The 68,644-nt window shown below is 44.4% G+C and overlaps 8 protein-coding genes across 10 annotated transcripts in view; 3 read left to right on the top strand and 5 right to left on the bottom strand.

Annotated features, from left to right (window-relative positions):
- KCNN4 (potassium calcium-activated channel subfamily N member 4) overlaps nucleotides 1–4,242 on the top strand; it is a 56,748-nt gene extending 52,506 nt beyond the window's left edge. The window contains exons 7-9 of the mRNA XM_032227083.1: nucleotides 543–612; nucleotides 1,729–1,907; nucleotides 3,560–4,242. Coding sequence (XP_032082974.1) covers nucleotides 543–612; nucleotides 1,729–1,890 — 232 coding nt within the window. The 3' untranslated portion in view covers nucleotides 1,891–1,907; nucleotides 3,560–4,242. The remainder of the gene's footprint in view (nucleotides 1–542; nucleotides 613–1,728; nucleotides 1,908–3,559) is intronic.
- A 4,165-nt stretch (nucleotides 4,243–8,407) lies between these two features.
- Nucleotides 8,408–14,353, bottom strand: LOC116515694 (zinc finger protein 853-like). 2 transcript variants are annotated; one of them, XM_032227863.1, is made up of 3 exons: nucleotides 14,161–14,353; nucleotides 11,423–11,512; nucleotides 8,408–10,716 (listed from the first exon to the last, which is right to left on the bottom strand). In XM_032227863.1, the coding sequence occupies exons 1-3, from the start codon at nucleotides 14,332–14,334 to the stop codon at nucleotides 8,581–8,583; spliced, it is 2,400 nt and encodes a 799-aa protein (XP_032083754.1). In that variant the 5' UTR covers nucleotides 14,335–14,353; the 3' UTR covers nucleotides 8,408–8,580. The 2 variants fall into 2 exon arrangements, with proteins under 2 accessions (XP_032083754.1, XP_032083755.1); XM_032227864.1 differs by lacking the exon at nucleotides 14,161–14,353 and adding an exon at nucleotides 12,716–12,897.
- On the top strand, nucleotides 13,877–27,376 carry SMG9 (SMG9 nonsense mediated mRNA decay factor). Its single transcript, XM_032227865.1, has 14 exons — nucleotides 13,877–14,196; nucleotides 15,888–16,056; nucleotides 16,133–16,207; nucleotides 17,251–17,494; nucleotides 17,758–17,855; nucleotides 19,036–19,148; nucleotides 19,916–20,027; nucleotides 20,338–20,433; nucleotides 21,277–21,362; nucleotides 21,927–22,033; nucleotides 23,078–23,185; nucleotides 24,773–24,898; nucleotides 24,981–25,125; nucleotides 26,009–27,376. Exons 2-14 carry the CDS (start codon nucleotides 15,901–15,903, stop codon nucleotides 26,085–26,087), a joined length of 1,545 nt encoding a protein of 514 aa, XP_032083756.1. The 5' UTR covers nucleotides 13,877–14,196; nucleotides 15,888–15,900; the 3' UTR covers nucleotides 26,088–27,376.
- Nucleotides 27,377–28,851: 1,475 nt separating this feature from the next.
- LOC116515851 (interferon-inducible GTPase 5-like) lies at nucleotides 28,852–33,294 on the bottom strand. Its single transcript, XM_032228128.1, has 2 exons — nucleotides 33,036–33,294; nucleotides 28,852–31,116 (listed from the first exon to the last, which is right to left on the bottom strand). The coding sequence occupies exon 2, from the start codon at nucleotides 31,106–31,108 to the stop codon at nucleotides 29,873–29,875; it is 1,236 nt and encodes a 411-aa protein (XP_032084019.1). The 5' UTR covers nucleotides 31,109–31,116; nucleotides 33,036–33,294; the 3' UTR covers nucleotides 28,852–29,872.
- A 4,188-nt stretch (nucleotides 33,295–37,482) lies between these two features.
- On the bottom strand, nucleotides 37,483–41,165 carry LOC116516052 (interferon-inducible GTPase 5-like). The gene is made up of 2 exons (XM_032228417.1): nucleotides 40,576–41,165; nucleotides 37,483–38,831 (listed from the first exon to the last, which is right to left on the bottom strand). Exons 1-2 carry the CDS (start codon nucleotides 40,614–40,616, stop codon nucleotides 37,670–37,672), a joined length of 1,203 nt encoding a protein of 400 aa, XP_032084308.1. The 5' UTR covers nucleotides 40,617–41,165; the 3' UTR covers nucleotides 37,483–37,669.
- Nucleotides 41,166–45,425: 4,260 nt separating this feature from the next.
- Nucleotides 45,426–56,895, top strand: LOC116516048 (interferon-inducible GTPase 5-like). Of its 2 annotated transcripts, none has more exons than XM_032228409.1 (2): nucleotides 45,426–45,646; nucleotides 55,004–56,895. In XM_032228409.1, the coding sequence occupies exon 2, from the start codon at nucleotides 55,031–55,033 to the stop codon at nucleotides 56,258–56,260; it is 1,230 nt and encodes a 409-aa protein (XP_032084300.1). In that variant the 5' UTR covers nucleotides 45,426–45,646; nucleotides 55,004–55,030; the 3' UTR covers nucleotides 56,261–56,895. The 2 variants fall into 2 exon arrangements, with proteins under 2 accessions (XP_032084300.1, XP_032084301.1); XM_032228410.1 differs by lacking the exon at nucleotides 55,004–56,895 and adding an exon at nucleotides 48,091–49,578 and having other exon boundaries at nucleotides 45,436–45,646.
- Nucleotides 56,896–62,831: 5,936 nt separating this feature from the next.
- The window catches only part of LOC116515712 (interferon-inducible GTPase 5-like), a 10,062-nt gene continuing 4,249 nt past the window's right edge, over nucleotides 62,832–68,644 (bottom strand). The window contains exon 2 of the mRNA XM_032227894.1: nucleotides 62,832–64,377. Within this exon, the coding sequence (XP_032083785.1) occupies nucleotides 63,182–64,351 (1,170 nt within the window). The 5' untranslated portion in view covers nucleotides 64,352–64,377 and the 3' untranslated portion in view covers nucleotides 62,832–63,181. The remainder of the gene's footprint in view (nucleotides 64,378–68,644) is intronic.
- LOC116515711 (interferon-inducible GTPase 5-like) overlaps nucleotides 67,087–68,644 on the bottom strand; it is a 5,813-nt gene continuing 4,255 nt past the window's right edge. Inside the window, exon 2 of the mRNA XM_032227893.1 lies at nucleotides 67,087–68,644. This exon is cut by the window's right edge and continues 179 nt beyond it. Coding sequence (XP_032083784.1) covers nucleotides 67,561–68,644 — 1,084 coding nt within the window. The 3' untranslated portion in view covers nucleotides 67,087–67,560.

Below are 68,644 nucleotides of genomic sequence, written 5' to 3'. Positions count from 1 at the left end.
CACTACTATCAGGTCACCCCTAGTCCTTCTATTCATTAAACTAGACCGGGTGTCAGCAATCTGTGGTTCCAGAGCTCTTTACTCCCCCCCCCCCTGCTGTGGCTCCGTTGGCTGAACCCACCACTGGCTGGCCCTGCCCTTTCCCCCCCTTCTAGTCACGCCTTGCTTGGCCTGAAATGAGAGAGAGGGGGGAGAGGGAGGGAGGGAGAGACAGAGACGTTTCCCACAGAAAACACCAGGAGTCACAAAACCTGGGTAGGAGTTGCTGGGGGGATCATGGGACTGGGTAGGAGTGAGTGATGTCAAGTTGGCCACACCCACCCAGGTTTTTGTGGCTCCCGGTGTTTTCTTTTCTGTGGGAAACGGGTCCAAATGGCTCTTTTGAGTATTTAAGTTCGCAGACCCCTGAACTTAATTAAACTTAATTTAATTTAATAAATAAACTAGACCTACCCAATCCCTGCAACCTTTCTTCACATGGTTTAGCCTCCAGCCTCCTAATCATCCTTGATGCCCAGGAGTAAGCTCTTTCCTTGTTGCAGATTTCGCCATGTGAGGACGAAACACCGCAAGATCCGAGATCAGGTCAATACCATGGTGGATACTTCCAAGGTGAGTTTTCTAGCCAGCCCAAGAGACGAAGCCCTCGCCCTGGTTTAAAAAAAGACCACCCACCTACGCATGGGTGCCTGAACTATGATTTCCAGCAACCCAACCAGGGCAATCAAGGGGGCAGGGTCCTGGGAATCAACCACATCTGGAAAAGTATTGTTTCTCCATCACTGTCTTCAGTGGAGGTGGAATAGTTTCTTCTGCTGTAGGTTGTATTTGCTGGCTGGCCTTGTTTGGGGTAAGAAGTTAGGCAGGATGGGGACCGCCACACTCTAGGTCAGGGGTGTCAAACTCGATTTCATTGAGGGCTGCATCAGGGTTGTGTTTGACCTCAGAGGGCCAGGATGGGCATGGCCAGCTCGACATAACTCATGTTAGGGGCGCCTGTGGAAGCCCGAGTGCTCTGCCAGTGAAAACGGGCTCCCAAGCTCCATTTTTGGCTGCAATGCCCTCCTGCAACCCACTGCCAGTGAAGACGGCACTCAGGAGGGCAACAGGCGGTCCTCGTGAACTCAGTTTTCAGCTGTGATGGCCTCCTGCAAACCAGTGAAAATGGGCTCCCAAGCGCCATTGGGACCCTCTGCCAGAGAAAACGGTGCTCGGGAGGGCCACATGTAATCCTCGCGAGCTCCGTTTTGGGCTGTGATGGCCTCCTGCAACCCTCTGCCATAGAAAGCAGGCTCTCAAGGTCCATTGGGACCCTCTTCCAGTGAAAACGGAGTTCGGGAGGGCTGCACGCGGTCCTCGCGAGCTCTGGTTTTGGTTGTGATGGCCTCCTGCAACCCTCTTCCAGTGAAAACAGGCTCCCAAGTCTTCCAGTGAAAACAGAGCTCGGAGGGCTGCATGCAGCCTTCCCAAGCCAGTTTTGCTGGCAGAGGCACTGTGGATTGATCCTTTGCTGTTTCCAGAGTGGCCCTGTGGGCCAGAACCAAGCATTGAGTTTGACACCCCTGCTCTAGGTTACATGGGAAGCTAAAGGACCCTCCCAAAAAGAGAGTTTGGATGGATGTTGTCCATGAAGTCACCGGGAGTTTGACTTTTAAGGAAACTTGTACTTCTGACTCCTGCCTTCAAGGAGACACGCCCACCCGCATGACTACTGTCTTCTCCTTCCAGATGCAAATGATCATGTACGACCTCCGATCCAGCCTTAATAGCTCTCACCAGGAGCTGGAGAAACAGATCGAGTCCCTTGACAGGAAACTGGATGAGATGACCAGACTGCTTTCTGCCCTGGTGCAACAGTCCAAGCAACAGGAGGGACAACAGGTGCATTGATGGTCAAGAACTGCCAGGTAGGGTTGGGCCTCTGTGAACCAGAACTGACGGTCCGTTTTTTGGGGGGAACGACCTTCTCTGTTGAATGCCCAGGGATGAAAAGCAGGGCAGGTTAAGGAATGTAGGTTGAAGGAAAGGCCAAAGCCAAGTGAAATCTTTCACCGAGTGTAATGTGGGAATGACCCTGAGAGAGAGGAAAGGGAGGGAAGAGATGCTGCCTAGGGAACGATCAGATAAGAGGAGTCTTGGCCCAGAGTTACATAACTGGCAGAGAAAGTAAATTAAAAATAACCGGGCAGTTAAAAAGAGATTGTGGGAGATTCTGTTAATGTAGCTTTACAATAAAAGAACAGGATTAGATCCTCTGGCCAGCCAGACTTCCCTCTCTGGATCACCTGAGAGGTCTGGCGCTAGGCTGTATTTTAGAAGGGATGGCAGTTCGAATTTAGCCAGAGTAGCCTGCTCTCTTGCTTCTGCCCTCAGAAACCCACAATGGAGGTGGATGGTTCAGGTTATTTGCTTTAAATGCCAAATCCCTGCATCTAAAATGTACAATGTATTTTTTTTAAATAATACCTGCTGTATCCCACTCTCCCAATGCTGATATTTGGTCTAGTGGTTAAGGCACCAGGCTAGAAACCAGGAGACTGTGAGTTCTAGTTCCCACCTTAGGCATGAAATCCCTCTGGGTAACTTTGGGCCAATCGCCAGGAGACTGTGAGTTCTAGTTCCCACCTTAGGCATGAAATCCCTCTGGGTAACTTTGGGCCAATCGCCAGGAGGCTGAGAGTTCTAGTCCTGCCTTAGGCATGAAAGCCCACTGGGTAACTTTGGGCCAATCGCCAGGAGACTGTGAGTTCTAGTTCCCACCTTAGGCATGAAATCCCTCTGGGTAACTTTGGGCCAATCGCCAGGAGGCTGTGAGTTATAGTTTCCACCTTAGGCATGAAATCCCTCTGGGTAACTTTGGGCCAATCGCCAGGAGGCTGAGAGTTCTAGTCCTGCCTTAGGCATGAAAGCCCACTGGGTAACTTTGGGCCAATCGCCAGGAGACTGTGAGTTCTAGTTCCCACCTTAGGCATGAAATCCCTTTGGGTAACTTTGGGCCAATCGCCAGGAGACTGTGAGTTCTAGTCCCACCTTAGGCATGAAATCCCTCTGGATATCTTTGGGCCAATTGCCAGGAGACTGTGAGTTCTAGTTCCCACCTTAGGCATGAAAGCCCACTGGGTAACTTTGGGCCAATCGCCAGGAGACTGTGAGTTCTAGTCCCACTTTAGGCATGAAATCCCTCTGGGTAACTTTGGGCCAATCGCCAGGAGACTGTGAGTTCTAGTTCCCACCTTAGGCATGAAAACTGGCTGGCCGGACTTTGAGCCAGTCACTTTCTCCCAGCCCAACAAACCTCACAAGATTGCTGTGGCGGAGAAATAGGAAGGAGGACTATTAGGAATGTTCACCAGCTTGGGTTATTTATAAAAAATAATAAAACTGGGATATAAAGAAACAAAGAAAAACCACAAGGATTTGATTTTTTTTTTAAAAAAAACAACAGCCGGGTTCAGTCTGGTGCAAGTAGATAAAATGGCTATTTAGGCTGACATTTATTGGAGCTGCCTAAGCGCAGAATTAACCTGCCGTCCCTCTTTTCACTTTTCCCCTCTCTCAGGTGGCCATCGAGAGGATTTCGATCTCTCCTTTTCCCACTCCTGGCTCAAGATAAGGACTTTGAGAGAACACCGACTGCCTTTTTTTTATGGATTCCGTAAGACAGAGCAGTCCATAAGAGAAGAAAATAACTGTCACTACAGCGCCATCTCGTGGTACCTTCAAGTCACGACGAGCCTTATTAAACTTTCTTTAGCATCCACTAAACAAGCTGCAGTTTGCAGCTGAGGACACAATAATGCCGTTGAATGTATCTGCAAAGACATATATGCCTTGGCGGGGTGTGTGTATGTGTATGTTTTCTGGATGGAAACCACATCCTGGTATCCTCTTTAAAAAAAAAATGGAACCATGGGAGGAAGGGGATGGAAATCACTTACGAGATAGGAAAACGTCCAGAAACGTACTTGAAACGGAAGAAGAAAAAAAACTCACCGCTGCGGAATGCAAAAATTCTGCCTTGCGGTCTTGGGCAGAAACCTTTCCAGACGTGGCAGGAATCAAATCTGCAGGAAGCAGTTGGTAACCTGTTGCCCAGGAACTTCTCAAGGACGGAAGACGCCGTTCCGTCTTAACTTTTGACAGCTTGCCGCCCGATTTGGAGACTCGAGCTCGAGTGACAAGCCGCTTACGGGCCGGGACGTTTGCAATGTCGCAGGGAGAGGGGGTGGGTGGGTTAATTTGTATTTTTTTTTTTTTGTATATCTGTGAGAAATTCTCAACGCTACAGAATCATACGACTTGATCGGAGAGTTTTTGACGTTTCCAATCGTGCCTTTGGTGCAAGAATCTAAATTAAAGCATCTCCAACAGGAAGATGGGATTCGGCCTCAGTTTGAACGGCAAAACTTGGGTCAGGGGTTCCCACGGTCAGCCATTGAGTTAGTAACACAATCACAGGCGAGCTACCCAGAGAAGTTTGTCCTCGGCAGTGGCGTTTGGGTTGTTTTACGAGTAGTCCTCAATTTATGACCATAATGCAGACTTGAATTTCTGAATTTTAAGTCACAAACCAAGAAACCCACACGACCAATCCAACTTTATGCCTTTTTTGTGGTACTTGTTTAGCAAATGCCATAGTCATTAAGCAAGTCAATGCATTCCTATGGGCATTAGCAATAGCAGTTAGACTTATATACCGCTTCATAGGGCTTTCAGCCCTAAGCGGTTTACAGAGTCAGCACGTTGCCCCCACAGTCTGGGTCCTCATTTCACCCACCTCGGAGGCATTGTTTGCTGGAAAATTGCTGAATAAGTCAGTTCGCCTACATGACCCACCCAATTTTACCAACATCTTTTTTGTGATGGTTATTAAGCAAACCCCTAGTCATTAAGCAAGTCAACGCATTCTTGGCCATTGATTCTTTGCTGGAGACCTGCTGAAGACCGGATTCCAGCAAAAACTGATGTAGAGAGCCAGGGTGCCACAGTGGTTAGAGTGCAGTTATTGCAGGCTAATTCTGCTGACTGCCAGCAGTTCGATTCTCATGAGGCTCAAGGTTGGATTCAGCCTTCCATCATTCTGGTCGGTAAAAATGAGGACCCAGATTTTTGGAAGCGGTATGCTGACTCAAGGTATTTTGTCCACACCTGTGTTGTGACTGTGCCCACAACTTAAGAGCCGCAGTGGCGCAGTGGTTAGAATGCAGAATTGCAAGCTAACTCTACTCGCTGCCAGCAGTTCAATCCTGACTGGCTCAAGGCTGGATTTAGCCTTCCATTCCTCCGAGGTCAATAAAATGAGCCAGATTGTTGGGGGCAATATGCTGACTTTGTAAACAGCTTATAGAGGTCTGTAAAGCACTACAAAGTGGTGTATAAGTCTAAGTGCTATAGAATGTCACCTGACCACAGAATGCTACAACTTCATGTAAAGGTGAGGCAGCTGCCAAGAGACCGAAATGCACCTGTGTGACCACTAGGGTGTGTGTGTGTACCACTCTTGGAACTCTGGAACTGGGTCTTAAGTAGCTTTTGGGGGAAGGGAGTCCATTGTAACTTCGAATACTTATGAAAGCAACTGGTTACTACTACCTATAGTGTATATTAAACATCCACACAGAGAAGGCACATCCAGTAATGACCCAAACCAAGCCAAGAACTATATTCAGTGAAATGTTTGGATAACCATTTGCCTGAAGGGGTGTAGGGTTTCCTGCCTAAGCAGGGGGGAGGGTTGGACTAGAAGACCTCCAAGGTCCCTTCCAACTCTGTTATTCTAATGTTAGGGCAGACGCTTTGCAAGCAAAACAGTTCCTTGTGTTTCCATGCTGAACTCCACTTAGAACCCCCGACTGAAAATAAGAAACCTCATTTATAGGGATACACAAGTACATTTCTGCAACACACAAAACTTGATTTAGTTTTCACCTTGGATGGCTCTTCCGCGAATTACAACAGCGTGTTGCAAACTTAGCCTGTTTGATTAGCTCATCATTCAAGGTAATTTTGTCCGAAACGCCTGTCGTGACTGTGCCCACAACTTAAGAACTGTAGTGGCGCAGTGGTTAGAACACACGGTATTGCAAGCTAACTCTGCTCGCTGCCAGTTCGATCCTAACTGCATTCTCAATGCATTCTTATGGCCATTGATTCTTTGCTGGAGACCCGCTGGAGACCGGATTCCAGCAAAAACTGATGTAGAGAGCCAGGGTGACACAGTGGTTAGAGTGCAGTTATTGCAGGCTAATTCTGCTGACTGCCAGCAGTTCGATTCTCATGAGGCTCAAGGTTGACTCAGCCTTCCGTCCTTCCAAGGTGGGTAAAAACAAGGACCCAGATTGTTGGGGGGCCAATATGACGGCTCTGTAAACCGCTTAGAGAGGGCTGTAAAGCAGTACGGAACAGTATGTAAGTCTAAATCAATGTTTCTCAACCTTGGCAACTTGATGATGTCCGGACTTCAACTCACAGAATTCCCCAGCCAGAAGTCCGGACATCTTCAAGTTGCCAAGGTTGAGAAACACTGGTCTAAATGCTTTTGCTACTATGAGATATTAACGAGAACAGCTCGGCATCCAAAGTCCTGCACTTGATTAGAGAAGCAGGAGAAAAGACCCCGAAATTACCTGCTATCTCCCATATACAGTTCCCAAGATGTGCCAAGTCGAATATTGCAGCTGGGATTTACAGCCTGCACCTATCTAGAGATCAGTGAATCAGGTGAAGCTTCTGTGAATCCATCCGGATGTCGACTCTGAAGATGGAGTACTCACAACCCAAAAAGACAGTGCTTGTTTGTAGGCGTGAGCCGACAAATGCGCGGCCGACAAATGTGTGCCGACAAAACGGCGAAGTCGAAAGCGCGCCCAACTAAAGCGCGCCGACAAAACCGCGCCCACAAAAGCGTGATTAGGGGTTTTAGGTTAGAATTAGGGTTGTTAACGTTGTTTTCAATGGCGCGCTTTTGTCGGCGCGCTTTAGTTGGGCGCACTTTCAATTTCACCGTTTTGTCGCGGCGGTTTTGTTGGGTGCGCATTTGTCGGTGAACTGTTTGTAGGAATGGATGTTTGTGTGTGTGTGTGTGATACAGGCCATTTTGTAAACTGCTCTCTTTTAATTAGTGTGGGTGACCTGTGGCCCTTGGCCTAATTTCATTTAGGGAGGGAAGTCTGGGAGGAAAGAGATAGAAGAGAAACATTAAGAAGAAAAGGGGGAATGTGGAAGATATTAGCTTGGCTGTTGGGGGAAGGGAGGGAGGGAAGAAGGGAAGGTTGCAAGCTATGCAGATCAGACCTTCCGTCTTCTCTCTGGTCTACGACCGGCTGCATGAAGGATGTCAGGGACCAAACGGCTGTTGAAGTGTAGTCAAAAAAGGAAGCCAAGTTTTCTTATCACAAGAAAAGTGTCTTCTCCGAAGAAATGTGTAATTGTCCGACTTTATAAACACTTGTGTAAAAAAACCAACAACACACAGGCAATCCTCGCTTAAAGACCACCCTGCTTAGCAACCAAAATCACATGGCTGAAAAACCGCACAACTGGTCCTCGGGCTTACGACTGAGGCAGTGCCCCACAGTCACATGTTCGCCCATCTCCCCAGCCAGCTTGAACAGACGACGGCAGTAAAATTGCAAGCCGGAGTCGGGGGACGTCTTGCTGGCTGACCGCAGGCGATTCGCTTAATGACCACGACAGAACCGAGATCATAAAAGCTGTGTTGCGGTTACGTGAGGTCGGCGTTAGCAGCAGGGTTGCCGGTTCCAAATTGTGGGCGTTGAAGTGAGAACGCCCAGGACACAAATATTGTTGATCAATTTGGGTCTGGTACTGTTGTTTCCCCAAAAATAAGACCTCCCCGGATAATAAGCCCAATTGGGCTTTTGAGCGCAGGTGCTAAAATAAGCCCCCCCCCGAAAATATTTAAATGCATGCGCAGCTGGTCCCCACCATTTCCGGGGGGGGAAGATGCCCCCCCCATATGCACCTGCCATCCACGCGGAACGGCCTCACGGAGGCTGCTCCCGCAAATCTTAGCTTCCACACCCCTTCTCTTAGTGGCGGCCGCAAAAACAGCGGCAGACCCAGCGACATTAAGGCTGGCCAGAGTGTGCCAGAAACAGAGACAGAACTTCCAGCTCTCTCTGGGTCAGCTGATCCGCGGGCCGAGGTTAAGGCCCCCCTGCACCTCAAGAATAATAAGACCTCCCCAAAAATAAGGCCGAGCGCTTATTTCAGGGGTTACAAGAAAACGAGACCGTGTCTTTGTTTCGGGGAAACACGGTACATATTGTACATCCCCCCCCCGATGAATGCCATCACCTCCAACCAATGCAATTCACTTTCTGCTAAATGGTTGGAAGGTCCCTCCCTCCCAATGCCCCCCCTTCTTCCCCCTTCTTCCCAGGTAAGCAACACATTAGGGGCTCAGGATCTCAGCTCTTTAATTACCATCTTTATATTAATTACATTAACTAAACAAATATCAGACAGCAACCATCAGTGAACGGGCCCGACGGATCTCCTCTGAACGCTCCCCCTCAACCCTGCCCTTCAGCCGGCCCCACCACCAGCCCACCCGGCTCAGGTGGAGGAGAGGAAGCCGACGAGGGTGTACACTCGCAAGCCGGGCCTCTGGCTCCTGACGTGATGCCAGAGGTAACGGGACAAACGCCGGAAGTTGACGCCGCAAGGGCAGCTGAAGCGAGCCAGGCCCGGTTGGCAGGAGTCGTGCCGTTGCAAACCGGCGTGTCCTCGGAGCGACTTCCCGCAGGTCGAGCAAATGAAGAGGGCTTCCTCCAGGTGCCGGAGCTGGTGGCGCAGCAGGTGGAGCAGGCCGCGGAAGGGAGAGCCGCATTCGCACAGGAAGCTCCTCCCCCGGCGTTTCCGCCCCTTCTGGTGCGAGCGCAGCTGGGAGTGCTGGCTGTAGCAGACCCCGCAGTCGGGGCACTTAAAGCGCCAGATGCTGCCGTTGCGAAGGGGCTGCTTCCTGGCTCGCCGAAAGGTCCGTTTCTGGGGCCGGTCGAGGTGCTCGCCCACTGCCAAGCCTTGCTGGTCTGACTCGCTCTGCATCTCCACCACAACGAAGCCATCTTCGGCCGCCTGGGTGGGGCTGGGGGCCTCTTGCCCGGTATGCATGTTAACGTCCCATGGCTCCGAGGCCACTGGAATGCCACCCCCGGTGTCGTACTCCAGGTCCAAGACCTCGGGATGCTCCCCTGTAGGGCAAGGCAGCAGCCGCATCACCACTGGACTTCTGGGACTGGTGGTCACGGCGGGAAGGGGCTGCTGCTGCTTGCTTGCCTGGTACAAATTGGGCAAGCAGAAGCTGGCCTCCTGCGACTCCCAGGCCTTTTCTCCTTCCTCCGTAGCCTCGCTGTGGTCCAGAGGCAAGGAGTTCCCGTAAGGGAAGGTGACGTATTGAGGCTCGGGGACCAAATGGTAGGCGCCTGGATCCAGCGAAGACATCTGAGGGTCCAGGTAGAGTGTGGGGGAGACCTCCGAGGTCTTGATGATCACTTGCTGGAAAGGACCGGGCTCCGTTTGGCCATCCACCACGGCCGCCTGATCATCTGCTTGCAGAAGCACCGTCTGGTAAACAGTGCAAGGGTTCTGGCCGACCCACTCGGGGCCGACGGCCGCCTGGTCCTTCTCTCCGCCGGCCTGCAGGGGATGGGTGCTCACGGAAGGATCCAGGAGGGCCGCCTGCTCCTCGGTTCTGAGGAACACTGGCTGCACAGTATTGCTGGTCCCCTGACCGTCAAATATGGTGGCCTGCAGCTCGGCGTAATGCTGCTCAGCGGCGACAGGCACAGCCTCTGCCTCGTCGCCATCCAGAATGATGATCTGGTTTTCAGCACTCATGACCGCCGGTTGGAAGAGACCGCCGGCCACCTGGCCTTCCAGGACCCCTTCCTGCTTCTGCCAAGGCTGCAGGAGGTTGATCCCGGTGGCCCCATCCAGGACAGCCATGGAGTTCCCGGCTTGGGTGGCGTTGAGCAGCTCCTGAGGCTCCCACGTCTCAGCGCTCCTCCTCTTCTGGTGCTTGGCGGCTTTCTGTTTGCCCGTCCTTTGAGGCTTGGGGACCTGCAGGCTGGCTGGCTGGCTGAGGATCTCCTGCACGACCGGGAGGTCAGAAACACCTTTGCCTTCCAGGGGGTTCCTGGTGCCACCAAGAGGCTTGTAAACATACGAGCCTTGGGAGGAGCGCCGACTTACCTTCCGGTGATGGATTTTGATGCCCAGTCGCACCAGCTTCAAGTGCCACTTGGTGTGCCGCGCAAATTGCTCCGGGCGCAGGAACCGCTTGCCACACTCCAAGCAGCGGAGCTTGCGGGGTGGGGACGGGGGACGGGCGGGGTTCTGGGCTGCGTGCTGCTGGGCCAGCTCCTCCTCCTCCTGAGCGTGGTCCTGGAGGTGCTGGGTGTAGTGCCATTCCTCCATGAAGACCTGCAGGCACTTCTGGCACTGGTAGGCACCGAAGGCTGGTATTCCAGGAGGGGGAGGACCTCCGGTGCGCAAAGAGCAAGAGAACAAGGGAGGGACCCATTTCTCAGAAGCGGACAGTTTCGCCGCGGCGGCGGGGCGGTAGATCGAACGGCACTGGGCGGGGCGCGGAGGCCGTCTGACGGGCAAGAAGAAGGTCAGATGGGATTCCCCATCGTCATCGCTGCTGGAGATGTCCACAGATTCCAAGCAGAGGCAATTCTGGACGTTTTCCTGGCGGTGGAAAGAATCACAGGATGTATCAGCTAAAAAGGAACCTGACAGGTCATCTAGTCCAGCCTCCTATATCGACCCAGCTTAAGAAGTAAGTTTCTAAAATGCCGATTTTTAGGACTTGCAGCACAGCCTTTTTTTTTGTCCTGTTCAGATGGCAGAAAATGGCGCCTTCAGTTTTCATCGAGTGCGGTAGTTACTGAGGGCTCCAAAGACGGCCAAAATTAGGGGGCGCAGGTGGTCCACCCAGCCCCAGAGACAGGCAGAAGATGTTACACCTGTTACACTCAAGGTCAAGGTAATTACCTTCCCTAGTCCAGATGCAAGCATTAAACCCCTCTTCAGAAGTCTGGATTATAATGGTATTATATTATGTTGTGTCCAGACCACAAACCTCGCTGACGAGGGACACCAAACAATGGCGCTTCTGGCCAAATTCACCGCTAAAGGGTTGAGGAGTTTTAAGGGGAGAAATTAGCACCAACAATCCAAAAACAAGGAACCAAACTAGGAAAGGTTTTCCGGAGACTGCAAAAGGGATATTAAGGTAACTGCACATTTCCCCCTTCCCACAAATTCTGATGCCAGAGTAATTGCCTGCATGGCACTCCCTCTGAACCACTTGGTCAGGGAGCTTCTAAAAAGAACCCTTCGAGTATTCCCGGACTCCAAACCGAAAAGGGGACGAACGGTGCCAGCTGCCTACCAAATGCAGAGGCAATTCATCCAGGTCTCCATCTTCCGTCACTTCGATTTCAGCGCCAACGTCCATCCCCGTCACCAAATCCATGGTGTCCTGGAAAAAAAAAAAAGAGAAGGAAACCACCGGTGTGATATTTTTCCTTGGCAACTGAGGCTCCAGGAGTCCATGTTATCAGTCCATGATGGCAAACCTATAGCACGCGTTCCAGACATGGCACACAGAGCCCTTTCTGTGGGCACGCGCGCTGTTTGCTAGCTGGGCTTCTGGTTTCTGGCACACACATGCGCGCTGGCCAGCTGGTCTTCGCAGGTGCTGGAGTGCTGAAAAACACCCAAAATGCGGGTTGTTTTCCAGGCTGTTTTGGGGCCAGAAAAATAGCCGCAAAACGGCAAAGAAATAGTCATGTGCCTCCCGGCCAGCTGGTCTTCGGATTTCCAGTGTTCCAGCATGTGGACATACATACATGTGCATGCACGGACATACATATGCACGCACATGCGTTCCAGTTTGGGCACTTGGTGCCAAAAAGGTTTGCCATCACTGTTGTAGGCAGTCCCCGCTTAATGACGGGTTGCTTCAGGGATGGTTCAAAGTTGCGATGGCTCCGCCACTCCCCCCAAAATTACTTAGAATGCAGTTCTGCAAGGAACTGGACTTTCTTTGACTCTGCAAGCCTCCTCCCTCTGTGTCTGTCTGTCTCTCCCTCTCTGTGTGTGTAGGGGGAAATCACACCCACAAAAAGGGACCTGCTTGCAACAGGTACTTCTTACTCCTGCAGTCCTTTCTTAGCCACACTCAACAGGCCTGATAAGACAACCACAACCGCAACCACCTCCTAACACTAATCCGTAGCCGCCCCCCTTTCCGATTTCCCTTCCCCAACCAGGCGCCCTTCCAGGTGCACAATCCCCAGGACTGCCTCCATTGCAACCCTAATACGATATCACGCATTATAATCCTAATATAATAATAATAGGGGCGTGCATAAGAGCACCGTCCCTCTCCTACTGTCCCCATTTCCTGTGTTCTCATGCATTGCTTGTTCTTCTTCCTGCTGTCTTGTGCATGAGTGACAAACTAAATAAAATAAAATAAAGTCCCCAGGGAGTGGGTGGGGTGGTGGTGAAGGCAGAACTGGGATGCTCCAGAGGCCCCCCCCCACAATTCCCTTTGCAGAATGAGGCCTCCTCCTCCTCTCCCCCCTCCAGCCCAGCCTGCCCCCATCTAGGAAGGGGGGGGTGTCCCTTCCTTCTGCAAGGGGAAACCCGCGCGCGCCTCGGCGGGCTGCAAACTTGCCTCCTACTTGGATCCGGCAGGCCGAACTGCAGCAGCAGCAACTCGCGGCCGACCCCGCGGTCCCTGCCGCATGATGCTCGGCGGGGACAGACCGGGAGGACCCCCTCCGCCCCCCCGCCCCGCACAAGGCGCCCAGACGACCCAGCGCCGGCCTTTCCCCTCCCACCCCCTGCGCGCGCCCGGCGACCACCTCCCCTCCCCGAAGCGCAATGGCAGCAGCGACAGTGGCGGCGCTTCCAGCCCTGAGTGGAGCGGACTGCGCATGCGGAGAGGAGCAAAGGCTGCCGGAAGTTGTAGTCAAAGCCTTCCTGATTCATTCTTTCCTTCCTTCCTTCGCTGCTGCTGCTGCTGCAATTTTACAGAATAAGCCAAGCTCGGATGGAGGGAGGGATGGCTGGATCACAAGTCCCTGCAGGGTTTTATTTTATTTTATTTTGCAAGATTTCCCATTGCTTGCTTCCTAGGGTGGAGAGAAAGGAGCTGGCTCAAGGTCACCCAGCTGGGTTTTTTGTGCCTGGAACTGGTTGCTGCCCTTTCCAAACAAGGCAGAGGTCCTTGGCTGAAGGGCATTGTTCTTGGAGATAGCTCAGAGCTGAGCCATGCAGGTTCTTCTTCCCACGGAGATTAAACTACCTGAGACTTCTCAGGGAACAACAACTGAATGAAAAACTGCCGGTGACCTTCTACCGCTGCACCCTAGAGAGTATTTGTGCAGCCCAGATCTGAGAGTCTAGATTGGAGGTCTTCAAACTTGGCAATTTTAAGACTTGTGGACTTCAACTCCCAGAATTGCATAGCTGGGAGTTCAACTCCAATTCTGGGAGTTGAAGTCCACAAGTCTTAAAAGTTGCCAAAATCTCTGGTCTAGACAATATTCTTTGACTACAAAACTTCGCTTCATGGCTTTTAGTAACTCATAACCATGAAGTCCTCTATGGCGTGCAACAGCCAGAAAAACTGATGCCTTCTTTGTTGCACTACAAATACCATCGTCCCCAGCCCCAAACCAATGGAGATGGTAAAGATTAACATTAATTCCCCACCTCCACCACTAGATGGGGCTATGACTGTAGCAACAAGGGCTGTCTTCAACCCAACCAATAGATTCCGGTTTCAAGACACGCCTCTCCCGCTCTAAGCCGCTCTAGGCTCATACTTTGTAGGCTTTGGCGCATGTGTACGCGCAAAACTGCCGCGACGAACTAAACGCTGACGGCCACCCAACCAACATGCACAGGTTTGACGTGGAGAGGGAGCATGCGCCAAGTCAAAGCTAACGGTGCTCTCCCTCGGGGGACGAAGGATGACCTCCTGCGCTTGCGCGTTAACTCAAACAACGGTGGCCGACGAGGCTCTTTCCCCGCTAACTCTTCCGTGACCGCACATCGCTAATTCCATCTACCTCGTAACGAGCTTTCCCCCCCATTGACGCTACCTTCTTTTACCTGACGCCGGGCCGGAGTGCTTCTTCCATAAGCGAGGTTGGTATCGGCTTTCGGGACTCCGCTGCTCAGGTATTGCTTTGCGGGACTGAGAATAGGTAATTCCTTGTTCAGTGCGCCAATATTCTTCCGCGAACGTTGAGAACAGCCAGCGTTATCCTTCCGCGAGAGGTACATAGTTCCGGCGCTGCTTTCTTTCTCTCGTATCCCTGCGCGGGCGGTTGCTTAGCAACCACATCTGAGCCGCGGCACGTGTATCTCTCCGCCATTTATTATAGGCCCATCATTAATATGTGTATATATTAATCCCAAACTTTGGATGCTCCGTGATGGTTCATCAGAACTGTAGCACTTTGCACATGCTCAGTAGTATTAGTTGCTTGCATTCTACTTCCCCAGTACGTTCTGTCTTATTTAGGTCACTTATATTTGTTTGCTTTAAGTTATTGAATTTATGTAGCTCTCCATCTCATATATGTAACATTGGGAAGCATACACAATTAAAACACAAAGCTAAACAACAATAAAACAGCAAAAACAGTTAAAAAAACAAGCTATAATAACAAAAATGTAGGGGAGACTGCATGTTATCCCTCTCTGCTGCATATTATTTTATTTCAGAATTATAAACGGGGTTAAAGATGGTACTTCTTCCTCCATCCCTTGTGGGTCAAACGTACAATATAATAGGAAGAATAAGAGATCAAAAATTTAAAAAATCTAGAACTCCCAGCTAAGCTCACCCAGTTTCCCCCAGTCTGGTTTACATTTTTGCAGGACACAAGTCTTAAGGAAAAGTCTGACCTCCACAAATATTATATATATATATATATATATATATATATATATATATATATATATATATATATATATATATATATATATGAAAGGCATGTAAAAAGTATCCCTGATTTAGTGGCTTAATTGGGAGTGAAAACTTGGTTATTAAGCAGTCACTGAGTGAAACTGTGACCGCTTCCAACTTTGTTTTTCTTTGCTTTCGTAAATATGAATATTGGCCACAAAGTTGCTTTTTTATCACAGTCATAACTGTAATTGGTTGCTAAACAAGGCAGTTCCTAATAAGAACTACCCCTGTTGCTCTTTGAGGAATCGAGCAATTCCTCCTCTAGGGAATAATGGCAGAGCTGTGGGTCTTTAACCTACATCCCCAATCCTATACGCACAGTAATTCCAAGGTTAAACTTTTTCTTTGGTCCTCCTATTCAAAGCCTCCTGTTACTTTCAGGTGATTACTCCATTAAAAGGTAAAGGTAAAGGTTCCCCTTGCACATATATGCTAGTCGTTCCCGACTCTAGGGGGCAGTGCTCCTCTCCATTTCAAAGCTGAAGAGCCAGCGCTGTCCAAAGATGTCTCCGTGGTCATGTGGCCGGCATGACTAAATGACAAAGGCGCATGGAACACTGTTACCTTCCCACCAAAGGTGGTCCCTATTTTTCTACTTGCATTTTTACATGCTTTCGAACGGCTAGATTGGCAGAAGCTGGGACAGGTAACGGGAGCTCCCTCCATTATGCGGCGCTAGGGATTCGAACTGCCGACCTTTCTTATTTGACAAGCTCAGCGTCCTAGCCACTGAGCTACCACTCCATTACTCCATCCTAAATGTCATGCCTTTTCCTTCTAAGGCCTTCTGAGGTCAGATAATATGTTTCTTCACTCTTGGGATTGTTGAGAACCCAGATGGGCTCCCTTGTTCTCTTCCCAGATCCCATTGCCACATGTCGGAGTCAGGGCACAGTCAACCTGGATTGTATGAACGACGCCGTCGCTGGAACCGGGAGAAGGAACTGGGTCACCAAAGCCTGTCTGGGCCGGGGCGAGAGCGTGACTATGTCCCCTGGGACCGGGATCGAGACCGAGATCGAGACCGGCGGGTAAAAGTCTACCCTTGGGCTGGGAGGGCCATGAGGGCAGGGATCCACCTTGAGTCTGAGCTTGATTTCATTGTAGGAACCTATGGATGAACCAGTGGGGACAATGATGCAGAAGACACCCATCATTCTGGCCAAACCTCCAGCAGAGAGGGTAGGTGGGAGAACATGATCCACCACTTTTAGGTTTTATAAGTCATTTGGGGCCCAGAATTCACCACTGGAGGCTTCTTCATTCAAGGATAACCATGCAGCCCTATTTATCTGCTAAGTCTTCTCCCAGCCATGGGGGCCAAGTAGATTTAACTTCTACACCTCAGTAACAATTTGGGTTCTTGACCACCTATTAATTTTTCTTGTTTACCTGTACTTTTTTTCCAATCAAATTTCAGTTGTAAGTTGTGACGTTGGTTGGATAACCAGGTGATCACATTTGATTTTACCACCTTTTGTGTGGCAGTTATTAGCGAATATTGTGGTTGTTAAGTGAACCCATTGTTTGCTGTAGGGCATATTTTCCCCCTGGAAACTGAAAGTAAACACCAGTTTCTGACAAAAAAAAAAGAGTAAATTGTGGTCATGTTACTGCAGAGGGAGGCTGGCTGTTGGAATTTCAAATATGGGTTGTACATAGCTTTTTCAGAGTCTGTCATAGCTTCAAATGATTGCTAAGCAACTGGACGTAAGCTGAAGACTACCTGAAGTTGCTAGATTGGTTGATTTCTAATGCCCAAAGTCACAATTGTTTAAATTGGGCAGCTATATTGGTTTCTTAGAAATATATTCTCTCGCCACTTTAATGTTTGAAAGAGACCAATTGAGAAGGGTATTCTGTTTTCTTCCTACATATCCCTATCTTTCTTTAATTTCGTATTATTAATGGGATATTTTCCCTCCAGAGGGAATGAGGGAACACAGAATCGGAAACATACCTACAATGGGAATGGCCTCTCGCCTGATACAATATTTTTAGGCATCCTATAGGGAAGGAGCTGTTGAAAGTAGGGAAAAAGTAGAAATAACTTTATTACGGAAAGCTGCAAAAAAAAAAAGTTAAAAGGAAAAAGCAAATTCAAAGCCATCTGATAAATAGATGGCTTCCCTCCCGAGGAAGGTAGTGGGGCATAGGAGCTCTCAGGAAAGGGAGCTCTATACAGCTGAGCGGGATTTGGGATCTTGGCTTTTTTGCCTTCACAGTCCAAGGTGGCTCCAGCCACTGCCCCTGCCCCAGCTGCTGCTGCTGCTCCTGCCATGGAAAAGCCCATCGTGCTGATGAAGTCCCGAGAGGAAGGCAAAGGCTCTGCTGGAACCACAGAGGTGTCTGCTCAGCCCCCTGCAGCCGTGACCAAGGTGGAGAAGGAAGGCCAGCGTCCCACCCAGCCTGTCTATCAGATCCAGAATCGGGGCATGGGCTCGGCTGCATCCAGCGGCATTATGGACCGTAAGTCTGGACCAAAAGGGCAACCTCTTTGGATGAAAGCATTGTATCTTCGGCACCTGATAAAGGAGCATCTCTCCCGGCAGTTCAGGGAGTTCAGGCACGGTCTGTCTTTTTGCATGGTTTAGACCTGCCTCTCGAACTGCTGTTGGCCCTTGATCTGGATTTAAATCATCAACAGGGGAGGGAAGGGGTGATGTAATATTACTATATATTGCTGTTATGGGGAGCTTGTGGGTTAAGTTGTCGCCTGCTGATTTTTCTAGCTGTGGTTGGCCAGGCAAAGTTGTTAGCCCCGGAGAAGATGAAGCATAGCATCAAGCTGGTGGATGATCAGATGAACTGGTGTGACAGTGCTATTGAGGTATCTGGATTATCTTAGTAGTTTTCCCCGCTGGCTTGTTCTTTTTGTATTCTGTATCTCCCATTCTTGCAAATCTCTTGGAAACCCTGCGTAGATCTGTCTTGTTTTTCTTGAACCCGTTGCTTTCCAAAGCTGTTCAATGTCTTTTTCATTGGCTTTTTTTAAAAAAAGATTTTTATTAACAAACATGTAAAATACACACACACAAAAATTAGACGTATACCACATTTATACAATACAATACAAACAGGAACTTCCTGTTCTTTCTAATAGCAATCATCAATCGATACCGCTCACCTTATATTATTTCCCTTTCTATTGTATTTCCTTTGGATTTTACCATTCTTAACCCTCTTATTTTACTCAAAACTATTATTTTTTTGAGTTTTGTTATATTCCTTCATTGATTTTTGTTTCTTTCCTCCATCCACCTATACCATTTATCCCATATCTAGTAGAATTCTGATTCTTCTTTTCCCTGGATTTCTTTAGTTAGTTTGTCCATTTCGGCACAGTCCATAACCTTTCTTATTATTTCATCTTCACTTGGAATTAATTTGTTTTTCCATTTCTGGGCAAAGGCAATCCTTGCCGCCATAATTATATGTAGTATTAAATACTGGATTTCTTTTTTGTATTTCGCAGACATAGTTCCTAATAAAAAAAACTTCAGGTTTCCATTCTTTTTTAGCCCCTGTTATTGTCTCCAGCCAATTTTGGATCCTTTTCCAAAAAAAATTAGCCTCCTCACAGGTCCACAATAAATGGTAATATGTTCTGTGTATTGATTGCTTTGTTTTAATCCATTTTTATAGCTTTCAAATAACCATTTCCCCCTGACTTTCTGTTGAGCTACGTGGGGAGGTTTTTGGTTTTTATTAACTTTGTATTCCATCCCAAGCTATATGTTGTAAGTAGGTTAGAATCACAAGTGATTGTATTAAATATTTGTATGTATCTTAATTTTCCGCTGAAGTGCAACTTGGGAAAAAAAAATGAAGAACAAGATTGAAAAGGGTGCAAACAAACAAATAATAGATTGATAAGTTCCACCATTGCTAGCCAATATAAGTGGATTATATTTTGTTTTAGAATATAGATAATACATATTAAACTACCACCCTACGTTTATGAGGTGTTATGCTTACAATTGTTCCCCATTTCCTCTTTCTGATATTAGTACCTCCTGGACCAAACAGATGTGCTTGTAGTTGGGGTATTAGGGCTGCAAGGTACTGGGAAGTCCATGGTGATGTCACTGCTATCAGCCAATCAACCTGAAGAAGATCAGAGGTAGGTGGACCTTAGGAAGAGGAACTGCCTTGCCATTGGATGCCAGATTGATGAAAGAGGGTTGGCAAAGAGCTTTCAAAATGAAACGAATAAGGAAGATAGTTATGTCGCTCTTAATTCATTAATGGGTGTTAATTTTGGAAGTTTTTTCTTGCTTTAGTGTAGCATAACAACAAAAGGAACCAAGAAAAACATAGAATGATACTTACACGAAACAATTCAGCTTCATTTTTAAACACATTGTTAAAGTTTGATCTCATGAAATAATATTGGTTTGTTTTTCCATTGCATTGATCAGATCTAATGCTCGCACAGTTCGTGGAGATTTGTAAATCTAGGAAACACACTGCCTCTCTTTTTCTGCCTTCGCTGTTACTTGATAAAGCTGTAATTCTGTCTCTGCCGTGGTCCAAATTGTTGGCAGATTCCTTAGATTGTAATCATTTTTATCACACCATGTTAACAACATATTGATATTAAACCAAAACAGGGCCAGTGTGTCCTAGTTCAGAAATTATCACTCAGCTTCCTTGCTATTTGAATATTCCTGTTTTAAATACATAAGTTATTATTTTCAGCTGACACAGCTGCTTCCTTCCTCTTTTAGAGACGTTAAAATCTAGACCCTGCCAATTTGCTCTTTAAATATTTGGACATGGTGTGACACCACACTGGTTCGTCAATTCAGTGTATGCCCTGAAGTTTAACCCGTTACAGATTGTCAGCCCTCCTTCATTTTTCTATGAATGTTTCCTCCCTTTTTGTAGGACATACGTGTTTCGCACTCAGAGCCAAGAAATCAAAGAGCGTGGCGGCAACCAGACCAGTGGCATCGATTTCTTTATTACTCAGGAGCGAATCATCTTCCTTGATACCCAGGTCGGTGACGTGGTGATATTTCTGTGCTTTCTTTTAGCTCCCAATCACAATCTCCCGGTTTCCAACCTGAAAACCACGAGACCAAACGGGCACTCTCTTTATTTGTTCAGTATAAATGCTGCTTCCAAGAGCTGGTTACACAAACAATATCCATTAGTACAGAAGTGTATCCAGGACCCCTGTCCTCCATCCCATTTTCTCCCGAGGGGGGATTAGCTTTCTGTGAGAACTGAGGGCAGGACTTGGGCTACTTTGGCTAAGGAATGATAGCTTTAAAACTCCCAATTGTTTTCCTTCTCTTGTTTTGCAGCCCATTCTCAGTCCCTCCATCCTAGATCACCTGATCAATAACGACCGCAAGCTGCCACCGGAGTACAATCTACCCCACACCTATGTTGAGATGCAGGTAATGGTCCATCGTATCTTGTTTAGAACAGGGGACAGAGGTGGTTGCAGGGAATACCTGCAGTACTTTCATCTCAGGTAACCGTCGGAGCGAACCTGCCTATGGAAATGGTGAGGGCCCTGATCTGTATGTGTTTGCAGCTGAAGGAATTTGAAAGCTGGAAAACACAGGGACAATAAATCTGCCTTCTCCATTTCCTTTTTATTGTTTATTTGTGTTTCTTGAGGATTTTATATAAAGTGAAAAAGCATTTCTTAAGACAACGAGAGAGAGAAAAAAATAGCTTAAGAAAAAAAAATGTGAAAGGCGAAAAATTGAAATGTAATTATTTCCAGCCTTCTTTTCAACAGGTGTTAAACCTATTGTTTCCCTTCCCTCTTAGCTTCCAGAAATTCTTTAACCCCTTATTTAATTCTCCTCTGTTTCAGTAATTAAATCTATAAATTGTTTCTCTCTCTTTTTTTTTTAGTAAACATTCTATAAAAGCCTTCTAAACTTTTAAACAAAGCACCTTGTTTTCCTTCTGTCCAAACCGGTCAGTTTTGTAACATCCACGAATTCTGACATTGTGGGAATTTTTATTCTTCGGCCACTTCATAATACCTGTGTTCCTCCTTTCCTTACATTAGTTAATTTAGACTTCTTGCTGTTTCCCTTCGTGGTAACTTATATTTAATTGGACTGCACCTTCAGTCAATTCACTATTCTTAAATGATTATCAGGATGTCATCAGTTCTTGTGAATGCAGCTCTAGACCAAGAATTTGGCCATGATTTTTGGCTTGCATCCAGAGGCTGTTTCCTGCCTTTTCTGCCTGTTTACTTGATGCTTCTTTTGTTCTAGTCCCTTCAGATTGCTGCCTTCCTCTTCACCGTCTGCCATGTGGTGATTGTGGTACAAGACTGGTTTACTGACTTGAGCCTATACAGGTGAGAGATGGGTTGGAATGGGCCCTATTGTGAACAAACAACTGCAGGCAACTGTTTAAGTCCAAAGCCTTTTAATAATCCGCTTTCCTGCTGCTTAAGGTCAGAATTGGGTATACAACCTATTCTTTTAAACCCAAACTTGAATTCTCAAATCTTATCTGTAGATGTCTCAAAATATTAATTCTCTGAATGCAGGTACTTTGGGGTCTCTTGATAATGGCAAGACTGCTAAATTTTGAACAGCTTGATATATGTGTCACTGTTTTAGTTTAGTTTTATTTCTAAATCACCTTAATGCCAACTAGTAGACGGAAACCAGAGGGATGTGCTTCTTGGGTGATTGCTATATAGGTGGTTAAATCGGGTGTGCCCCCTTCCACCCTCAGTTTTTATGTCTCATCATTAAATCTGTCTTCCCTCTTCAAACTTTCCTGACAAGGTTAACATTGTGAGATTATTATTGGAGTAACAAAATTAGGAAAGTGTGACAGAAGAATCCTGCCGTCCTTCCTCTTACTGTGGAAAATTACTGTGTTCGTTGAAGGGTTTTCTTCTCCATTGCAGGTTCCTTCAGACAGCTGAAATGGTAAAGCCCTCCACTCCGTCTCCCAGCCATGAATCCAGTAGCTCTTCTGGCTCCGATGAGGGGACCGAATACTACCCACACATCGGTATGGAAGAACAGAAGCCTTTTCCTCCGTAATTGTCCTGTCTCCAGACGAAGGGGTGTCGGGCTGGAAGACAGGAAGTGATGGGAGGCTAAAGTAGAAAATTGTGAAGAAAGGGGACGGACGGACTAGGAGAGGCCAACCAGGAGGACATCACCACAAGTCTGTGTGTGGGGTGGAATGTAGCCTGGATTCCCAGGAGGGAGGGGCTGTAATCCAGAGCGCCAAGAGGCTGCTAGGTTTAGATAGCTTGACTGGGAGGAAGCAAATCAAGATCAGCGATCCCCAACCTATCCGGTTCTATGGACCGGCAGTGGCAGGGGAGGTAGGGGATGGTTTTGTGGGTGTGCCTGCTGTTTGTGTAAATGGAGTTTCGTAAGCTTGCTCGCCACTTCCGTAGCCCAGTTCCCCAAAGGCCGTGGAACTCTGGTCAAGACAGCTCCTCCCTAGACATTCTCAGAGTGTATAATTTAATGAGGCAGGTAATTTAATTTGGCCAGATGAGGAACAATAAAGGAAACTGCTTAGAAGTAATTCTGTGTCATCTTTCTTGACCCCTGTGACATCTGGTGGCACAGTGGTTAGAGCGCAGTATTGCAGTCTTAATTCTGGTGACTGCTGACTGCCAGCAGTTCGAGTCTCACCGGCTGAAAGTTGACTCAACCTTCCATCCTTCCGAGGTCGTTGGGTGCAATTCTATAAACCACTTAGGGAGGGCTGTAAAAGTACTATGAAGCGGTATATAAATACAAGTGGTATTGCTTTCTAGTTGCTTTCCATATATTTATTTTCCCTTCTTGCACGAGAATTAAACTCCTTTGCTTGCAGATTTCTAGATTCTGTCATTGTACACAATCTTCCTGTACACACGGAATGTTGCGTACTTGCTCCACTAAGAACCTTTTACCAGGAAATCAGAAGAAAACCTTCATGTTTAGCTCGGCTGAACCCTGACTTGTTTAAGACAAGAGTTTACATGAAGGTGTGAGCTGAGAGATCAAGGGCCCCGGACTCATGATTCTTGTTCATTCTTCTCCCCCTCTCTAGTTTTTCTCCAAAACAAAGCCAAGCGGGAAAACTTCTGCCCTCGGAACCTGAAGCAGATGCATCTCGTTATTGACAAGATTATGATGCATTCACACCTGAAATACAAAGGTAAGGTCTTGCTTTCCAATTCGCTTGGAGGACTGGATTACAGTTCTTGAATGGAAATGCAGTTCAAGTGGGTAGCGAGACTCTGATGCTGATGTGAGGAAAAAGAGATGCTGCTATGGATTCTGGAGGAATTCATCCAGTCTTAAATCTTCTTGTGGGTGAAAACAGCCTTATAAAAAAACAGTCAAAAGTCAAGCCAACGGTGCTGACTTTCTAAGTACCTTTTTAAGGATAGATTTGGGCAATACGGATATTTTTGCAAAAAAAAATGTTTCCTGAAAGGACCAACCACTACTGGAAAAGGACCAACCACTACTGAAAAAAATGTTTCCTGAAAGGACCAACCACTACTGTGTTTGGATCAAAGCATCAAAGCATCTTGGACGTGAATTTGGAGCATATACTTTGGATTCAGAATCAGGACCGGAATATGTGTTTCCTGGCAGATTTGCGGGACAGGAGACAGCAGGGAAAATTCAAGGCCATCCGGATTGGTGGGTGGGATCAAATATAGAGGGAACCAGAAGGGCAGGAACTAACTAGGTCTTCCAACTGATGACTACAGTTGTTCCTGGATGTCATTCGATGCTCGGATGCTGTTGCCACTAGATCAGGGGTGTCAAACTCTATTTCAGTGAGGGCTGCATCGGTTGTGCCTGACCTCAGAGGGTCGGGATGGGCGTAGCCAGGGGAATGTTACTTGTGTCAGAGGTGCCTGTGGTGGCCTGAGCATTCTGCCACCGAAAACGGACTCCCGAGCTCCGCTTTCAACTACAGCTGCCTCCTGCAAGCCTCTGCCAGAGAAAATAGAGCTTGTGAGGGCCATTTGCGAACTCCATTTTCGCTGGCAGAGGCACCGGGGGCTGGTCCTTTGCTGTTTCCAGGGTGGCTTCGCAGGCCAGATCTAAGCACCCCACGGGCTGTATCCGGCCCCCAGGCTGTGAGTTTGACATCCTTGCACTAGATGATGTACAGAATCAGTCAGAAAGAAAGAAAAGAAAGAAAAAGAAGGAAGGAAGGAAAGGAAAGAAAGATAGAAAGAAAGAGGAAGGGAGGGTTGAGAGATAAAGAAAGAAGGAAGGAAGGAAAGGAAAGAAAGAAACAAGGAAGGAAGGAAAGAAAAGAAAGAGAAAGGGAGGATTGAGAGACAAAGAAAGGAAGAAAGAAAGAAAGGAAGGGAAGGTTGAGAGTCAAAGAAAGAAGGAAGGAAAGAAAGAAGGAAGGAAGGAAAGAAAAGAAAGAGAAAGGGAGGATTGAGAGACAAAGAAAGGAAGAAAGGAAGAAAGAAAGAAAGAGGAAGGGAGGGTTGAGAGTCAAAGAAAGAAAGGAAGAAAGAAAGAAAGAGGAAGGGAGGGTTGAGAGTCAGAAAGAAGGAAGGAAGGAAAGAAAGAAAAAAGGAAGGAAGGAAAGAAAAGAAAGAGAAAGGGAGGATTGAGAGAAAGAAAGAAAGAAAGAAAGAAAGAAAGAAAGAAAGAAAGAAAGAAAAAGATTCACTCACTAATGGAAACTTGGAATTCACTTTTTTCCTGGAAGGCTCAGCCTGGCAAAAGACAGGAAATCTTAGAAGTTCCACTTTTTTCCTCCTAGGCACCCTCTCCATGCTTGAATGCAACATATTCCCTGGCCTGCCACAGAGCTACCTGGACACGGAGGTCAACCTGTTCTTGCTGCCCTTCATGGATTCTGAAACGGATGACGTGCTACCCAGAGCAAGTGAGCCCCGAGAATTCGCTTCCCAGCTTTTTCTCGTCCTTAGCTCAGAATACAAACACCCACTCTTCCATTTCCTTTACAGCCCCAGGAAGCGGCCCTCTCTTCTCCCTCCTTCCTGGATACAAAGGACACCCCAGCTTCCAGTCGCTGATTGCCAAGCTCCGGAGCCAGATGATGTCCATGTCCCGGCCTCAGCTCTCCCATACCATCCTGACAGAAAAAAACTGGTAAGCAGGTGTTTAACTGCAGCTAAGACCAGTGAGATTTGTGGCAGCCGAGACATCCTAGATCAGCTCTTCTGTCTCCCACCTTGGAGGAAGAAGCTACTGTATTTTTCGGTATTTAAGGCACACCCCGCCCCCCAAAAAAAGTGGGTGGAAATGTGTTATAGAGTGAATGTTGCCGAAGCCCCGTCCACCCTCCAGCCCCCACCTGCCAGCCTTTGCCTCCCACCAATTTGCCTTTTTGCAGCAAACAGCCTGGTCAGCTTCAGCACAGCCTGATTTAGCATGAGCAGCTGATTGGCGATTGGATCTGCCTCCCGGAATACCGCCGATCAGCTGTTCCAGGCTGCAGGGATTGCAAACTGCCCATCACCGCTGCTGCTGTCTATCACCGCCTCTGTGCGTCCCATTTTTGGCCTCCGCGCATCCCATTCCAGGCGGCAGGTGACGATCCCCTCTGCCATGAACGAGCCAAAAATGGGACGTGCGGAGGCTGAAAACGGGGCATGTGAAGGCGGCGATAGGAGCAGTGGCGATGGGTGGGTGGCGATCCTTGCAGCCTAGAACAGCTGATAGGCGGTATTCCGGGAGCAGATCCAACTGCCAATCAGCTGCTTGTGCTAAATCAGGCTGTGCTGAAGCTGACCAGGCTGTTTGCTGCAAGGAGGCAAATTGCTGGGAGGCAGATTTTTTGTTGTTGTTTTCCTTCCCAAAAGCCGTGTGCGTCTTATAGTCCAGAGCGTCTTATAGTCCAAAAAATATGGTAATTGACGTGCCCCAGACCTCTTGCATCAGACACTGTAGACTTTGCGAGTGAAGGTCCACATCGTGGTGGAGAACTTTCACCTCGTACACATTGACCTGAGTGTTGACATTTCCCGTCCAGGTTCCACTATGCAGCACGCATCTGGGATGGCGTCAAGAAGTCCTCCGCTCTCTCTGAGTATAGCCGGCTGCTGGCATGAGAACAGGGTCTCCATACTGGAACTGCCGAGAGACAGCTTCATCCCTGAGCTGGAGCAGACCAGGGTACCTGCCCCCCTCGTGCCGGGGGGGCCCAGGATGATACGTCTTCCAGAGAAGGGAGCTGCACTCCTTCGGTGGTGCCAGGAAGGTTTAAGAGGGGAAATGCAAGGTTTTGGCTTTGCATCCCTAAAGGACCGTCCTGTTCAAAATGGATCTTGTCCCTTGGGGAATCTGGCCTAGGTGGAGAGCTGCTCTTGTACCATTTCCAGAGCTGTGCTGGGTCCTTTGCACAAGGATGGATTCAAATCTGCAATTTCCTGGCGGGAGGGGGTGGGGACGGACAATGAAACCTCCTCTGCTTTGGAATAGCAGGTGAGGCCGAAGGTCGGTGGCGAGTTGGTGTTGTTTGTGTACTCGCAGGGTTTCCACCCTACTTCAGTGTGTCATTCATAAAAGCTTTCATTTTGCTAGGCATGTATCATGCCGCCTTCTCTCTCTATTCCAGCCTGTTTCTCTTCCCCCTATTTGGCCCTATTTTTCCTGGTCCCCTGATGCAAACTGGACAGAACTCTCCTTTTTTTTTTGCATGGATGGTTATTATTGTTCAATAAACTCTTAAAGTTGCTTTCATTTTGAAGGATGTTTTGATACACACACACAATAAATCACTGCTGTGTTATCGTCTTCACTTGACAAGTATTGGAGAAGTGACGTTCTAAAGATGCAATCGTTTTTATCTGTGAGATGAGTTATCTCGAAAAGTGTCATAGTGGGACCTTCTCATTTTTTTTTTTTGCCGTTGGATTCTTTCCGCCTCCAAATTTGCCTAGCGAATTGGCTATTTAGTCCAATATAGGTTGAAGGTAAGATCTGATTGAATCAGGGTGGTCATATCAGTTTCAAAAATCAGTTTGAACAGATCGACTCAGTTTAACTTGAATCATCCATCCAACGTGGACTTGACTGAATGGCTTTGAATGGAAATCTATTGATCAAAGACTCATCTGTTTCTACGGTTGTAATACACTGTTTGCCCTTGAGTTTTAGACAGTGTGATAAGTTTCAGACAATATTGCTTTGGATCTGAAGAGTGGCAGTATCCTAACAGATAACAGGCAAATTCAGCTTTGTTACACTATCCAAATAAATCGATGCAAAAGTTTTTAAAAGGCTCTTATTTTTTGGCAAGAAACTAATATTTTTATTTGTAATGTTTCTGACTTAATATTTTTGGGATACCCCCAAACATTCTTTCCGTACATGAGTGACAAATTAAATAAATAAAAATTGTCCTTGTTTTTTTTTTCCCCTTTGAAAACATTTCATGTCTCATCCAAGAAGCTTCTTCACTTCAATGCAGAACTGAAGGGAGTTTCTTGGATGAGAAGCGAAACATTTTCAATGGAAAAAAAAACACAAGGAAGTCCAGTTGCCTTTTGCAAAAAGCACCCTTGGGACAACTATGGATAATTGAAAATCTCCCTAGACATCTTTGGGATACAGCTGCAGGAGGTGAATGAAAAAAAAACAGCAACAGGAATTTCCTTTTCATTCAAACTTGCTGTTTGAATAAAAACTGTGTATAGTAAAAAGAAAAACCTTCCTAGGAATTAAAAAGTAAATAAACTAGCTCAACCATCAATCAACTTTGGAATGATCCATTATCATTCTACAGTTCATTAACAAAAACTTCCAACTGTTCCAACCATTCACACAAAAACATCTTTACTCATTCATTTATTTAGAGGTTTGTATGGCCACCCAACAGACAGATATGTCTGAACAGCATGTAACATAGAAGAAAAAGAACAGCTGAATGATTGATTTAGTACCATGAAGTCACTGACTCCCACAGTCATACATATTTTCTCCATGATGATCTCTCCCCAGTGTGATCTTTCAAGCCTGCCTAAAAGTGCACTCCTCACCTGTACCTGAATCCATTCACCTTACTGATGACCTCTTTCCTCCAGCCTTTCCCAGTGTTACAGTCATCTCCAGAGAATAATAACGGAATACTAAAATAACAGAGTTGGAAGAGACCTTGGGTGTTTTCTAATTCAGCTCCCTGTTCAAGCAGAAGGCCTGTTTAGTTTAGTTTATTGTCATTGCACCTTGTACAAATGAAATTAAATGCCATCTTCAGTGTATGTTTTATACATAAAAAAAATAAAAGCACACATTCTTCACATTCTATACAATTGAATTAAAAACCCTTGATACTGCTTTAATATTGCACCATACAGTAAAATTCAATATAGTTAACGGCTCTGGGATAGAAGCTGTTTTTCAGCCTATTTGTCCTTGTTTTTATTGCCCTGTACCGTCTGCCAGATGGTAATAGTTAAAAAAAAAGGGTGCCCAGGATGAGATGGATCTTTAGGAATGTTTTGAACTTTCTTAAGGCAGCAGGAGCTATAAAGCTCTTCCGAGGAGGGGAGAGGACAACCAATGATCCTCTGGGCAATGACGTTTAACCCTCTGGAGCGCTATCCTATCCACCACTGTGCAATTAGCAAAGCATACACAGGCACAGTAAGTTAAAAATACTCCCTAGGGTGCAGTGGTAGAAGGTCACCAGCAATTTTTCATTCAGTTGTTTCCTGAGAAGTCTCAGGGAGAATCATCTCTACTGGGCCCTTTTGACCAGGGCTGCAATTACCCCAAGTCAGGTCCTCTTTTATGACAACACACAAACTAACTGTCCACTTGCTCCACTTGGTCTCCATTGATAACCAAGGACTGGATGTCCGATCTATTCCTTCTATGTCCACTATAAGCTCCTTGATCTTATTGATGTTAAAGACCATGTTATTGTCTCCACACCATGAAAACAACTGATCCATCTCATCTCAATAGGCAGATTCATCCCCCCCCTCTCCCCAGAGATGATTCCCACCACTGTCGTATCATCTGCAAATTTAATAATAGTGTTACTGGCGTGAATGGAAATGCAGTCATGTACATAAAAAGCACAGAGTAAGGGACTCAATAGTGTAGCAGTGTTAAGTTTCTTGACTGCTTGCGGCTTCATTGTTGAACAACTCAGAGAAGCATTGAAGTTCACTATGATCTGGAAACAATTCTTTCAACCCTGAGACCATCCAGGTCTTTAGGAGATCTCAAACGTTCATTATTTAGCACCAATCTGCAATTCGATAAAAATTACTCGGCTTTGATTAAAATTAACCAGCACAATAAGTCTTAACTTTACAACTTAAAAAGCAAGTCATTGCAAGAAGGCCTTTTGGTCGACGAAAATGAAGATGATGTTATCCATTCAATTGTATCCAACCCTTGGTGACTCTACGGGCCAGATCTCTCCACATTTTCTGATCTTGCGGTACTTGGGAGTCTTTCTAGGCTCTGTCTGGTGTCAGCTTTGATGGTTTTGTCAGTTATAGAAATATAGGAAATCCTAAATACAGGGCAATTTGGGCTTTAGAAATACAAACCAGCTTCATCCTTATTTGTCTCCCCCCCCCCCAAAAAAAAACCACTGGGAAGCATAGTTTTACAGTGGTGGCATAATTGATATCCCGGAATCTGCCATACTCTCTATATTTTGCAATAAAGAGAAATAAAGTAGCCCACTGCTCAACTATCAAAAAAAAAATATTGCAAAAGGCCACGTTTTGTGCTTCATGTCTCTCCCCCACCCTGCCCCCACTTCCAGCTGGTGAATTTAATTATGGGTTTGTGAAAATAACACCGTCTGATTCAGTACCCCGTAACATTCCTTGTGCCCTCATTCCCCAGCCTGTTCCTCATGGTCTAACTTCCTTCAGAGCTCAGATTCAAAAGCCTTGAGGAAAACCTGTTGAGCATCCTTGGCCACCTCATCCAGGCAGCTCTTGAGCATGTAGAATGTGGTAGCGAAGGAGATCCCTCCAGCTGCCACGGAACCAAGGACGGGTATCGTGCTGACAAAATACTCCATAAACATGAGTGCCCCACTGCCAGCTTTGGTGAGCAGCTTTAGAACTAAATCTTTGGAGATCTCTTTAGCTAAAGGCGACTGTATTACCTCTGTGATCTCCTCCACAGGTTTGTTGGCCTTCTTAGCCAACCTGACAAGAGAGTCCCTATCCAGACCAAAACTCTTGAGGTATTTTGAGAGGTTTTTGATCAGGAGGGCTACATCACAGGCTACCCCGAGGCCTGGAATAGGGACAGCAGCCGCTCCAGCGGAGACCATCGCCACCTTCCAGATCTCTGCCCGTAAAGCCCTCTTCTTTTTCTGCAGGATGCCCAGAGACATGTTGGGCAGTGCCAGGAGAAAAGCATGTCTCTTATGGCTCGGCAATTCCTTATCCAAGGTTTCCTGCAGCATCACAAAGTCGTAGTTATTTAGCTCCCAGTTGCAGACAAGGAAGACTTTGGAATCGGGCATATTCTCAGCCCGTAAGCACTTCTGGCAATTTTCTCGCATCTGTCCCAGTATAGCCTCTTCATTGTAAGTTTGCGGCCGGCGTTTTCTGCTGGCCTCCAGGTCTGTATCCACTTTGGAGCGCACAAAATAGAATTTCTTCCCCACCTGAGAGATTGCCTTTGCCAGCTGGACATGGCTGGCCTTGAAGCGTTCTGAGGCGATGAGGATGAAGAAGTCGTAGCGGGAGAAGTGAACCTGCCGCAGGTAAGTGCTGGCGCGGAATGTTGGCGTTCCAATTCCAGGTAGATCCCACAGGGTGACATTGGGGTACTTGGGGTGTGGGTAAGGTGTGGGCTTCTCTGTGGTCTCCACCACCCCAGTGGGAGCAGAAGCGTCTTCCTCATCTCCTAGCCCTCGGATGGCATTGACAAAGGAGGACTTCCCCGAGCCAGATTCTCCCGTCACTGCTATGTTCAAGCAGGTATCCTCCAGGGACTGAAGGTTTTCCATAATCTTGGCAACGGCTTTGTCCATTCTCCCTTGTTCAAGAGCGTCCTTAATCTCTTCAATCTCTTCATTGGTGATGACATCATAGTCTTCGGAAAAATCCCCCTCATTTGGTGGTACGAATTGATACTGCATTGCCATAACCAAGCCTAGGGGAGAAGGAGAGGAAAGAAGGACAGTATTGTACACCAGGCGAGTTACGTAACAGAAATGAGTTTATGTAGCAACCCAGCAAAGTTCATTCCACTGAATTCACGTGGCACGCTAAGTCTAACTTTGTTTGATTTAGTTGATAACGGTACTGAAACTTTGTCGAAACTTCTGTGGGCTCTTTCTCCTGAATTCTGCTTCTTTTGGTACCACAGCAGCCATTTTACCCCAAATATCCGAATTAGACTGTGTTGTTTCTCTGTGTCATAGAATATAAGAGGGTATATGCTTTCTTTTTTTCTCTTTCTTTCTTTCTTTCTTTCTTTCTTTCTTTCTTTCTTTCTTTTCTTTCTTTCTTCCTTACTCCTTCCTTCTTTCTTTCTTTTTGTTTCTTTCTCTCTCCCTCCCACTTTCTTTCTTTCTCTTTCTTTCCTCCCTCTTTCTTTTCTTTCTTTTTATTTCTTCCTTTCCCTCTTTCTTTCTTCCTTGCTCCTTCCTTCTTTCTTTCTTTGTTTCTTTCTCTCTCCCTCCCACTTTCTTTCTTTCTCTTTTTCTTTCCTCCCTCTTTCTTTTCTTTCTTTTTCTTTCTTCCTCTCCCTCTTTTTTCTTTCTTTCTTGCTCCTTCTTTCTTTCTCTCCTTCCCTCTTTCTTTTTGATTTTTTTCTCTCCCACTTTTTCTTTTTTCTTTTTCTTTCCTTCCTCTTTCTTTTCTTTCTTTTTATTTCTTCCTCTTTCTTTTCTTTCTCTCTTCTTTCTCTTTCTTTCCTTCTTTACCTCCCTTTCTTTCTTTCTTTCTCTCTCTCTTTCTCTCTCTCCCTCCCTCTCTCTTTCTTTTTGTTTTTTCTCTCTCTCCCACTTTCTTTCTTTTTTCTTTTTCTTTCCTCCCTTTTTCTTTTCTTTCTTTTTCTTTCTTCCTCTCTTTCTTTCTTTTCCTTCTTTCTCTTCTTTCTCTCTTTCCTTCTTTCCCTCCCTCCCTTCCTCTTTCTTTCTTCTTTCTTTCTCTCTCTCTTTCTTTCTCTCCCTCCCTCCCTCTCTCTTTCTTTCTTTCTCTTCCCCCCTTCACTTTTTCTTTCTATTTTTGTCATGTTTACGTAATGTATGTTGGAGGTGGTGTCCCTTCCAGAGCTATATGCAATTTTAATGTATGCCGATTCGTGTACTTTTAAAGTGACAATAAATATCCTAAGTTAAGTTCTAATTTTGCACCAGGCTAGGACAAACGCGCTCCCCTATTACCCTTCCTCCTCTCTTCCAGTTGGGATTCCAAGAGGCGACAAAGCCATTCTCTTTCCCCAGCCCGCTTTTCATCCTTCTGTTTTCTCTGCCTCTCTCTCTCTCCCCCCCCCATCTCTCTTTCAGGGCAGCCTCCCTCGCAGGGTTGTTGTAGGAAAACGGAGGAAGAGGAGCGAAGCACGACGTTTGAACCGCTGAACCAAAGGCAGGATAGCAAAGGCTGCTTTCTCTCTCTCTCTCTCCCCCCCCAAATTCTCTGCCCCAACGCGATTTGTTTCTCTTTTAATCTTGCTTGCAACGTACCCCGCCGCCCCCCCCCCCCGTCCCCATTTGCCTCCGCAACCCCCAGCTGCATTTCCACCCGCGGTTCTCCCTGCCCTCGAAGCTTGAATCGCCGGAGTGGGAGCTCCCAGGTCACCTGCGGGCACCCGGTGCGCCCTTTGGGAATTTGGACAGGGGTTTGTGCGCTCGGAACACACGACGCCCATTGCCAACAAGGCCGGGAATCCTTCGTCCCTGGAGCGGCAGGGATGCTCCGAAAAATCAGCCCAAACAGCCGCCCCGTCCCGCAAGTTTGACTAAAGCCCCGGGGATTGTGCGGGGGGGGGGGGGAGATCTCCGAGGCGGCGGAGGCTGTTGGGATGCGCTCTCCCCGCCGCCCCTCCTGTCCCTGGGCTGACGGTACCTGTGGCCGGAGAGTTCGGGGGCCGAAGCGCTTTCTCGTCGCTGCAGCTTCCGAGCGGCGCTTCCTGCTTCTCGCCTCTCGCCTGAATTGGCTCGGAAGTTTTACAGATGGGGCGGCGCGGCTGCCCTCTTCTGGAAGGAACGCCCCCGTCTGAAGGCCAGGCGGGTCTCCTGCGGAAAAGCCGAACGCTCCCCTGGGTTTTCTCCGGTTGGCATGACTTCTGGGATGGAAGAGGAGGGAGGGAGGGAGAGAAAGAATGAGAGGACAACACACACACACACACACACACACACAGAGAGAGAGAGAGAGAGAGAGAGAGGGAGAGAGGGAGGACAACAGAGAGAGGTGGGGGAGGAGAGATAGAGAGAGAGAGAGACAGAGAGAAAGAGAGAAAGTCGGAGAGATCAAGAATAAAGAAAAGAGAAAAAAGAGAAAGAATGAGAGGACAACAGTGTGTGTGTGTGTGTGTGAGAGAGAGAGAGAGAGAGAGAAAGACAGAGAAAGTCAGAGATCAAGAACAAAGAAGAGAAGGAAAAAGAGAAAGAATGAGAGGACAACAGTGTGTGTGTGTGTGTGTGTGAGAGAGAGAGAGAGAGAAAGACAGAGAAAGTCAGAGATCAAGAACAAAGAAGAGAAGGAAAAAGAGAAAGAATGAGAGGACAACAGTGTGTGTGTGTGTGTGTGAGAGAGAGAGAGAGAGAGAGAAAGACAGAAAGTCAGAGATCAAGAACAAAGAAGAGAAGGAAAAAGAGAAAGAATGAGAGGACAACAGTGTGTGTGTGTGTGTGTGTGAGAGAGAGAGAGAGAAAGACAGAGAAAGTCAGAGATCAAGAACAAAGAAGAGAAGGAAAAAGAGAAAGAATGAGAGGACAACAGTGTGTGTGTGTGTGTGTGTGTGAGAGAGAGAGAGAGAAAGACAGAGAAAGTCAGAGATCAAGAACAAAGAAGAGAAGGAAAAAGAGAAAGAATGAGAGGACAACAGTGTGTGTGTGTGTGTGAGAGAGAGAGAGAGAGAGAGAGAAAGACAGAAAGTCAGAGATCAAGAACAAAGAAGAGAAGGAAAAAGAGAAAGAATGAGAGGACAACAGAGAGAGGGGGGGGAGGGAGGGAGGAAGGGAGAGACAGACACACAGAGAAAGACAGAGAAAGTCAGAGTTCGAGGACGAAGAAGAGAGGAAAAAGAGAAAGAGAGGATAGAGAGAGAGAGAGGAAGGGAGGGAGAGAAAGAGAGAGACCCACAGAAAGACAGAGAGAGAGAACACAAAAAGAAGAAAACGGGGAAAGAGGGAAGGAGAGAAAGGGACAAAGGAGAGAGGAAAAACAGAGGGGGGAGGGAGACAGAGAGAGAGGGAGGGAGATAGAGAGAAAAGAAAGGGAACACAAAAAGAAGAAAAACAGGGAGAGAGGGAGAGTGAGAGGACAAAGGAGAGAGGAAAAACAGATTGGGAAAGAGGGAGAGAGGAAGAAAAAAGGAGAGAGGGAGTGAGAACACAAAAATAAAAAAAACAGAGAGGGAGAGAGAGGACAAAGGAGAGAGGAAAAACAGAGAGAGAGGGGGAGGGAGAGGGAGAAAATAGTGGACTATTATATTCAACAAATGACCAGAGTTGGAATTTTTAAAATGCAGATCTGGGTATTTCGATCTTTGACTTGAGTTTTAAGAGTTCTTCCCTCTCTCTTCAAAGGTAATGAAATCTTAAGTGTTTCTATACCTTGCATGATATTAAATGGACAAAAATAATGTAAGCTGAAACGATTGTGTGTGTGCTTTTTTTCCTTCTTATCTGGGGGAAATTTTTTTTTTTTTGCAGTAGAAGCTGGCAAGAATTTGAGCACGAAACCGAAACCTTCGGGCTTTTAGGAAACCTCTGTAGCACCGCCTCTTCGCTTCTCAACCAGGCATGAGGTGCGGAAGAAGGAATTGGGCGACTGGGTGGCACTCGGCCAAGCCACATAGGTTTCCTCTGTATAAAGCAGGGGGGGGGAGGGAAGGAGGGAGGCCACCTGAGGTGGTGCGTTGCATGCTACCAAGTGCCCCGATGACAATGGGTATCACTGTTACATGCTTCATCCATAGCCGTGTAGTTTCGATGCCCAGGTCGTGATATTTCATGATTTTTTTCTAGCTCTTTTTCTTTGACTCTGGCATCTCCAGGAACAGCAAGATATCAATAAACTGTGTGTGTGGAAGGATTGTGGTTGTGTTTAAGAGTCTGACAGCCCAAGGACAGAAACTATTTTTAAACCTATTATTTGTGCGGCTGGCTCTGCTTCGATGTCTTCTGCCCGATGGTAGAAGGGTGAAGAGACACTGACCAGGATATCTGAATGATCTTTCCCAGAGATGGATAGCAATTAACATCCTGGGCAGAGTTATGTTAAGAAAAAGTTTTGCTCAAAGTGAAGGTTTCCCCTGAATCTGCCAGCAGGAAATAAAAGGTTTATTTATTCTGTTAGAATACCTCCTTCCTGGTTTCCCTCTTTGTTTACCTTCCATTGTTATTTACCCAGCCATTAAGAGGTAGTTATTTTGAGTCCACAGATGCTTTGCAGGGAGATTAAGCTAATGTATATATATAAAAAAGCGGTCATTTGGGGATATGTGGGAGGGGTGGCGTTTTTCATGTAAGGGAAATTCCTGTCATATGATGCCTGTAGGTTTTGCTGGGTGAGCAGAGCAGAGCTCAAGACGGATGATTTTATGATTTTACTTATAACCGCTGCAGCATCTCCATGGATGGACACGTGATTTGCATTTGGGTGCTCGATAGCTGTCTCACATTTATGACGGTTGCCGCGTCCCGGGGTTACGTGACCATCTTTTGCGACCTTCTGAAAGCGAAGTCCATGGGGAATCCAGACTCCCTTAACAACTATGTTGCTAATTTAACAACCGCAGTGATTCGCTTAACAAATGTGGCAAGAGCATTCGTAAAATAGGGCAAAATTCACTTAACAGCATAAATGTTGGGCTCGATTGTGATCGTAAGTTGAATACCTGTATTCCTTTCCAGGACGTAATATGCTACCTCTCTTCCACAGAATGTAGAAGGATAACAACAATAAATTATAAATACTGGAGCATCATTTGAACACCAGTTCAAGCATTGACCAAATACCCATCAGTCAATTGAAGAAGGCAGCTTTGCTTGGAAAAGTTTACATCTTATGATAACAGCTTTAACACCATCAAGCAACACATCTGCCTATTTCAAGTCCTTGGGAAGGACTTGATAGTTTGATAAAAACGTCAACTCCAGTCTAAACATCTGGTTGACTGTGAGTGTGCCACAAACATTAATCATAGAATAATTGAAGGCCAAGACTAGTCTAAAGATCTGGTAGCTGTGACTTCACATTCTAGTCAACAGATGATAATATTTTATTGATTAATCATGATCACTATTATAATTACTAGCCGCCCTGAGTCCCCCTCGGGGGAAAAGGGCGGCATACAAATGAAATAAACAGTTACTACAATGGCATGACAAAATAGCAATGATGGCATATTGGAAGATCTGCAAGAATTTCCATTGGCCTGTAAGCAGGAACCGATGGGATCACTAATTCGATCCAGAAATAGAAAACGAAGAGTGCTCTGGAACTTTAAAATTAAAATAGACAAGCACTTGTCATATCACAAGCCAGACTTAACAATTGTCGATAAGAAAAATAAAAAAGTATGCCTAGTGGATGTGACAATACCTGGAAACAGCAGAATAGAAGATAAAAAATGATCACAAAGGATCACCAAAAGACAAAATCCTGCAAATAGAAATAGAATGATTGTGACAAAGATAGAATCAATAGTAATAGGTGCCTTGGGTGCAATCCTGAAACATCTGGAGCACCACTTGAACATTGTTGGCATTGACACAATCCCCATCAGTCAGTTGCAAAAGGCATTTTTACTAGGAACAGCTTACATCCCACAATGATACCTTTAACACTCAAACAACATCTGCCTGTCAGAGACCTTGGTGGATAAAAATGCCAAATCCAGTGTAAACACCTGGCTGACTATGCAACCAACTCTGATACGAATACTTTATTGATTAACCATTAGGCAAATATACAAAATACAAATGAACAGTAATATGAGCGTATTTCTGTGTCACTGCTACAATTTATAACAATCAGATCCACACATTCTCAGTTATACTGTTTTGTTCAGATAAAGGGCCATATTATATGTAATTTGTGATCAACTGAAGAGGGAGGGGGCAATATTTTTTTCTGATAAGATGGAAGCAATTTGTGCACGTTATGAGTTTTCCGATTATAGAATCTATATTTCATTTAATCAAATTTCAGCATTGCAAAATTTTGTTCCAGCTAAGAATTGAACTTGGTTCTTCAGTGATTGTAGCGCCTATGCTATGAATCAAAGGTTGGATGGGATTAAAAAAAAAACCCTATATTTTGCTTATTAAGTTAAATTAAAACTAAATCTAATGGGGGATCCCGTCTGGTCATGGATTTAATAATTTCCCCTCCCCCCATCGGTCACATTAAAAAAATGTGTCATTCCTAAAAACAACAATCCTTCAATTTGCAGTAATTTTTGGAACTGCATCCAACGATTTGAAAGCTGTGATATTTTTTTTTTTTTACATTGCCGGGCCAATAATGATTTATGAGTTTTCAGGGTCTGTCTTCTTCGGCTTGACAGCTGCAATTACAATATTCTGGGTGTCTTTCTTAACATCTGACGGAAGTTTCTTCAGTGTGAAGAAAGAGGAAATAAGCGAAATTACTACTGACAAAATGCAGCCGATGATGGGGAAACGATTCCAATAAAAATATTCTGCAATCATCACTGAGGATCCCAGGAAATCTGGTAGCCTCCGTAAAACCATTTTCTTTTTGGACTGGGAGGTCATTATTGATTTCAGATGTCGGAGTACTACTTTGATTCGCTTGGCAAGTTTGGAGAGAGACGCATCATCCACGCCAAATTTATGGCAGCACCAGGAACCAAACATGATGAGAATCACAAGGCCCCCCAAGAATGCAATTCCTGGGACGGGGATCCCAGCTATAAACCCGGAGAAAATGGTGAGCACCCAGATCATTTTCTTCATTTTGTCTGCCTTCCCCTCCAAAATAGGAGAAATGACAGCAAGGATCTTCTTCCACAAGAACTCGCTCATCAAAGTTTCCCGCAGATGGGGGAAATCAAAGCGGTGGGGATCCCTGTTGGACACGGCAAAGACGTGAGGTTCTTTCACCCGTTTATTTTTCAAGGACTCCCTGAAGGTGAGCAAGAGGCTCTCTTCACCGTCCTGAGATGGTTGTCGCTTCTTAGCTTCCTCCAATTGCAGGTCTGCCTTGGTTTGAACCAGACAAAACTCTTTGTCCATTTTTTGGATCTTAAGCGCAAGCGGCAAAGAAGTGGCCTGGCAAATCTGAGGGTCTACTATGATGAAGTAATGGAAGTCCTTTAAGTCTACCTTCCGGCCATCAGCATCTTCCCCCTGAAGTAATTCTTTGTTCCAGGTGATCTCTGAAAACTTGACCGGGGCAAATTCTAGATTTGGGACATTTACTTTTGTAGCAACATAAGTTGCAGCTGCATCGGGCTCATCCAGATGTGGGTTCTGCAGGGTGTTAATGAGGGAGGACTTCCCAGAGTTTGGTTCTCCTACCACAGCAACGTTGAGAGGAAAATCTTCAAACGACTTGCTCGGTTCATCCACAATGAGAGAGAGGGCCTCAGTAAGCTTCCCTTCAGAAATAGCTGCCTCAAATTGTTTCCTACGTGAGGATCCAAATGTACCATAATCATGTCCAGAACTGCAAAAGGGGGAAAGTGAAAAGGTTGTAAACCTCAAACATTTCCATTGTTTGGAGCAGAACCATGTTCGGGGGACTCAAAAGAGTCAAGATGGCGGCTATGACCATTCCATCAAAAGCTTCCTCCCTTTTTATATATGCGTTGCCTGGGCTAAGCCTGTAAAAAAAGGGGGCGGGGCTTTGATCACATGATTGTAGCCGCCACCTTGACTTTCTGAACCTCTCATGGTTGCCCAACCTTTTGGCTTGCCGGGGCCTTATTGAGTGAAGAATTGTCTTGAGCTGCATACAACACACGCACACACATGCAATATTTATATATTATGTTATTATATATAAGTATATAACACACACATACACACATAATATATCTTGTTGGGCCACATTACTAGCTGTCCAGGGCTGTATTTGACCCAATGGAGCAGGTAGGAAACGCCTGTTATAAGCTATCCTGACTTTATATGTAAACATTAAAATATTTGGTAACTTCTTTGAGTATAGTAAAAATATTGTAAATACATTAATACACTATTAACATCCATTCCTCCTCTCTTTCATCTCTCTCTCTCATCAAATTTGTCTACATCTACCTATTCATCTCTCTCTCCAATCTCCCTCCCCTTTCTCTTCCTACTATCTATCTATCTATCTATCTATCTATCTATCTATCTATCTATCTATCTATCTATCTTTCTTTCTTCCTTCCTTCCTTCCTTCCTTCCTTCCTTCCTTCCTTCCTTCCTTCCTTCCTTCCTTCCTTCCTCTATCATCTATCATGTATATCTTCTACCTATCTACCTATCCAGCTATCTACCTATCTACCTTACTACTTATCTACCTATCTATCTACCTACCTACCTACCTACCTACCTACCTACCTACCTACCTACCTATCTATCTATCCTTTCTTTCTTTCCTTCCTTCCTTCCTTCCTTCTTTCTCTCTCACTCTCTTTCATCTATCAATCTATCATCTATCATGTATATATTCTATCTATCTATCTATCTATCTATCTATCTATCTATCTATCTATCCATCCATCCATCCATCCATCCTTCCCTCCCTCTTTCTTTCATCTATCTATCAATCAATCAATCTTCTATCATGTATATCATCTTCTATCTATCTATCTATCTATCTATCTATCTATCTATCTATCTATCTATCTATCTATCTATCTATCTATCTATCTATCTTCTATCATGTATATCATCTTCTATCTATCTATCTATCTATCTATCTATCCATCCATCCTTCCTTCCTTCCTTCCTTCTTTCCTTCCCTCCCTCCCTCTTTTATCTATCTATCTATCTATCTATCTATCTATCTATCTATCTATCTATCTATCTATCTATCTTCTATCATGTATATCATCTTCTATCTATCTATCTATCTATCTATCTATCTATCTATCTATCTATCTATCTATCTTCTATCATGTATATCATCTTCTATCTATCTATCTATCTATCTATCTATCTATCTATCTATCTATCTATAATCTATTTCAGTATCTATTGCTTTCTATCTTTATTAAACAATTGAGACTCTGAGACACATAACAAGTGATTAATACTGCACAGTTAAAAGCAACAACAAAAAACAATAGGCAGCTGGGACCCTACATGCCAATGGTCCCACTCTAGGTTGGAATTCCTGTCAACCTGGCCTAAGGAAACTCCATAAGTAGGCAAGCAAGTCTGGAAATAAGCCAAAGAAACTCAGTTCAAAAATTATCCTTTACCTGCTCCCAGGTAGAAATATTTCGGAGTCACTTTCAGCCATGGTCTTTTTCTTTTTTCTTTTGGTCCCTCCTGCTCTTTTTCTTTGCTTTCTTTTTTTATCTTCCCTCTTTCCAAAGTTGTGCCTCCTTCTTTCTCCTCTTTCAATTCACGTTGTTTCTGCAGAAATTAAAAGGGCAACAACACCCAGAGACAATAAAAGGTTTTTTTTTCTTAAAAAAAAAAAGAGAGATTGTACAAGTACAGAAAAGTACACTTATTTGTCCATTGGAAAACTGAAATATTTGTTTCGCCAAGATGCCATCAAGTTTGAACAGACCGTGTTTGGGTGCCACTTGTTTCCCCTCCAAGGATCTTCAGAAAACCCTCACAATTCCTCAGGCCCCTAGCGGTCTAGAGTGCCTACGACAACCTGAAACAAAAAAATGATGCAACGCAACAAATGACAGATAGCCATGTCTTGTGTATCTAGGCCAACCATCACCAGCTCTGAATCAGAGCTCAAATTACCTGGGCCAAATCCATGGGTTGCATGGAGGCCATGGAATCCCATGTCAACTTGGACCCAATTCTAAGATGGGATGTCCTTCAAAACCAAAAGGCCTAGAGGGAAGTGCCCCCCCCCATCCCTCAATCAGCTCTGAGAGCTTGAGGGCCACTGCAGTGATACACCAGCAACAGTCCAGGTTTCTCCTCATAATCCAGATTTAAGCACAGACCCTTACATTAATACTTACCTCCAGGGCAGTGTTATTGGTCACTGGTTGGGTGTCCCAAACGGTCTCATCTACACATCCTCTCCAGTCCTAATGCCTTGGCTGATGTAAGTTTTCAACTCTGGATGGGCAGGTTTTCTTGATGTTTTGTTCTGAAATCATCATGAAATCTTGCAAGATTTGTGTGTGTGTGTGTGTGTGTGTGTGTGTGTGTGTGTGTGAAGAAGAGAGATACCTGAGCTCTTGCATAAAGTTGTTGATAACAAAACAAAAAAAAACGGTTGATGATCTTTACCCAATAGAACATTTGGTTACTCAAGTCTTCCTTTCTCCACCTCTGACTATTTTCTTCTTTCATTTCTCAACTTCCCTTTTTTTGGGTTAATATAAAGAAATATAGCATGATTGTACCAGAGGTGGGTTCCTACCAGTTCGCACCTATTCGGTAGAACCTACCGAAACTACCAAATCTACCGAACCGGTTAGAAGAGGTTCCACCAGTGGACCCGGAAAGCAGGCCACACCTACAGAAGAGGTTCCAAACTTTTTTGAAACCCACCACTGGTCCTTGGATATGATTATTCTACACTATCATGCTCCTGTTTATAAAACTCAGTGCCTCTGGGAAAGGGAGGGATGACTACTGCGTTTGTGGTGCAATCAGAACATTGCGTGTGTTGAAGTTGTTTTAACGCAAACCAAAGATGCCTTTTAAAAAAACAAGTTTACATCCTATTCTTATGCATGCCAGTGCTGTGTGTGAGGTAATTTAAGGTGGTTCTGACAAGTGTCGTCGGCATCTTCATATCCGGTCACATGGGCGGCAAGCCACTCCCATCCAGTCACATGGGCGGCAAGCCACTCCCACAAAGGAGGCCACACCCACAGAATAGGTTCGAACAATTTTTGAAACCCACCACTGGATTGTATGCTGCCCAGGGTCACCTGGTGTGAAAGGGACAGCTATATAAATAGCAACAGCACTTAGACTTATATACCGCTTCCATAGTGCTTTATAGCACTCTCTGAGTGGTTTATAACGCCCCCCCCAACAACCTGAGCTGTCATTTTATGTGATTAATAAGTGAATAAGTCAATGAAGTATGTGTCTTCTTTTCCATTCCTTTTGGCCTTTGTCCAAGCTACTATACTTTTTCCTGGCATCATCAGAAGTCTTTCTGAATGATATTCTTCTACTCTTTCCCCCATTTTGTAATGTTATCGTTTTGACTTCTCTATCCCGTGTTTCTTCCCCTGAAGGCTCCACCTCCATCTCTCTTATGGCCTCTGTGGTGAGATCCGAGGTGGTGCAGTGGTTAGGCTGCAGTACTGCAGGCCACTTCAGCTGACTGCTATCTGCAGTTCGGCGGTTCTAATCTCACCGGCTCAAGGTTGACTCAGCCGTCCATCCTTCCGAGGTGGGTGAAATGAGGACCCAGATTGTCGGGGGCGATATGCTGACTCTGTAAACCGCTTAGAGAGGCCTATGAAGCGGTATATAAGTCTAACTGCTATTGCTACTGCTATTGATTCTGTAATACTAGTAAATAAAAGCAGGAAGGATTGGATGTGATTGCTAGAGAATGGACCTCGATGCTGTTTCCCTCCTTAAGCTCCCAAGCTTAAAAAGAAGAGGCAAAACCACACCGGATCGATTTTCTATACTTTGTCTCTTTCTCTGAGTAGAGTAACTTCTAATAGGTGGCCCATACGGTAGGTAGGGATGATGACCAATGCTGACTTTGGCCCTCTGGAGACCTTCTGTCATTCCCTTTTCCCATAACCCCATTTCGGCAGCTCTGCCCCAAAGCATAATATTCAGCGTCATCAGCCATCCATTGACACCCCGAGCATCATTGCTGTCCATCATTAGCAAGCTCAAAAGGAGCATGGATGTACCGAAGGACATTTGCTTAGAGTAATGATATCCAGAATTTAAACTCTCTATTGGCCAGAAATTCTGACTTTTATAGAGTTTTTAGAGTTTTAGAGTTTTATTATTATTTATAGGCCGCCCTTTCCCCTGAGGGGACTCAGGGCGGCTTACAAAATATAGGGAAGGGGGTACAAAACAGTAAACATGAAACAATACATGAGTAAAAGTAATACACAACATTCATTCATCATTCGGGTGGGGACAAATTACGATCTTTATCCCCAGGCCTGACGGGATAGCCAGGACTTGAGGGCTGTGCGGAAGGTCTGGACGGTGGTGAGGGTACGAATCTCCACGGGGAGGTCATTCCAAAGGGTCGGAGCTACTACTGAAAAGGCTCTCCTCCGTGTGGTTGCCAGTCGACACTGACTGGCAGATGGAACTCGGAGGAGGCCTAATCTATGCGATCTAATAGGTCGCAGGGAGGTAATTGGCAGGAGGCGGTCTCCTCCTCCAAAGATAGGCCTATAAAAGTCAGAAATTCTGACTTTTATAGGCCTATCTTTGAATCATAGTACCTTTGGTTAAGAGCCGAGGTGGCGCAGTGGTTAGAGTGCAGTACTGCAGCCACTTCAGCTGACTGCTATCTGCAGTTCGGCGGTTCAAATCTCACCGGCTCAAGGTTGACTCAGCCTTCCATCCTTCCGAGGTGGATGAAATGAGGACCCAGACTGTGGGGGCAATATGCTGACTCTGTAAACCGCTTAAAGAGGGCTGAAAGCCCTATGAAGTGGTATATAAGTCTAACTGCTATTGCTATCCCTAACTACAGACTGAGACAGGCTAAACACTTTCCTTGCTCATTTTTTACACCTATCCATCTCCCGCCGTTAATGCCTCTCCCTCTCTTTATGGTCTCTGGAATCATTAAATAAGCCTCCAGTGAAATTTCCATCAACTATCCTGCCCAAAACAGAAAGAAAAACTACTGAACGGTGTGAAATCTTATCTATTTATAGATGATGTGTCTGAAATTTTGTAAGGTTCAGGATTTGATCTTGTTTTGTTGAAGTCTCTCTCTTTCTTTGGTTATAAGTTTTGTGTTGCATGAGGATGGATAGCTTGGTTTTTTTGTAGGGCGAGAGGCCTGACCCAGGGTGTTGGATCAAAATGGAACACAATTATAGCAGTGGTGGGATTCAATTTTTTTTTTACTGCCAATTCTGTGGGCGTGGCTTTGTGGGTGTGGCTTTGTGGGCGTAACAGGGGAAGGATACTGTAAAATCCCCATTCATTCCCCACTCCAGGGGAAGAATACTATAAAATCTCCATTCCTCCCCCACTCCAGGGGAAGGATACTATAAAATCTCCATTCCCTCCCCACTCTAGGAGAAGGATACTGTAAAATCCCCATTCATTCCCCACTCCAGGGGAAGGATACTGTAAAATCCCCATTCATTCCCCACTCCATGGGAAGGATACTGTAAAATCCCCATTCCTTCCCACTCCAGGGGAAGGATACTGTAAAATATCCATTCCCTCCCCACTCCAGGGGAAGGATACTATAAAATCTGCATTCCTTCCCCACTCCAGGAGAAGGATACTGCAAAATCTCCATTCCTTCCCCACTCCAGGAGAAGGATACTATAAAATCTGCATTCCTTCCCCACTCCAGGGGAAGGATACTATAAAATCTCCATTCCTTCCCAACTCCAGGAGAAGGATACTATAAAATCTCCATTCCTTCCCCACTTCAGGGGAAGGTTACTGCAAAATCCCCATTTGCTCCCGATTAGCTGGGACTCAGGAGGCAGGGAATAGATGGGGGCAGGCCCAGTCAGAGGTAGTATTTACCGGTTCTTTGAACTACTCAAAATTTCCGCTACCGGTTCTCCCGAACTGGTCAGAACCTGCTGAATACCACCTCTGAATTATAGGGATGAGAAGAATGTTACATAAAAATCTTCCCTAATGTGACATAAAAATAAGAATAAGAACTCTTACTGGTTTATATACATCTTTGAAATTTTGCAAGATCCAGGATTTTGGACTCCTGTAAGAAAAGCAACTATTTCTGGATGTACCCCACACTGCCTTGCCAGTAAATTATGGGTTTTGAAGTTCTTTTAAAATCTGGGGAATGGTGGGTTGAAGTCCTGGGGAAAGCTTCGGAATGGTGGCAGTTCCACACATCTCAAAAGTTTGACTTTCTTTTTTCCAGAACCCGAAACTTAAGCTACTTTCGTTTCTTATAAAGGAAAGGGAAATGATTGGCATCAGCAGAAAATGGAGACTCCCATTGTCAGAATGGCATGTGATATGAAATGGGAGGAATATTTTATTATTTGTGGGACAGCACTTAAAAGGTTGACTGTATAGGGTGTGGGCAGTCCTTTTCTCTGAGGAATCTGGAGACGTCGGACAGAGACCAGTCCCAACCTGCGTGCAGCTCTTTGAGAATTACTCCTTTTAGAAAAGCAAGTAAGGATTTCTGTAAATACCCTTCTCCTGTTGAAGTTTAGGCATTGTACATTTCATGCTCCTTGGTTATAAATTTTATTATCTTTGCAGGTTCTGTTGATCTGCCTATAAAGTAGCCTTAGGTACCATTTTCTTTTCAGAACAACTAATCAGGGGAACAACTTTCCTCCAGAAGTTGTGAATGCTCCAACACAAGAAGATGTTTGACAATCATTTGTCTGAAGTGGTGTAGGGTTTCCTACCTAAGCAGGGGGTTGGACTAGAAGACCTCCAAGGTTCCTTCCAAGTCTGTTATTCTATTTCTATTTCTACTAAAGAGTGTGATGCTTGTGCCTGGGAATATGTGAATGGCTGCAGGTGCTTCAAGGTTAAGGAAATACATGCACCCTTGGCCCCTCATTTCGGGAGCCAAAGGTTTTGTGGGTGACTCTGGAGAATGAGCCGGAGAAGCAGCATTTAATGATACCTTCTTTGGCTTACACTGGACCTTTGCATAGAGTTAATAACTGGCTTGCCTTACGTTGGTGCCAATGAATTTATTGACAAGAAAGGAAGACAACAGAATATGCACCAAAGGGAAAAAAATAGAGCCCAGGAGTTTAGAGTGCTATTAAGAGGAGGGGTTCGCTTTGACTGTCTGGGGAGGAGAACACCTGGAAGCTTCTTCATCTGGGGAGGAGAACATCTGGTTTTTCTCCCCCTCCAATTGGCCTAAGCATATAGGTGGGGCAATTGTTTTTTTCCCCCACAAGTCTTTTTTATTTCCATTTCATTCTATACAATCACATGTTTACTGTGCATAACCAAGGCATATAACATTGGGTAATAAACACAGCCCTCACTTTTATAGAAAATGCCCCCTACAATTCAAACCCAATATACCGCCTTAGCCCACCATACACCCTCTTTCAACCCCCTCCAACTTTCATTCTTCCTTCTCTCATACCCCTCTACACCTACTTCCCCTCCCCCTCTATCTAACCCTAACCCTATCACTCCCTCTCTAAATCCATTCCCTCCCTTCCTTCTCCTCCTCCTCTCTCTCACCCTCTCCACCCTCCTTCTTCTTTCACTCAGCTCCTCCCTTCGGTATACTTCTATTACCTTCCAATATATTCAGTTTGTTCTGTTTTGACACTAACATTAAAAAGCCACAGTATACAAGTGCAATCATGCTTTAGAATTTAACACATATTATATTTCCCCCCTCCCCCCTCCCCCTAGATCCCCACCTCCCTTCCCTCCCCCCGACTTCCCAGAGCCCATACATGGTATAACTTTTTGACAATCACAGTCTAAAATATCTCTACATTGAACTCAGCTTCTTACTGTTACCCAAATTTTTAACAGTTTAAGTTATTACTGATGTTAAGCATAAGCTATCTGGAGTTTCTTAGTCCCGTATTTGCTTTGTGTATAATAGGTGGGGCAATTGTTAAAGACGCCAACTGCAATTGTATGGGAGACACAGAAATGACATTCAGTAAAGGGAACTGTCAGATACAAGGCAGGTTACTCCAGGGCAGGGATGTGGGTGGAGCAATAGGCTCAGAAGAGACCCTCCCTAGTTTTGGGCCAAAACTGACCAGGAAGGGAAGTATTTTCAGGTCTGCAAGAATGATTTCGGCTTTAGGGTTTAGACCAGTGGTGGGATTCAAATAATTTAACAACAGGTTCTCTGCCCTAATAATTTCTTCCAAAAGCCAGTTCACCAAACTGCTCAGAAACTTAACAACTGGTTCTCCCAAGGTGGTGTGAACTGGCTGAATCCCACCACTGGTTTAGACCAGATAGGAAATATGAGCAGAAGAGCGAATTCTACATTATTGTAAGGTTACATGAACACAATCTTGAAGTCTGAAAGTACTTCAGTTTACTTCAGAGAGGAAATGAACATTAGAAAGAAAGTGATTTTTCCTTTAGTGTCTTGGAGGCAAGAAGGAGGGAAGGGCTGAAATAATAATCAGGCTTCTATGATTTGTAGGCAGGAGGGACAAGTGGGAAGACGTGATATTTTTCACTTTCAATTTATTTCAAAAGTCACCTTTCCCACCTCCCCCGTTTTTTGTTCTTTTTAAAATTGATTATGTGCTATCATCTATTTTTCATCTTCTAGTGATCACATAGATAGATCTTCACCTTGACAATCTAAACCCAAACCATTTTTTCAAGACTCTTAATGGCGCACTCATTGCCACTGTAAGTGAGCCTATCCCAACTTCTTCTCTCCCCTTCCACTTTTCCCATCATCAGAACCTTCTGCAAAGAGCTGGGTCTTCTCATCATGTGTCCAAAGGAAGATAATTTGAGCCTCCATGAAAACTCTGGGTTGATTCATTTAATAGTCTTTGGGTCCATGGTATTCTCTGGGGTCTTCTCCAACCTTAAAATTCACAGTGCCAGTCAAAGCTGAGAAGAATCCCAATGTCTCTTTTCCTTTCCAGATAATCTGCACAGAACAAAGAGCAACTATGGGCAATGTAATTACAAGGGATTCTCTCTGGGAACAATTTGAAGAATTCAGGAGAGATTTGAGACAAGGCAAAGTTCACGAAATGGCATCGGACTTCCAACAACGTTTAAAAGAAATGCAAAATCTTCCCCTTAATATTGCAGTAACTGGAGAGGCAGGTGTTGGTAAATCCTCCTTTGTCAATGCCATCCGGAGTGTAATGGATGATGATGAAGAGGCAGCCGAGGTGGGGATAAGAGAACAAACCACACAGCCAAAGGCATATCCCCACCCTTCTATTCCCAATATCCAAATATGGGACCTTCCAGGGATCGGAACACCTAGGTTTAAAGCAGCAGAATATGTGCAGAAAGTCCAATTTGAAAGATATGATGCCTTTATTATGGTTACATCTAATCACTTTACTGCAAATGATGATTTCCTGATAAAGGAAATACAAAGAACGAGGAAGAAGTTTTACTGTGTGTATACAAAAATAGATGCCAAAACCCACGGTGAAAAGATGAAAATGAATTTCAATATGGAGAAAACCCTGGCAATTATAAGGAAACGTTGTGAAGATCATTTGAGAAGGGCAAGTGGACTTTACACACGAGTATTTCTCATCTCCAGCTGGAAGACAGACAAGTATGATTTCCCTCTCCTGAGAGAGACAATGGCTGCTGAACTCCCTTACTACAAGAAGCATATTTCAACAAAGGCTGCGCAGCTCTTCTCAGAGGGTGAACTGAGGATGAAAAAAGATGAAATAATATCATATATAAAAAAGGTGGCATTGCTGTCTTGTGCTTGTGGAGTGATGCCTGTTCCAGGTCTCTCTATGCTTTGTGATATTCCAATATTGCTGGATGCTCTGAAATGTATTTGCAATGCATTTGGTCTAGATGAACATTCACTTTGTGTTTTGGCAATTCACACCGGAAAAGAATTGGAAGAGTTGAAGTTGGCTATCAAGAAAACCCCATTAGCCAACACAATAACCATAGAATTGCTATTTTCTCTATTGAGGAAATCATCTCTCTGGGTAAATGTGTCAATTGTGGAAGTGGCTCTTAATTTATGGCCTCTCATTGGGTCTGTGTTTGGTGGAGTGAGTTCATTTGCTGTCACATATCACTTTCTGAACACGTTTCTTGATGGTGTTATGGAAGACGCCCGAAATCTTCAAACAATTTTTCTTGAGTGATCAGAATCCCAGGGAAAGGTCCCAAGCACCCCCAAACCCAAGCATTTCCGCCAAATGAAAGCATGGGGAGGAAAATAATAATATGCTTCAAAGCCACAGTCGAGTTACCTATTTGCTTGCTTGTTTTAATAATTCTTCAAGTATGTGCTTGATCATACGGCCAAATATGTAGCCCTTTCTGCAGATGTTTCTATGGGAAATAGGAGATTTTTTATATATATATATATATGTATGTATGTATGTATGTATGTATGTATGTATGTATGTATATATATATATATATGTGTGTGTGTGTGTGTGTGTGTGTGTGTTTGTGTGTGTATACACACACACACATGCACACATTGTTTTGGAGGGGGTGCTTTTCTTATTTTCTCTCTCTTACTTTTTTTGCTCTATTTGTAACAAAAATAATAAAATAGTGGAAATTATACTATGAAGCTACAATTTTTTTTCTGTTCTACTTTTAACAATAATAAATGAAAAAATAGTTACAAAAGCTACAAAATTCATAATACTTTTTAAAAAATATGATGAAAACTACTCAATGTACTTTACTTGGGTTGCTTAATTAATTTTATACTGAGCATTAATTGTATAACTTCAGTGATTATCTGCCTGTCCCATATTTTTTCTTGGAAATGCATGTCCTCTTTAAATAAAGCAAATTTCAAAAGGAGGTTTCCGATGCAGGACTTGGTTGATCAAACTGTAGGGCCAACCAACAGAAGCTGCTAGAAGCTACTGGACTAAATTGCAATTTGTTCACATTCGTCAACACAATTACAAACTGAGCAACAAATGGTTGATGGGGCTGTGAACAAAGATGTCTGGGTGTCCCTTGGCTGAGGACAGGAAAGGCAAGGACTCTCTAAAAGCAGACAAAATAAGCACAAATCAAAGAGAATCTCTGTAGCTCAGGGCTGAACTGTAGAGGCTTAGATAATCTCTCAACTTCCTTGCTTGAAGAAGAGTCATTACCCTACCAGGTCACATGGTCACATGATCACTGCTGCAAGCTAACAGCCAAGGTCACAGAACACCAAGAATGCTACAGAATAAGCTCAGTTTAAATATAAGCCCTCTTCCGAATTCAAGGAGACCTAACCTAACCTTAACTGGGTTAGCCTCAATGGGATTTTCCCATATATTTTACCAGAAAATGTAGATAAGATGGGTTAGGATTGGGTCTCCTTGAATGCAGACAGCAAAATGGACATTGTCAACAGATTCATAGCCCATCGGTAACTGTAGGAGGGCACTGACTTTTCAACCCTGCCCTGTCTTTCCATATAAAATACATGGGGAAATCCCACTGGAGGAGAAAGCCCATTTAGGATCAGGGTTGGGTCTCCTTGATTTCAGACAACAAAATGGTCATCGCCAATGGATTCACAACCCAAGTAAGCCTAAGTAAGCTTAAGAGGGCACTGACTTTTCTAGTCCACCCTATCTGGTTCCTGGTAAAATACATGGGAAAATCCCATTGGGGGCAAACACATTTAGGGTTGGGTTAGGGTTAGGATTAGTACACCAATTGTAAAGGTATGGGAGACACAGCGAATTCTACATTATTGTAAGGTTACATGAATACATTTCTTTCTTGTTTCTCCTGATATTTTTATCTAATAAAGAGGCTGTGGGGAGAGCACCATGGCTCAGTGGTTAAAGATGCTGAGCTTGTGAACTGGAAAGCTGACAGCCTGGGTTTGAGACCCAAGCTTGGTGCGGTGGGGACAGCTCCATTGCCTCTCCAACTCCTGCCAATCTAATGGTTTGAAAACATGGAAATGTGAGTAGATAATTAGGTACCACTTTCATGAGAAGGTAAGTGTTCTGTGCGCCTTGGCATATAGTCATGCTGGCCACATGACCACGGAAATGTCTTCGGACAATGTTGGCTCTCTTGGCTAGGAAACAGAGATGAGCACTGCCCCCTAGAGGTGGACAGGATTGGGGCGGGGAAACCTTTACTTTTTATCTTTAAACTTAACAGAGTTGGAAGGAACACTGGAAATCTTTTAGAATCTAGACCAACCCCATGATCAGACAGGAGATCCTATACAATTTCAGACAGGTGGCTGTCCAATCTCTTCTTAAAAACCTCCAGTGATGGAACACCCACTACATTTGAAGGAAAGCTGTTCCATTGGTTGATCATTCTAAGGAAATTTTTCCTTAGTTCTAAATTTGCTCCTCTCCTTTATTATTTTCCATTCTTTGCTTCTTGTCTTGGAGGCTCTGCCTCCATCTCTTCTATGGCTTCAGTAGTGGGATCCCTACCTACAGACTGGGACAGCCTAACCACTTCCTTTGCTCATTTTTACACCTATCCATCTCCCACTGCCGATGCCTCTGCCTCTCTTTATGGTCTCTGGAATCATCGCATAAGCCTCCCTCCACTGAGATTTCCATAAACTATCCTGCCCAAAATGGAAAGAAAAGCTACTGAATTATAGATGATGTGTCTGAAATTTGGTAAGGTTCAGGATTTGATCTTGTTTTGTTGAAGTCACTCTCCTTCTCTGGCTATACGTTTTGTGTTGCGTTTGGCTGCTTTGCTTGTTTGTTTTGTAGGGCGAGAAGCCTGACCTAGGTTGTTGGATTGAGTTTATGGAATAGTGAGATTTCCAGGTCTCTCTATGTTTTGTGGAATTGGAATATTGCTGGATGCTCTGAAACGTATCTGCAATGCGTTTGGCTTAGACGACCAGAGCCTTCATTTTGTTGCACGTCAGACGGGAAAAGGAATCGAAGAGTTGAGGTCGGCTATCAAGAAAACCCCATTAGTCAGCACAATAGACAAAAAAAAATAATGGTATTTTCTCTGTTGAAGAAGTCAGCTCTTTGGGTAAATGTGTCGATTGTGGAAATGGCTTTTACTTTTTTACTTTTGTACCTGTTATCGGGTCTGTGTTTGGTGGAGCGAGTTCGTATGCGGTCACATACTATCTTCTAAACAGCTTTCTTGATGGTGCGGTGGAAGACGCCCAAAATATTCTAGCAAAGCTTCTTGAGGGAGCAGAGTCCCAGGGAAAGCAGCCACCCTCTTCCCCTTGAAGGAGACAGTCAAGGCTTTCATTCAAATGAGAGGAAGGGGCAATAAAATAATAATGTTTCAATAGCTTATTAGAACTACCCACTTTCTTTCTTGTTTTAATAATTCTCCAGTTGAAGTATGTGCTTGATTACCCTTAGGACAAATAACTATCACTATCAGCAGATGTTTCCATAAGAAGCCGGAAATTAAATATTTCCTGTTTTTCTTTTGTTTTTTCCCCCTGTTCTGTTTGTAACTACTATAAATAACAAAACAGTAGAGACTTTGCTATCAAGCTGAAAGTATTAGAATCCTTTTTTTAAAATACCATGAAAGCAACTAATGTACTCTTCTAATGTTATTAATGTCACACTGAGCATTACTTGTATAACTTCAATAATTACCTGTCCTTCCTTAATTATTATTATTATTATTATTATTATTATTATTATTACTGAAATATATGTTTTCCAGAAATAAAAAGAATTTTAAACAAAAGTTTGAATGCTGGAGTCAAATTGAATGCTGTGAAATCAAATTGAAAGGGGAACCGCTAGAGAAGCTGCAAGAAATCATTGGACAAAATTCCAAATTATCCACTGTAACGTTTGTCAACCCATTTACAAACTCAATACTCAAACTACAATACTTGGTGGGGCAGTGAACAAATTGTTCCTTTGAATGAGAACAGGATAGGAAACGGCTCTGCAAAGTGTGTGTGTGAGAGAGAGAGGGGGAGAGAGATGGAGAGGGAGAAGGAGGGAGAGAGAGAAGGGGAGGGAGAGAGAGAGAGGGAGGGGGAGGGAGAGGGAGGGAGGGAGGGGAAAGGGAGAGAGAAGGGAGGGGGAAGGAGAGAGGGAGGGAGAGAGGGGGGAGGGATTGAGAGAGAGGGATGGAGAGAGAGGGAAAGAAACTCAAAGCAAATGGCTCCCTGTAGCTCAGAGTTGAAGTGCGAAGACCCAGATACTTTCTAAACTTAGTGGTTTACTTGCAGACATCTCATTACCCCATGAGGTAACATGATCAGCCCTGCAAGCAAATAGCCAAGGTCAGAGAACACCAAGGTCTCCCCAGAATAAGCTCAGCTCTGCATACAGGCCCTCCTGCCACTTGTGCTGATAAAATCTGACCAGAGATGATAATTTTCAGTGAAATAATTATTCCTGGTTTTAAAAGCATCTTTATGGTACGACACAACAGGTTTATTTCAAGGTGTGCAAAAATATTTGGACTTGTCTATTCAGATGGTTGGGACTCTCCTTTCCCTTTAATTAAGTTGGATTGCTTGAAGTCACAATGAAATGATCCGTTCTCGATACATACAAATTGCCACTCTTTTTATATATCCAATTGGTTGAGATGCCAGATGGGAGAGTTAGAATTATGGTCATCCTGGAATGATTGGTTCCCCCCCCCACCTCCCCAATCAGTTCCTCCAACTTCACTTTCCTATCTTCATCAGAGCCTCTTTCCACTGGAAAGGAATCAATTCTGTCTTTTTCTTTAGCTCATTCTCCTTTTGCCCACTTTTTAAAAAAATGGTCTTAATCTGCTTTTTCCAAGGTATCAATTTTGTGGAGATTCTTAAGGTTGGGGGTGACTAAACAGCCATTTCTCAAGGATGCTGCAATGGGAGCCATGATTGGACTGGGGAGGGGAGGGAACTATTATTGAAGCAGAAAAGAAAAGATCTTAAACTGACTCTACCTTATCTGCCCTGGGTGCAAGACAGAGGGAGGGAAGGATGGTCCCATCAGGCTTCCAAGATTCACTAACTAGACAAAGTTAAGAGTTCTCAGCATACTTGTAAAACCTGTTTTCTTGCCTGGCCAACAAGACATGCCCAACCCAAAATTGACCAGGTTCAACGAAGGGTAGAGAAGAAAGATGAGTAAGAGTCCAAACTGGCACTCCCAGCTCACCTATGATCTCAGTATGGGTTGAGGGGAATCCCCTAACCAAGCAGGAAATGGGCTTGATTGCACACATCTAGAGAGTGAAAAATGAGGTGGCAGACCCCTGACTTAAGTAGAGCAATAAAGATAAGTGGAATCAGGCTAAAAAATAACACTTAGGCACACCACAACTCCCTTTTCCTGCCTCCCTGACAGGATTAGCCCTTGGGACAGGAAAAAAAACAAAAGACCATGGACCAAGATTAGCCCAGTAAAACAGGAAAACAAAACCCAGGGCAATCAGTAACCCATCAAAACCCATCAAGCTGCAGGAGCTTCAAAGGGGAATTAAGCATAAAAGGCTCCAAATCACATTCCCAATCTTGCTTGCAACCTAGGAATGCTGGAGCTGTCTCACTTTTGCTTCTTGCCTTCCTACATTAAATAATTCTGCTTTCTGGCAACTGGCTTCTGAATCCATTTGTTCTCAGCGTGGGCTGGGAAATGAAGACAGGAGTTTTTCTTCCAACAGTTGCCATTGCACCTTATCCAGTCTGGGAACCTTCAGTCTGAAACCAGTGATCTGCAGAAGGGGCACAAATGTATCCTCCATTATACATTTAAGTTAATTACCTACTGATCAAAATTACCTCAGAAGCTGAGGTGTCTTACTAGGGACTATGGTGGATTTCGTAGGCATAGGGAATGTGAAGGGAGACATGACACAACTGAGAAGAATTACAATCTCTCTCTTCATTTCCAGATAACCTGCACAGAACAAAAATCAACTATGGGCAATATATTTCCAAAAGACGACGTAAGGAGAGAATTTGAAGATTTAAAGAGTGATTTGAATCGAGGCAAAATCCCTGAAGAGGCAGCTGAATACCAAGGATATCTAAATAAAATGCAAAACCTGCCACTCAATATTGCAGTTGTTGGAAAAGGAGGTGCTGGTAAATCCTCCTTCATTAATGCCTTCCGGGGCATAAATGATGATGAAGATGAAGCAACTGAGGTCTGGACAGTAGAGGAAGCCAAAGTGCCAAGGGCATATCCCCACCCCTCTTTTCCTAATATAATGATGTGGGAACTACCAGAGATCAGAGAGTGCAATTCAAAGGCAGCTGACTATTTCAAGAAGGTCCAGTTTGAAAGATATGATGTCTTTATCATGATTGTCGCCGACCGCTTTACTGAAAACGATGCTTTCCTGGCAAAGGAAATACAAAGAATGAGAAAGAAGTTTTACTATGTACGTAGCAAAATGGACATCAGTATCGAAGGTGAAAAGAGGAAAAGGAATTTCAACATGGAGAAAACCCTGGAGACCATCAGGAATTATTGTGAAGATAATTTGAAAGAGTCAGCTGAGCTCTCCACAAGAGTCTTTCTGGTATCCAACCTGCATGCACACATGTATGATTTCCCTCTCCTGAGAGAGAAAATGGCCACCGAACTTCTTGATTACAAGAAACACCTTTTAACCCTGGCTGGGCAGGTTTTCTCAGAAGATAATTTGATGAAGAAAAAGATTAAAATGAAATCATATATAAAGAAGTTGGCGATGGTATCTTGCTTTTTTGGAGCAGTTCCTGTTGTGGGTCTCTCTCTAGTTTGTGATCTTGGAATCCTGATGGTTGCACTGTACTATTTCTGGAAGTTGTTTGGCTTAAACCATAGCTCCCTCCATTTCCTGGCACTTCAGACGGGAAAAGGGTTTGAAGAGCTGAAATCGGGGATCCAGAAAAGACCATTAGTTAGTACAGTCAAGGCACAGCTGGTATTTTATCTCCTGGTGAAGTATGCTCTCTGGCTAATGCTCCCATTTGTGAAATATTTGGAGATCTCTCATTGTGAAACTCTGCCGGTTGTGAAACTGGTTCTTGATTACATGCCTAGTGCTGAGTCTGTGTTCTGTGGAGTGAGTTCATATGCTGTCACATATTATTTTCTGAACAAATTTCTTGACAATGTGGTGGAGGATGCCCACAATATTCGAGAAAAGCTTCTTAAGTGATCAAAGTCCCGGTGAAAGACCCAAGAAGCCATCCTCCCCTCTTTGAAGGAGAGAATTTCATCCCAATGAGAAGAAGGGGACGAAAATAATAATATGCTTCTATACTCGATTAGAACTTTCTATTTGCTTGCTTGTTATTCTCCGATTGCAATATGTGCTTGGGCTATCAGCCTAAGGGGCAAATATGTCTCTTTGCCTGCAGAGGTCTCCATGGAAAATTAGAAATTAAGCATTTATCCATATCGTTTCACTAGCTTTTCCCCCCATGTGTAACAATTATCACTAATAAAAGAGTCGGGTTGATCCTTCCCAATTTGTCCGGCTTCACTTTCCTGTCTCATAAGAGTCCGATATTGATCTGATGGCCTGCAGTGTCCAGATATCAATAACAAGGGGCTGGCCCAGCCTCCCAAACTTTCAACCTTAGTAGAAATCCAAGATTTGGACATGGTTATATTTTCCAAAGCCAAGGGCCCTTTCTAATTCCCCTGAGCGAAGGCCCTTCTCCTCGGACATGTATTGTTCCAATTGTGCTGACTTTCTCGGTTGCTCTTCCCTACCAAAATCTAAATCAGCTTTGCAGCTTCGTGTTACACCAAATGACCAGGTGGATAATTTTTTAAAATAAAGTTCTTATTTTATCTTAATACAAACAGCCCACTAAGCGTCTGGGCACAAATATTTTGCACAATAACCATTAAATTTTACAATCACATCCATTATTTACCTATTCCGACTTAATGCCAATATCTTACATATTTGATATTATAACAATCCTCTTTCTTAATTTATTTAGCTCTTTTAGTTATGCTAACTCTAATTAATACATTTTAACACAGTTTAACGTCAAATTTTTATATTTATTCTCTAACCATTGATAAAATGCTTCCCATATAGTATAACAATCAGTTTGTTTTCTCTCTTTAATTGCCAATGTTAATCTGTTCATTTCTGCACATTCTAATATTTTCCTAATCACATTCTCCTCTGTAGGAAACGCTTCGCTTTTCCAATTTTGTGCAAATACAATCCTAGCTGCTGTTATAACATAAATAATCAAATATACATTTTCTTTTCGATAAGTTTCTCATAAAATCCGCAATAGGTATATTTCCAGTTTTAAGTCTATGTGTTGTTGTATCATCTTTTTGAGCCACATATGTATTTTAGTCCAATATTTTCTCACTTCCACACATCTCCACCACATATGATAGTACGTGCCGGGGGTTTGGTGGCATTTCCAAAATTTAGCTGATTTATCCTTGAACAACTTGGCCAGTCTTGCCAGTGGCAAATGCCATCTATAAAACATCTTATACAAATTCTCTTTATATGCAGTTGACATTGTTAACTTCTAATTTCTATCCCCAAATTGCTGCCATTTGGCTAGTTCTATTGTATAACCAATTTTTTTTAACCAGGTGGGTAATTTTGACGTGGTCCGAAGACTAACTAAGGCTGAGTATAAATAAGGGATCAAACCCACAAAGGGGATCCAGAGATTCCCGGATTTTGCCATTCTTTGCAGTAAGAAGGAATTGCCATCTTTTCTTTGGATTGCCATATTTGCACAGACTCTTCGTGGCTCTTCTGGCTACTTACTTAAAAGGAGAAACAAGGTAAGTGGTATGAATCCATTCTATTTATCCTCATTCGTTCCATCTATAGGACTAAGTGTGCAACAGGCATTTGCATTGCTCATTCAGTTTTGTAGCGTGGTACACTAGGACCATAATTCTTTCTTGAATGCACTGTTTCATATGTGGCCTATAAATTCTTTAACCACTTCTCACCTCATTGTTTCCAACATCTCATCGACTCTATCCAACCACAACTTTATCAAACCTTCTCTTCCACTTGACCAATCTACCCTTCCCTCTCTTAGATGTCTTTTGTGATTCTATTTATCCTCATCCATTCCCTCTATAGGACTAATTGTGCGACACGCATTTGCACTGCTCGTTCAGTTTTGTAGTGTGGTACACTAGGACCACAATTCTTTCTTGAAGACAGTCGTATAGTAGAATTGTAGCCATCAGAGGAGACAAGTCCAAATATTTCTGCAAATTTTGTAAAGAGGGAGCAGAGTCAAGACTAAATTGGATGCTTTGTACAAATTAAATATATCTAAAACTAGGGATAATTCCCTCACTGAAAATGGGTGATCTCTGGGCAGGTTTTACCAGCTCGGGTGTCAGGAGGCCTTGTATCAGAGGTAGATTCCTACCGGTTTGGACTGTGAAAACAAACCAATGGATCATAAAAGAAATCAACTCAGACTTCTCAATGAGGCACAAAGGTCCAGGTTCCATTATCCTACTTTGGAAATATGATGCAAAGACCCAGCTCTCTGCTGATGGCTCTGATGCTGGGAAAAATGGAAGGGAAGATGAGAAGAGGACAGCCAGCAGCCAAAAAGGGAATTAAATTACGGTGAAGAATTAAATAGAATAAATTGCTATGAAGAATTTCATAGATCTCTGCTTGTCTTTCATGTCTACGCACCTTTAGTTACCAAATCTTGTGAGCCTGGTGGTGATTTCAATCCCTCCCTCCCTCTTGCACCCAAGACAGTTAAGGAAGAATCAGTTCAAGTTTCTTTCTAATGTTCTCTTCCTTTCTGAAGTACTCTTGAGTACTTTCAGACTTGCAAGATTACTATATGTTAATGTAACGTTACCGTGAAATAGCATAAGCCATTTGATCATGTTTCCTAGCTGGTCTAAATCCTAAAGGTCCTAAATTTAATCACTGTGCACTGGTGTCACAGTTGTTAAAGTGCAGTATTGCAGGCAAATTCTGCCCACAGCCTAAAGTTGAATTCTGACTGCGTTCAAGGTTGAGTCATCCTTCCATCCTTCCAAGATCAGTAAAATGAGGACCCTGTCAGGATTCCAAGTAACATACCCATAGCAAACAAAACAGGGATGCAGGTAAATTCCTCAAAGAATAGGTTTATTGGATATGCCATATTGGCACTCTGAATATTCCCACGTTTTTCACCTAATTAAAAGTATGCCCCTTTCTCAAAATAACCAGCCACATGGTCCAATCAGGTTACTGTCCAGTTACTAGGTGACTCCAGTCCCTTCCTTTTGAGCATTTGCAGGAATATCCTTGGTTTTCAAGAGAAAGTGTTTTGCTTTGACTAAAACACCCCAACTATCTCTACTCCCCCCCTTCCTCTCCCTCTTCTGCAGTGTGTCAGCACTGAAGTCCCAAAATGGCCACAGTCAGGCCAGCTTCAGGGTTGACAGACCCACATTATTGGGGGCACCTTGCAAATAATGCTTCTACCTTGTAAACCGCCAAGAGATCTAAACTGCTATAAAGCTCCATGGGGTGATGAATAAGCCTAAATTCTCTTGCTATCGCTGAAGCTGAAATCAGTCTTGGAAATCTGGAAGTACTTCACTTCTTGCTCCCCTTTTTGCCAAAGAACTAGAGAGGGTCCCTCTTGTGCCTCTTGCTCTGTTTACATTCCTAATGCTGGCTACGTTGCCTTTCATCTGTCTGTTCTTTCTATTGTGTGTTAAAGTCAAGTTGTAATTGTATACTATGACAACTGGTGCCTTTCATAACTGCAACACCAATTTACCTGGATGAATATTGAAATCAGGAGGGGAGGGAATGAAAGTAAGTCAATAGAGGGGGAAGCTTTCCAGAATGTTCTCCTTCCTAGGCAGAAAAAAGCAAACCCCTTGACACTACTCAAAGCCCCTGAGGTCCTCCTCCTCCTCCTCCTCCTCCTCCTCCTCCTCCTCCTCCTCCTCCTCCTCCTCCTCCTCTTCATCTTCTTCTTCATATATATTCCATTGCTTTCCTTACTTATCAATAAAATATCTGCCTGATAAAAACATAACCCAATCTATTTATTACCTGCAGTCAATTCCAACCCAAAATCCAGGGTAAACCCAAAGAAGATACCATCAAATGTGGGGGAGAAAAGGCTGCAGCTTCTCCGACTGATTCCGCTGAACCACAAAAAACTTTGGGTCAAAACACTTTGGGTCCAGAAATGAGGGTTGAAGGCTGCATGGATTTCCTTAACCCTAGAGGTTATTCTGCAATTAGATGATTCCTAGAAACAGTGTACACATTGCTCAGTAGAAAAGAAATTATATTGAAGGCTCCTTTATGGGAAGATCAGCAAAAACTGAAGAGGGAATAGAATTTAAAAGCAAAGAGTACAAAATCCACCATAGCTAAGCCTACAGAGGGGAACAGTATATACCCCAATGCTTACTTGCTCTTATCAAGCAAATAATTCTCAAAGGTCTCTATGCAGGTTATGGTGGATCCCTTTTCAAAAATAGCCAGACTCCTCAGGTCAGAAGGACTGCATCTCTCTTATATACCCTTCATTTCCTTGTGTGTTGTTTTGTCAAATAATAAAAATGTTCCTCCCATTTTTTATGAATGAACTCCAAGTTTCCTACAGTCCCAGCATTAAAACCAGCTGATTTCCAGTAAAAAGAAACTACTTTTGTATGGCTGTCAGTTTCGTTCTTTGCAAGAATTTGGCAGACACTGTAAAACAAAGAAATGTTTTTCTTTTCTTTTCAAAATTGGCAACTTTTCAAGTGAGTGGATGTTGTAGAATTCTCCAGTCAGAAAGTTTGGTGAATATAAACGCTTGTTTTTCTATCAGGAGTCGTTCTCAGAGGGATCAAGGCAAGCTGTAGTTGATCTTTGCCCCAAATCGCCAGACTTCTCAGAGAGGACTGGATCCCATTCTGCCCACCCAGTCACATGGCTGACAAGCCACTCCCACAAAGCAGGCCACACTACAGAAGAGGTTCTAAAAAAAATTGAAACCCACCACTGAGCAGAACCCTAGCTAAATATTAACAGAAGTAAGAGTTTCCAAGCCCCACTGTTTCTTTTTTATCATTCACAGAAGTTGCTACCTTCCGTATTTACAGCTTGGCTTAGGAATGTTTACAGTTCTTTTCTGATTCACTTGGCTGCCACGATACAATGGCCAATATTTTTCTCCTCTTTTTAAACCCGTCTGCTAATGCCCGAAGCACCTGGCATTTCCCTGCCAAAGTCTATTATTCCCTTTCCTGGAATCTCTTTGTGCATTTCTCTTGTGTCTTCAGGGACGACAAACTTCTTCCTTGTTCCGACTTCGTACGAGAAGCCATGCCAGAAAGCTGCGTTTAAGGCTAAACCGAGTTCTTCTTCGTACTGCAGGCCGAGGGGAAATTTCCCTAGTTTTTAATTGGCTTATGAATAAATAGAGGCTTTTTTAAGCGAAAGAATTTGTTGTGACCCAGCTCCCCAAATACGTAAAACCCCCTGTAGTTGAAGCAATGATTCCTATATTTAGGAGCGCCAGCAGCACTGGAAAAAAGTTTTTTTTTTTCTCACCGCAGACTAACATGTCTGTCCGGCAGGGAGATGAATAGTTGTCTGCCACATCTATTCATCTCTGCTCCCTACCTTTCATCCCCAGAGCTAGGGTGGGGCTTCGCTAGCAGCTCTGGCTCTTCCGTCCCAAGGATCAGCCCATGGATTTCTACTGCTCTCCTCTCCTCTGCCTTCTGTGCATCAGGCATTGGACCCAGCTGTTCCTCCTCTTCCTCATCAGTCACCCACAGACCTGGGGGCTGGCTGTTGACTCTCCATTTGTGGGCTGACAGATGGCCCAGGCTATGTCTCTGTCTGTCTGTCTGTCTTCTGTCTGTCTGTCTCTCTCTCTCTGTGTGTGTCTCTACTCTGTCTCTCTGTCTCTGTCTGTCTCTGCCTCTGTCTCTCTCTCTCTGACAGCTGCATTCCCTCTTCCCCCTTGGCGCTCTCAGGTTGCCTTGATGCTGACCCTGACTCTCACATCTCCTCCTTCTCTGATTAGGCTGCGGCCCAACAGGCCACAACAGAATTACGCAAAAGTTATGACTTGTGTCTTTGCCTGCTAGGAGCAACATTTCTGTAACACATACCAGTAGGAGCAAGCTCGGTCGGTCGATCATGAACACTCAGAGTCACTTTGGAATGAGATGGACAGCAAATGAATTTAAAAAATAAGCAAACATTCTGTCTCCCTGCTCTGACTTCCATTACATTTTACGACTACCAAGCCTATCTACAAGCCATTTGAAGGTTAATTTTCCTATGTGCCAAAATTGTGCACCCGGCAGTGAAACTAGGAAAAATAAACTCTGCCCTGACACACAACACTTTTCCTCTCCTCTGGCAGTTCATCCTTCTACACATCCCTTCCACTCCTGACCCCCGGTCCCATTTCTCCCACTTCTAACCCAAACCTGCTTTTCTTATGCTGTGCCTTCTTCCGTTCTTCAGAGCAATTCATTTCAACTGAATCAAGCCAGAGTTATACAATACAATACAATAGCAGAGTTGGAAGGGACCTTGGAGGTCTTCTAGTCCAACCCCCTGCCTAGTTGTGGGTGACCAGGAAAGAGTTTTTCAGCCTAGGCAACTTGAAGATGTAGACTTCAACTCCCAGAATTCCCCAATCAGCCTGTGCGGACTTCAACAACCAGCCTGCTGGCTGAGCAATTCTGGGAGTTCTTTATTATAATAATAACGAATACAATATCCCAAGCAGTATTCATTGAGTATTTTAATGATATTTTTAAAACAATTTGGGAATTTTTGAGCTTAAGAGCAAAACTACCATTTTATTTATAATTGTTAAAATAGAAAGAAAAAAGAGGACAAAGAAAGAAAGACAAAGAAGAAGGAAAAGTAAGGGGAAGTCTTATTTTCGGGGGGGTGGGGAAGAGTACTTCAGTTGGAGAATAATTAAAGCAAGCAGAAAAATAGGTGATTGGAGAAAAGTTTTCTAATTAGACATTGAAATATATTATTATTTGCTTCCCCCTGTTCTCATTTGGAAGAAATGCTCTTCTTCAAAGGGGGCTGGATGGCTAATTGGATCTTTCACTGGGACTTTCACCACTTAAGAAACTGTGCTCGAATGTTTCGGCCATCTTCCATAACACGGTCAAGAAATTTGTTCAGGAAATAATATGTAAAAGCAAATGAACTCACTCCACCAAACACCATCCCCAGATATTTGGCAGATGATGGCATTATCCAGAGACCAGACTTCACCAAGAGACAAAGTACCAGCTGTGCATTGACTGTACTGACTAATGGTCTTTTCTGGATCCCCGATTTCAGCTCTTCAAACCCTTTTCCCGTCTGAAGTGCCAGGAAACGGAGGGAGCTCTGGTCTAAGCCAAACACTTTCCGGAAACATTTCAGTGCAACCATCAGGATTCCAAGATCACAAGCTTGAGAGAGACCCACAACAGGAACTGCTCCACAAATGCAAGATACCATCGCCAACTTCTTTATATACGGTTGCATTTTAATCTTTTTGTCCATCAAATTATTTTCTGAGAAAACCTGCCCAGCCAGGGTTAAAAGGTGTTTCTTATAATCAGGAAGTTCGGTGGCCATTGTCTCTCTCAAGAGAGGGAATTCATGCATGTCTGCATGCAGGTTGGATACCAGAAAGACTCTCACAGGGAGCTCAGATGATTCTTTCAAATTATCTTCACAATAATTCCTGATGGTCTCCAGGGTTTTCTCCATGTTGAAATTCCTTTTCCTCTTTTCACTTTCGATACTGATATCCATTTTGCTACGTACATAGTAAAACTTCTTTCTCATTCTTTGTATTTCCTTTGCCAGGAAAGCATCATTTTCAGTAAAGCGGTCGGTGACAATCATGATAAAGACATCATATCTTTCAAACTGGACCTTCTCAAAATATTCAGCTGCCTTTGAATTACGCGCTCTGATCTCTGGTAGCTCCCATAATGTTATATTGGGAAAAGAGGGGTGGGAATATGCCCTTAGCACTTTGGTTTCCTCTACTCTCCCGACCTCGGCTGCTTCAGCATCACCATCATTTATGCCCCGGAAGGCATTAATGAAGGAGGATTTACCAGCACCTCCTTTTCCAACAACTGCAATATTGAGTGGCAGGTTTTGCACTTCATTTAGAAATCCTTGGTATTCAGCTGCTGCTTGGGGGATTTTGCCTTGATTTAAATCACTCTTTAAATCTTCAAATTCTCTCCTTACATCGTCTTTTGGAAATATATTGCCCATAGTTGCATTTATTCTGCGCAGGTTACCTGGAAATGAAGAAAGAGACTGTGATTCTCCTCTGTTGTGTCATCCCTGCACATTCCCTATAGTCCCTAATAAGATCACCTCATCTTCTGAGTTCATTCTGTCCATAGGTGATTAAATTAAACCTGGGGTACATTTGTGCACCATCTGCATATCATTGGCTTTTGCAAGTGCAGGAAATCAGGAATCCAGGCAGTATAGATAAATATATCTATAAGGATCTGAATTACTACAGGTCAAAGCGAGTTGGTGGTAGATAAGATTCAATATGGTGGATTATGCAAAATATTCTTAAAAAGAGGATAAAGTTTACCCCTCAGTTATTTTTGTTAGGCGTAATTACAGACTGTACAGTTATAGAGCCTAATTTGATTCTGAATTTAACAACGGCAGCAAGACTGTTGGTGGTGCAGTACTGGAAGAAGGAAGAATTGCCTACTATTCAAGAATGGACGTTAAAAGTAACAAACCTAGCAGAGATGGCTAAAATATCGGCATATCTTAAGGACCACTCAGATGAGAAATACAAGCTGGAATGGAGAAGATGGATTGATTACATTCAAAATAAATATGGGATTAAGAAACTCCAGATAGCTTATGAATGACTGAACAAGGAATGTTGCAACTCATCTAAAGTTAGCTTTACAAAAGGGGAGTTAAAGTCCAAGCGAGGGATGATGCTAAAGTTAGTTAGTTTATTTTAGTATATGGTTGTTAAATGTTTATACCCTGTATTTGCAATGGGAGGTTGTGTGGGGGGAGGGGATGGGGGGTTGGGGAGAGGGAAGGTATATATTTGTAAAACTCTTTAAAACTTTCAATAAAAGAAAAGATTCAACAGAATTCGAGATGGGCTGGACTTAGGTCTATTGTGGGCATGAAGGGACTCGAGGCTGATAACTCACGTGACACGCCCTCTCCCTCAGGCTCAGCCTGGTCATCTCCTTCAGGTTTTGTCTGAGGATTGCCAGTCTGGATGGGGCACAAGAGCAACCTTGTGAAATTGCTCCCAGGGCCATTCGTGTTGTTGCTTATGGCCTCTTAAGCCCTATATGGCAAGGGGCTAAGTTACCTACAGAACCCTCTTCATCTTCTCCCATCAACCCACCCCACCCAATCAGGCACGTTGTAGACCTGCCAGCTAAAGAATGTCCCAAAGGTTCTTTTCAAAGGGCAACTGGGCTTCCTTGGTTTTCCTGTAAGTTGTTCACCTCTCATCCAAGAATCTTCTTCGGTTCTGACTGAATGGTGAGGAAGGGAAGGATTGATATCCTTTGCAATCATCTGGTTGTTAGTACTCTGAAGTTCTCATTAACTCAGACTCTTTGAGGGCACTTGGGGGTTTATCTGTGCCCTCAGGGTCACCTGAAGCAGGCCAATGGGTGTGGAACCTTCTTGGAACGGCTGAAAGGATTGTGTTGTAGATAGGAGATAGGTGATGTCACATCCTTCCTCCTCTGTTGACCGACTTTCCTCTGTATCCAACTTATGGTCTACTGGCAAGAGCTGTTAGGGAACAAACACCCAACCTCCATCAACCATGAGTTTCCAAAGGCCTGGCTAGCGTGTCTGGAGCAGAAACATATCAGCCAAGCTGTAATTGGGTTGATGTACCTGGCCACCTTTCCCTGCTTGATTTGAATAGGAACATTGGCAACTCAAGAGGGAGGACCATGCTTCCAACCCACAAACCCTCCCACCCACCCCTCTGGCACCTGCAACGTCAACAGTCCCACATGAGCTGTGAAAGTGGCAACCTGAGAAGGAGGTCAATCACACTACCCAGCATGGGACACGAATGATGAGTTTTCCCCCTGCAGTGGCAGTGGAAACCTTCCCATTGTAAGTTGCAGCTGCTATTCTGGCAAACCCCTTGCTCATAACTGAGTCCTTTGATCGGCCACTTTCCAGGTCAGCTGGAAGGATTCTTACAGACCTGGCTGAAGCCCCCCAACAGCAGAATCTTCTCACACCCAGGAGTCAGCTTAGGGATGGATACCTCTTAGAAGAGGTATCCTATCACAGATAGAATCCTGGTAGCCCAACCTGTAGCCACCTCACTCTTGTGTGCATCTGAGTCCCCAGAATGCATGCAAATCCACCTCTTGCTTCGTTGGGGGATTGTTTTGGGGTTATTTTGTCAAAAAATAACTCAGCTGAGAGATAAAAAATGGGGAGTGGGGCAAGCTGGACTTTCACCTATCTGTGTGCCCCACCTCTCATTGTACATGGCCAAATTTGGGCTGGGAATGTTCAGTTGGTCAGGTCAGAAAACAGGTTTGACAAGACTGCTGGAAACTCTGCTTGGTTTAGCTACTGAATTTTGGAAGCCTGTTGGAAGCTTCCCTCCCTCCCTCTTGCACCTAGGACAGTGGAAGTGAGATTAATTTCTCTGCTGCTTCAATAATCCCTCCCCTGCTTCCTATCCAACCTGTGACTCCCATTAAAGCATCCCTGAGAAATGTAATCCCATTCACAAGAACCTTTGGGATTCAAGCTTATTTCCTCCCTGCTTGAAGAGAGCTCTTGCTGTTCTCAGCCAAGGGACATTCAAACACTTTTGTCTCACTTCCACAAAGTATTTGTTCTTCAGTTTGTAAATGACTTGACATATGTTACAGTGGATAAATTGCAATTTAGTCCAGTGGCTTTTAGCAGCTTCTCTAGCGTTCCCCCTTCAATTTCATTAACCAAAAACCTGCATTCAAAGCTTTTTTTAAAATTCTTTTTATTTAAAGAAGAGATGTAACTGCAAAAACAATTTGTGCATAGGCAGATAATAACTGAAGATATGGAATTTATGGTTATAACATTAATGAGACATATCAAGCAGAGCATATTGTTTCTTTCCATGATATTTTTCAAAAACCGCTGTGAAATAGGCAGCTTCAAATTCTCATCAAAATCTCTATTGTTTTGGTATTTAGAATTGTTACAAATAGAAGAGAAAAGAAAGAGAAAGAGAAAAAGCCACCACCCTCAAGCAATACAGATCAATCTTTAATTTCTGAGTTCCCAGGGAGATACCCGCAGACAGGGATACTCCTTTGCCCCCTGGAGGATCAAGCACACACTCCAATCAAGGAATTCTTAAACACAAGAAAACAAGCTTTCCTAAAAGGGGATTGAAACATTATTATTTTCTCCCACCAGTTTCGTTTGGATGAAATGCTGGATTGTTTCCTTCAGAGGAGGTTTTGGGAGGTGTCTTTAAACTTTCTCTGGGATTCTGGTTGCTGAAGAAGTTTTGCTCTAACATTTTGGGCGTCTTCCACAGCATCATCAAGAAAGCTGTTCAGAAAATAATACGTGACTACGTATGAACTCGCACCACCAAACACAGACCCGATAAGAGGTATAACATCAAGAACCATTTCCACCATCGATACGGCGACCCAGAGAGATGACTTCATCAAGAGAGAAAAAACCAATTCTGCATTGATTGCGTTGGCTAAGGGGGTTTTCTTGATAGCCGACCTCAGTTCTTGAAATTCTTTTCCCGTCTGAAGTGCCAGAAATCGGAGGGACTGGTCATCTAAGCCAAACACCCTGCAGAAACGTTTCAGAACATCTATCAAAATTCCGACATCACAAGCCATAGAGAGACCCGGGACAGGCACCGCTCCACAAGCACAAGATATCAAAGCTACCTTCTTTATATAAGATTTCATTAGCTCTTTTTTCCTCATCAATTCATTTTCTGAGAAAATATGCACAGCCAGTGTTAAAATATCTTTCTTGTGGTCAGACAGTTCAGCGACTATTCTCCCGTGCAGGAGAGGGAAATCATACATGTGTACCTCCCGGTTGGATACCAGAAACACACTTGAGGAAACCCCAATTGCCTTTTCCAAACTATCTTCACAATATTTCCTCATAGACGCCAAGGTGTCTTCCAAATTGAAATTCCTTTTCCTCTTTTCATTGTTGATAGTGACATCAATTCTGCTACACACATAGTAAAACTTCTTCTTCATTCTTTGGATTTCCTTTGCCAGCAGAGCATTGCTTTCAGTAAAACGGTCAGAAATAACCATAATAAAGACATCGTATCTTTCAAATTGGACGTTCTTCAGATATTCTGCTGCCTTAACCTTATAGGTTCCGATCCCTGGGAGGTCCCATATTTTTATATTAGGGAATGAAGGGTGAGGATAGGCCTTTAGCTCCATGGTTTCTTTCCCTGGCCCAACCTCGGCTGCTTCATTATCATCATCACTTACACCTCGGAAGGCATTGACAAAAGAGGATTTCCCAACACCGGCATCT

The sequence above is a fragment of the Thamnophis elegans genome, chromosome 12 (genome assembly GCF_009769535.1).
Source record: "Thamnophis elegans isolate rThaEle1 chromosome 12, rThaEle1.pri, whole genome shotgun sequence".
Taxonomy (NCBI): domain Eukaryota; kingdom Metazoa; phylum Chordata; class Lepidosauria; order Squamata; family Colubridae; genus Thamnophis; species Thamnophis elegans.
Note: the sequence above shows the minus strand (reverse complement) of the source record. Positions and strands in the feature narration are given on the sequence as shown.

Bases quoted from the DNA above. Each gene is read 5' to 3' on its own strand.
- LOC116516052 (XM_032228417.1), bottom strand. From the start codon at position 40,616: ATGGCTGAAAGTGACTCCGAAATATTTCTACCTGGGAGCAG. The intron at 38,832-40,575 runs GTAAAGGATAAT...CCCCTTTTGCAG, and splicing joins ATATTTCTACCTGGGAGCAG to TTCTGGACATGATTATGGTA.
- LOC116515694 (XM_032227863.1), bottom strand. From the start codon at position 14,334: ATGTACCTCTCGCGGAAGGATAACGCTGGCTGTTCTCAACGTTCGCGG. The intron at 11,513-14,160 runs GTAAAAGAAGGT...TTTTTTTTCCAG, and splicing joins GCACTCCGGCCCGGCGTCAG to GACACCATGGATTTGGTGAC. The intron at 10,717-11,422 runs GTAGGCAGCTGG...TTCCACCGCCAG, and splicing joins ATGAATTGCCTCTGCATTTG to GAAAACGTCCAGAATTGCCT.
- SMG9 (XM_032227865.1), top strand. From the start codon at position 15,901: ATGTCGGAGTCAGGGCACAGTCAACCTGGATTGTATGAACGACGCCGT. The intron at 17,495-17,757 runs GTAAGTCTGGAC...TGATTTTTCTAG, and splicing joins ATCCAGCGGCATTATGGACC to CTGTGGTTGGCCAGGCAAAG. The intron at 25,126-26,008 runs GTAAGCAGGTGT...TTTCCCGTCCAG, and splicing joins ATCCTGACAGAAAAAAACTG to GTTCCACTATGCAGCACGCA.
- LOC116515851 (XM_032228128.1), bottom strand. From the start codon at position 31,108: ATGGCAATGCAGTATCAATTCGTACCACCAAATGAGGGGGATTTTTCC.
- LOC116516048 (XM_032228409.1), top strand. From the start codon at position 55,031: ATGGGCAATATATTTCCAAAAGACGACGTAAGGAGAGAATTTGAAGAT.